The sequence below is a fragment of the Globicephala melas genome, chromosome 17, assembly GCF_963455315.2.
Source record: "Globicephala melas chromosome 17, mGloMel1.2, whole genome shotgun sequence".
Lineage (NCBI taxonomy): Eukaryota > Metazoa > Chordata > Mammalia > Artiodactyla > Delphinidae > Globicephala > Globicephala melas.
The window spans coordinates 5168280-5240368 of record NC_083330.1 but is presented as its reverse complement, the minus strand read 5'-3'; the positions used below and the strand labels follow the sequence as shown (position 1 = coordinate 5240368).

General features: G+C 41.4%; 1 protein-coding gene across 1 annotated transcript; it reads left to right on the top strand.

The window, feature by feature from the left end:
• The first annotated feature begins 22335 nt into the window (after positions 1 to 22335).
• Positions 22336 to 54120, top strand: BPNT2 (3'(2'), 5'-bisphosphate nucleotidase 2). Its single transcript, XM_030859710.2, has 5 exons — positions 22336 to 22989; positions 35727 to 35889; positions 36972 to 37067; positions 46798 to 46959; positions 48480 to 54120. Exons 1-5 carry the CDS (start codon positions 22603 to 22605, stop codon positions 48749 to 48751), a joined length of 1080 nt encoding a protein of 359 aa, XP_030715570.1. The 5' UTR covers positions 22336 to 22602; the 3' UTR covers positions 48752 to 54120.
• Positions 54121 to 72089: the final 17969 nt, after the last annotated feature.

Here is a 72089-nt window from a genome sequence, read left to right as displayed (position 1 = left end):
CTAGAGAATTGAAGACGGGGTGTCTGGTTCATTCTGTTCTCCATGCCTCTGAAGGGAGTCGGATCAACAGAGAACCCAGCAATTAAATGACTGTGCGCTTCCTTCCAAAGTTAAACCACGAATGGTGAAGGGCCTGAGGGTTGACTCTACCTGCAAGAGCTAACACGTGCGCTGGCCACAGTGTCGCGTGGATGCTGCCGGAAGACAGGAGCCTCCTGGGTCAGAGATGAAGGAGCTTGCTGTCCACGGCTCAGCAAGCAGGCTTCAGGTTCCTGTTGTTTCCACATCCCACGGGAGAGGTAGAATGAGAAGCTGCTGAGAACTCAGCATGTTTGCATCACAGCTGAGAAATTCTGAGCTCAAAAGTCCCTCATTCTTTCCTAATGGGCCATATCAAATTTGTACCCTGAGAGAGACATTATCTTTACTACATGGGACAGCAGACAAACCTGCCCTCTGCTCCAGTGGAGTCACTAACTCCATTTTCCAAGGAGGTTTACTATACAGACATCCTTGAAAAGGGAATCTAGAATAAAAGCTATTAGTGCCTCTGCTCGTAAGACACGCAAAGCACAGCACACCCATGATGAGAGACTCACAGGACACTGTACGACTCTATTAGGGGAATACTCAATTTCTCCAGAACGGGAAACCAATCAATAAGTATTTATGGGATGACCACTGTGTGTGCATCACTTCCCTAGGTATGGTGGATGATGTAACGTCCGTGGTCTCTAGATTCAAGGAACTTAGAGTTGATCAGGGACTACCTGGCCCAAAACCACAGGGAACAATACAATATAAGCTATAGTTAAATTAAGAATGATTCATTCATCCACACAAATAAATATGAAATGTTTAGTATAAACACTAACTTTACTTAGTGGTGATTATATTAACAGGTACTAATCTAAGCCCTTTACATGTATTAAAACAAGCATACGAAGTAAATCCTAGTATTAGCCCCATTTTACAGATGTGGAAATAGAGACGAAGCATGTAAAGGTGTTCATCCACAGTCACACCGCTGGGAGCTCGTCATTGTGCTGAGACAGTGGTTCCAGAGACTGAAGTCTTCCTCCCAACACCACATGGCCAACTCTGGCACAGACACTGATAAAAGCTGGAGCTCCAGAGTCAAGGCAGGGACAATCCCTGTCCCCATAAGGCTTACAGTCTTCTACGTGGGACACACTTTGATAAAGGCATGGGGCATTTTTGACAAGGAGACCAGCTCGGAAGCAATCGCAATAATGCAGGTGAGAAGTGATGACAGCCTGACCTAGCAGGGGCAGAGGAAATCGAGAGGAGAAGCAGAAGAGATACGATATGATGGAAATATAATTAGTGAGATAAGGACCAACCGGAGGTCAGAGGTGAAGGTGGGAGAAGTGTCTGGATTGGGGGCTACTGGCCAAGGTCAGTGAAAGCTGGAGGAGGAGAAGGGCTGTGGGAAGGGACATTGATTCCATATCGGACATGCCAAGTTGAAGGTAACAACTGTTGCGTGTCCAGACGAGATGGCAAGCAGACCCAGAACATGACGGTAGTTGCCACCAGAGATGTGGGTGATTTGGCCCAAGGTAAGTGTGGAGCCTGAGAAGAATACAGAGCCCAACTGGACAACAGAAACACAGTCTAGGGACAAGCAGAAAAGGGGAGGAGGTGTTCAAAGGAAGGAGAAATCAAGCAAGGTCAGGGGAGGCTTGGGGGTCAGGGCTGTGAGTGGGCACTGCCGCTGACCCGTGGACAGCCCGAAGGTGATGGGAGGAGCCCGTGTGGCCAGAGCTAGCATGATGCTGTCATTATCTATAATTCTGAGTCCTGGTAACTGGAGGGTCCTCGTTTCCTCAGTGCCCAGAGGGTGGAGGCATGCAGGTTTGAATGTAGAAGCTAGCTGATTGTCAGGGATGGAGGGATGTCACACAGAGTGTGTCCCAAGACAGGAAGCAGGGAGGAGAGTGATGGCAGTGTGGGCTTTAAGAGTGTGTCCCAGTATATATTATTCATCTCCCTCACGTATCTCCCCTATAAAATATACATGTGTTTCTAATGCTGAACTCTTTCGGAGTAGTACAGGATGCAAACCGTGACTGCAGATGGGAGTGCCAGCTTCTGGTCATGCTATGAGGCTCTTGTCTGGGAGCCTTGGATTACATTCTGGGTCCCAGCACCATCCTGGTCCCCAGCCAGGCATTCTGGTGACTGTCAGTGTGCTGGACATCACTACAGGGAAGCAGACATACACTGAGGAGCTGTGACCATCCTTACACTGTCGCCCCAAAGGCAGAGTGAGGTTACAGTAACTGAGAGCCCTCATCCAGGCCACATCGTGCTCTCAAAGCCCATGTTTTCCCCATCAAAGCACCTGGTACAGGGCAGGAATTAGTGACACAGTGTCGTGGGGAGGGCATGTCTGTAAATCACAGTGAATGCCTGAGAATGGGCAGGGAGAGGATGGGTCAGAGCCCAGGGCACCCAGCAAGGGCACCAGGAGGAAGGAGGGTGAGAAGGAAGCTGGCAGGTGGCAATACTGAGACTTCCAGCCTCCGGCTGACACAGGCTCTCTCCCTCCAGCTTCCTTCCTGCTCGTCTGCCCTTGGAGAGCTGAGTTAAAGGACATTCAAGTTCACATTAAGGTCATACTTTTATCCAAGCAGGGATATTGACATCTTCAAATACCTAAAAATCCCTCTTCCAGGTCACAGGCGATGTCAGTGACAAAACAAAACTGAGGACCCTCGACTCCCAGGGTCATACATCCATCTCCAACCATATTTCCCCTGAAGATTCTAAAGGGTCATCATTCATCAGAACAGTGAACTCACTGAGGGTAATTTGTTATATTGTTCACCAAGTCAGAGGCCAAGTGTGTTAATACTTTTTGAAAAAATTGAAATATAGTTAATTTACAATGTTGTGTTAGTTTCAGGTGTACGTCAAAGTGGTTCCGTTAGATACACATATAGTTTCAGATTCTCTTCCATTATAAGTTATTACAAGATACTGAGTATAGTTCCCTGTGCTATACAGTAGGTCCTTGTTGTTTATCTATTTTATATATAGTAGTGCGTATCTGGTTTTCTTTTTAATATTTATTTATTTATTTTATTTTTGGGTTGCACCAGGTCTTAGTTGAGGCATGCAGGATCTTTCATTGCAGCACACAGGCTCTCTAGTTGTGGTGCACAGGCTCAGTAGATGTGGTGCGTAGGCTTATTTGCCTCGAGGCATGTGGGATCTTAGTTCCCTGATCAAGGATTGAACCAGTGTCCCCTGCATTGCAAGATGGAGTCTCAACCACTGGATCACCAGGGGAGTCCCTGTATCTGTTAATCCCAAACTCCTAATTTATACCTCCACCCCACTCTTTCCCCTTTGGTAACCATAAGTTGGTTTTCTATGTCTGTGAGTCTATTTCCGTTTTGTAAATAAGTTTATGAGTACCATTTTTTAGATTCCACATATAAGTGATATCATATGATATTTGTCTTTCTCTGTCTGGCTTACTTCACTTAGTATGATACTCTCTATGTCCATCCATTTTGCTGCAAATATTTTTTTCAAGGCTGAATGAATCCCTGTTGGCTTTTTGAAGTGAAGATAAGAATGCAAACCCAGTAGTGAGGGAAAATTTAAGACTGAGGCAATATTAATAAATCTTAATTGCTTTATTATTCATATTGACAAAGCAAGCGAAGGCCATAAGGAAAAATACTGCAGGAGCCATTGTGCTGTTTTGTGCCAGTCTGCGTAAAATTTGTCGCTTTGAGCTTTCTGGTCGCTTTCAGTATTTAGCTACACATCCGTGATGTCTCAACAAAACCAATGTCTGCCTCAGACTTGGTCTTTAAAGTGATTTTCCAGGTTATTTCAATGCGTCTCTCAGGAGGAGTGTAATGGTGCCTAACCCGAGGTTATCCTTCAGTTCATCAGTGCAAGTTTTTAAATTCAATTCCTCTCTCCCCTTCACTCCCTACCCCACAAACTCCTGACCAGTGTTTTCGAAATATATAGGATTTTTCCTGGAGGAGAAGCAACGTTCTTGGAATGTAAATGAGAACTAAATGTCAAGCTTTTAAAAAGGACAGTATGTCTTCTCAAATATGAAACAAGGGGCATTTCCAACAGAACACTTTTCTTCTCTTGACCTTCAGTTCCACGACCTACTGGAGGTCATTTCATTTAAAGCCCTCGGAAGAGAAAGTGGTTACATTTTTACAGACCTGCATGCCCAGGAGCTAGAGAGGCAGACAGGCAACTCACCTAATCTTCTCCTCAGAAACTGCTCCAAAGAGCTCTTGAATGATTGTGAAAACAACTTAACAGGAGATTATGCTTAAAGAATGTGTATACATGTATAATTGAATCACTTTCCTGTACAGCAGTAATTAACACGACATTGTAAATCAATTATACATCAATTAAAAAATTAAACAGTAGATTATTCTTCCTTACAATGAAGTACAGTAATAACTGCTCAATTCTTAGAATGCCAGTCCTCATATTTTTCCTGAAGGAGAGCATACAAAATACAAAAATGAGGAATAATGATGCACTTTTTATTTTATTTTTTTTTTAAATTAATTAATTAATTTATTTTTGCTGTGTTGGGTCTTCGTTTCTGTGTGAGGGCTTTCTCTAGTTGCAGCGAGCGGGGGCCACTCTTCATCGCGGTGCACGGGCCTCTCACTGTCGCGGCCTCTCTTGTTGCGGAGCACAGGCTCCAGATGCGCAGGCTCAGTAGTTGTGGCTCACAGACCTAGTTGCTCCGCGGCATATGGGATCTTCCCAGACCAGGGCTCGAACCCCGTGTCCCCTGCATTGGCAGGCAGATTCTCAACCACTGCGCCACCAGGGAAGCCCCATGATACACTTTTAATAAAACAACAAATAGATCTCTCTCCTAATTTGACTACTTAAAATTATAAATTGGATATTATATGTAATCACAAGAGAAAACGTATACTGCTTGGTGTTAGTTTTGTCATATTTTATGACAAAATTTCATTGTCAGTTACTCACTTGGCATTTTGCCCTGACCAATTAAAGCAATCACTTCATTAAAGAATATACTGTTAAAGAAACAAACGATAAGGGCAGGGTGGTCATTTTTCTAGTGTTTATTCTTGATTAAATCTACTAGTTTTACTGAATGAGCCACTTAAAATGACCAAAAGAGAGAAGCAGTATTTATTTTACCAACTACTCGTAGATCATTTGAGTTTTAAAAGATACTCATTAAAAGGTGTATATGGTACGTGTGCATGTGTGTGCTCGTAGGTGGGTGTGCGTGTGTGCATGTGTGTATGTGTGTTTGCATGTGTGTGTATACACAACTTGGGGGTAGTGTCTGATTAGTGGTTGCACTTCTAAATATAGGAAGCTCTCCAAGTTCTCCTGGGACCCTTCTAGTCTCCACAGACAGAGAGATTGCTTACCACTTGGCCTAAACCAGGAATAAGAATGATTTGCTCTACAGTGGGCAAATGATCTGCAGTAAAATAAAAGTAACAGTATCGACTATTAAGACAGTTGTCATAGGTCGTGTATATTTAAAAGTTAGTTTCTGGACACATACTAATAGCAGTAATATTAGCTACTCACCCAGGGTGAACATATTTCAATAAACAGCAATGATGATAAGACAGTATCATAATTATGTACAAGGAATGAATGGGTGAACAAGGCAGCTAAAATCCTGCACTCTTATTTGTTGTAAATTCTCTGAAAATAAGGACAGGGTCAGTCTCAACTCCGGGCCAAGTCTCAACTCCTACCCAAAACTGAAGTACCAAAACATTTTGGTAGTAGTAGGAGATCATTGGTTATCTTTAAGGAAGTGTTAACTCCTTGCCAGATACAATTCCTTACAAGGTCTGAGAGCACATTCCAGAAGGCTATGATTGTAAGAGGATCTCTTTATGACCAAGACCACCTTAGCTGTCATCACAGCTCTTTCTGTGAAGGTCTGAGCATGAGCCGTGTCTGGTGGTGGTCAAGCATTCTTGTGGGCTTTACTGAGCACGTAAATCTCTCACACTATCTTCCTGCACTTGGCAATGAGAAAAGAACACCTCAAATGTCCTCTTCCGTCACAACTCTACTCACTGTTCTACGAACTGCCAAGAGGACGTGTAATTACCCAAGCTTAGCAGATGCTGACTGATGGCAAAAAGGACAGGAGCCCATCTCAGATAATGTTGGCTTAGCTGCTACTCTGCTATCTTATACCAGGAACACTTCAGAATTTTTTTCCCTGTCCTTCTCTTTGTTTGGGTAACCCAGTTTTGCTCTAATTGTTGTAACTTGACAAGAGCCAGGAAGAGAGCTACCGCAAAGACTACAACAGAACAGAAATGTGAGCGTTTTGGTCTCCATCCTAGAGAAGGAGTAACTGCACAGATTCACTTGTTGCCTCTACGGAGAAACGAGTTATTTCACTGCTATGAAATGTGAGTAACCGTAACTAACACAGTATTAACCCGGCTACTACAGAACTGCAGAACTGCAATGCAGAACTGCAGTTTAGGTGTGCTTTGTTATACAGCAGAAGCTAATTGATAAAAGCAGCAGCATTTTCTTCAGGTAAAATGCTTGAAGGTAAATATACTGCCATATGCTAAATTATATTCTCCATAAACTGCTTAACTTCTCACTAATGTAACTCGTTCATAAATTTTAGTAATAAACTTTCCTGAGAATATAGAATATATATGCATGTTAAATGTGAAGAGGGTAGAAAATTGGGAATTCAGATGAGATACATTTCTGAAAAGCCAACGTGATAAGATACATCCAAGTTGAAATTCATTAATATAAAATATGATGTCCTATATCTTTGGCTATATTTACAGCACAGATATAACATGTCTTCTTGTGTCTTGACTGAAGCATTTGAGGATAAACATTTAGGCCAATTTTTCCCCTCAGTGCAGAGGAGATAAGGGAAAAACACAAGGACATGCCAAGGTCACCTTGAGGGCACCATTGGATACTGTATCAGTGAAAGCTGCCTAACTGGGCAAGGCTGGGAAGGTGAGCAGACTGACAGAGTGGCCCTCTTCCACGCAATCCGTAGGGAATCCAGGCTGACGGAACTCTGTCATCTCCAGCATGTGGCATCATTATCCCTTGCCCCTAACATCCAATTCAGTCCTACATCCCTTGTCTATTTCACTGGGCTAGAGGAGGAAGGAGCGTGAAGGATCTCGTGTAGGAGATACTCATGTAGCTTTGAAATAGCTCAGACAACAGCTTGTACTCAGTTACCTGGCTATCCAACTTTAAGGGAGGCTGGGAACTCTAGTCTGACTATGTGTTAGGAAGAAAGAAACGTGGAACTTGTCAAGTAGTCAGCCTTTCCCACCGCAGCATCTCATAGGTGTGCACACTTGCCCAGCACTCCTTCCCATCCTCATCTTCTGAGGACCCACTGCTTTCCCTGCTCCAATCTTTCACTTTATTTATTTTTTATTTTTGCGGCACGCGGGCCCCTCACCGCTGCGGCCTCTCCTGTTGCGGAGCACAGGCTCCGGACGCGCAGGCTCAGTGGCCGTGGCCCACTGTCCCAGCCGCTCCGCGGCATGTGGGATCTTCCCGGACCGGGGCACGACCCCGCGTCCCCTGCATCAGCAGGCGGACCCTCAACCACTGCGCCGCCAGGGAAGCCCCAATCTTTCACTTTGAGTGAGTCACTGCCATTAACGTGCGGGAGGCTGCATTACTCAGTTGCAGGGAAAACTGTTGCAGATTTGAAATTGTTCAGGTCCATTAACTCAGAGAGCTTTATTCAGTACAAATCAATAGCGGATATGACTGCAAAGAAGCAAAAAAAACATTGATATCAACATGACATCCAGAATGAGAGAGATGTGACACTTGTTCTTCACCGATTATCTCAAACATAAAATATTTCATTCAGTTGTTTGTATCACATTTGCAAAAGGATAAGGTGGATCACAGAACAAAGCCATAGCAGAAGAGATAAAAGAACTGGAGTTATTCAGGTAGAAGAGCAAAGAAGGATGAAGGAAGAGGCTATCATTGCCTTTAAATGCATACTTTCAAAAATCAGCTTTTTCTGACTACAAAACTACCAAAGAGAGAAAAGAAACTTCATCCATATTCCCACCACCCCAAGACAAGCACTATTAACATTACTTTTTATATCAATCCTTCTGGACTATTTTCCATGCATAATCTCTTAAGATATTCTTGCATTTTATCTATTTCTCTAACTTTCGCATGCTTTGGTCAATTATATGGGCATAGCGTTTGACAACGGTTTTAAAAAGTCTTCACAAACACGTTTTCTAAGAACACATACTGTTTCCCTGTGAAGATATTTTATAGACACTTACTGCTGAAGACTTAGATTGCTTCCAAGGTTTCACTATTTTAAATATCACCTGTATGCATCTTCGTGTGCAGAAGCCTTTTTCCAATCCAGTTAATCAAAGTACTGTCTACAAAGCCTCTTCCTACATATGCTATATTGTTTTTTAATATGTTTCTCCCACTGGTAAATGGGAGGCTAGGAACCCATGTTTCATCAAACCTTCTCTAGCATTTGGTATTGTCTAAAAAGTATTTTCCGATGGAGAGAGAAAATTCATATCTTATTTTGTTTAATCTGCCCGGGTCCCTGCATCCCCTCCACAGCTTGATGAATGCTTGTGGGGCTGAGCATATGCTCGTAAACTTCCCCTAAAGAGCTCCCTTGTAACAGATACTGTGCTGCCTTCTTCTGCGAACACTCCCTACCTGGTGCCCAGCGTGAGGCAAACACAACTTGTCTTGGTTGTGGACCCTCCCAAGGTGGAGGAGGTGGGAGACATCCCCACTGAGGCTGGTGACAAGTTATCTGTATGGCGCTGGCTTGTTGATAGCCATGAGATGTACGTGGCCTGAAGTCCACAGACTGTGGAAACCCTGGTAAGGGATACAAAGTCCCCTGCAATTCTATTCCCCTGCAATTCTATCCCTTGACTCGATTCAGAGTTGGTAAATCCTTCTGAGCCCTAAGGATAAAAAGGAAGAGAAAAAAGAATTTCCATATCATTCCCAGGCAAACTTTGGAGTGGCTAGAGCAGTCTAACCACTTAGACCGGAAGCCTTACGTTAGGCAGTGTAACCCAAGGACCTTCTGCGGGAAAACAAGTATGAGTAGAGTGTGACTACACATAGAAAGAGAACTGCACTCCTCTGAGTGTATTATACCCAATACCTGGAGGAATTGAAGATAGTTCGTTTTAATGATGAAGTACTTAGATCAATGCAGTTGATGGAGACCCCATATTAGAAAATAGGAGATGATGAATGCAGGACCCTCAGTTGCTGAAAGAATTTTCTAAACTGACTAATAAAATAATTAGGGGCTCTGGGGAATCGTGTTCACATTATCAATCCGAGGATACTTCTCCAAGTATTTAGGATAACAAACCTACAGAAATCTAATGGGTTTAGCATGCAAATTTTGATCATTTGCAGTTCACTGGGAGCCCATTAGCTCTTTAGGGAAGCTGCTTTTTAAGCAGTGACACAGGGATCCAGGCTGAGTTTACCTGAGGCTGTAGCTTCTCAACTGTGGCCAAGCCAATCAACATGGAAGGGAAAGTGGGAGACAGAGGAGGCACAGGGCTCTCTGACATTTAATGGCCAGTATGACATAGTTCACTTCCTCCCATTTCCCGCTTACCAGTATCAGCTCGTGGCACCATCTCAACTGCAAAGGAGACTAGGAAATGGAGGCCGGTCCTGAGTGTGTAATAAGCATTAAATATCTCTGCTGTAACATTTTTATAGGTTAGGAGGAGCGAGAAGAGATAGTCTGCCATAAGAAAGTCAAATTTGGTAATGTTAGACTTGGGTACCTAACACCCATATCCTGTGCAACATTAATCCGGGATACAGAAGAAAAGAAGATGGAGATGTTTACAGATCAGTAGCTGGAATTATGACCTTTTGATAGCTGCTCTCTAAGCTCAGTTACATCCATGTATATCTCCCATTATAAATGATAAATTTTATTGGTTTTCCTAATCTCCTTTATTTTATGTAGAGAGCTTTAACAGTCATTAAGGCTGATTATAAATGTACTTGTTAAAGTTTTCAATCCAATTCAAGCATGAAGTGGGGTTTATGATATTTCTACCACAAATCTCATTATTAAGTGATTATTTCTTCCATCCAACATTCTTGTTTTCCCTGTTAGTTTTAATTAAAAACCCATTTGAACCACAACCATAGCCTGATGAATATAATACATCAAAAGCTCTACGCTCCATGAGAAATGCAAGAATCAACTCTCCAGAGAGCCTCATGCTCCTGTCATAACACTGTGCTTTTTAGGAGCAGTACTTAAGAATTCAGGGAGAAGATTCATGGAGCTCATTCATCAATTCACATTTAATCTTATCGCTATAATTTTAGAAGTGTGCATGTGGTTCTTAAAGTGGGTGATGAGCTTTCAGTGAAAATTATTTGGGCTACTTTCGAGACAAATTGTGAGTATAAGGCAATGACCCTTAAACAACACCCAACTGGCATGATAATAAATTAATATTATGTCAAGTAAATGATGCAATTAACTATTACTTGCCTTCTTTTCTCTGAGAAACTTTTCTCAACTGTACTTGAAGAGCTTTTAGTTTGCTCAAATTTAAACAGAAGATTTCAACTCTTCAAGAATAAGAGCATGTCTAACAACCTATCTGGGAACGGTTGTGAAGTACTCCATTATTGTTTATATATATTATATGCATGTATATATAATGCCCCTCGAACTGGAAAGTCACATTTTGGTAGCTGTAAGAAAAGCAATAGACTTAATATATTTCACCCAGTTGTAAATCGCAGGGTCTTTCAAGGTCATGTAGTTGACCCTTGTACTCACTGTGTCATTCCTTCTATGTTGCCACCAGGTAGTCACCTGGCTTCTGTTGGACCGCCTTTAACCAACAGGGGTCCATGATGCCTCTAAGCTACGCACTGTTAGAGATAATTGTTGGACAGAAGTTCACCTTTTTTGAACAAAAACTTATCTTTATATAACTTCTTCCCAGCTGATCTTAATTGTACTATAATATAGTAGTAATATTATATTACACATATAATGTTCTATAGTAATATAATATCTCTCCCCCTGACAGCTATGATGTCTGCCTTTAATCTTCATCTAGTCTGAAGTCCTAATATAATTAAATGCCGCAAACATTAACATGAGATGGTCTGGCCACTCCCTCCTAAACAGACTGTCCTCTGCATTAGTGACCCGCAGCTGGTGATGGGTACACACACCGGTTGGGGTGGAGAGAGGACTCAGGGTTGCCTGAGAGGTGAGGAGGGTTTTTTCCCCGTGTGGTTCCCTCCCTCCAAGATTTATCCCTGAGGAGAAATGCCCTTTCTTCTGTCCAGGAATGACTGCTGAGTGAATCCCCGAGTTGGGGGAAAAGATTTACTTAAAATGTATTCTTCAACTTGTTAACACACTCTTCTAATATGATGCCCAGATTTTAGTACAGAACTCCAGGTGTAGTTTGATCATTACAAAATATAATAAAGCTACTCTCTCCCACATTATTTTCTACCTGTAGTAATTTAGCTATGACCTGAGTTTTCTCAGGTCTTACAAACCTATACATACAAATGGTTTCTTATTCATAGTAAAAATACACTGTACTCAATACTCTGTAATGACCTATATGGGAAAAGAATCTAAAAAAGAGGGAATATGTGTATATGTATAGCTGATTCACTTTGCTGTACAGCAGAAACTAACACAACATTGTAAATCAACTATACGCCAATAAAAATTTTTAAAAAATAAAATGGGGCTTCCCTGGTGGCGCAGTGGTTGAGAGTCCACCTGCCGATGCAGGGGACACGGGTTCGTGCCCCGGTCCAGGAGGATCCCACATGCCGTGGAGCGGCTGGGCCCGTGAGCCATGGCCACTGAGCCTGAGCGTCCGGAGCCTGTGCTCTGCGGCGGGAGAGGCCACAACAGTGAGAGGCCCACGTACCGCAAAAAAAAAAAACTCCAAGACAGTGAGAAAACTTATGTCTCACCTCCTGTTGCATGTGGTCAATGCCCCCTCTTTTTTTCCAGGCACCAGGCAACATGTCATCAACTGACAATCACTGTTGATCTGGCCAGGTCTGGGCCAGGTCTTGAGGATGTTACAAAGGAAGATGAGGTTACAAGCCTTTGAGAACTAACTGTCAACTGAAAAAAAAAAAAAATGCACAACCTAGTAGTTGAGAGCTACGTTTTACTCACAGGACATTCTGAGGATTTCAAGTCCCTGACACAGCATCTCAGATAACTCTGAAAGACTCCTCAGAAGAGGCAAGGTGGTGGGGGGAGGGTGAAGCCAAGAGATATAGGAGTTCTTGCAACAAAGACCAGGTAGTTGGAACATCTAAAGATTACTGTTAATTAAGGAAAACCAGATATCTCAAGTTAAGGAATTTAGCGCTTTTCGGTGTGTGAGAGGATGCAGTCTGGGCTCACTGAAATCATTCCTTTGACATGCACCTCAGCTCTGCGGGGCCAGTGTCTTGTGTTTTCACATCCTGAGTTTCCACAGGGCTCACCTAGGGAGTGGCTGCAGTCTGATGGCTGCTAGATGGCAGGTATTCTTTCCTTCCTGCATTCCCTCAGGACTCACCTTTGGGGCGGCTGTAATGTGATGGCTTGATGGCTACAACATCCTTTGTTTACGGATATGGTAGGCAACATTTTTCATTCACATAATCATCCCCCAAAATAAAACAAATGGCTTTAATTTAAAACACATTTAGTCAACAGCAGCCCTATGCCATCTGGCGCAGCCCGATTAGGCTGGTCAGACCAGGCACAGGAAAGCAGGGCTGAGGAGCTGCCTCTGAGGCCAGAGCCCCTGGAGGGGATTTGGTGGGAGCTGATGTCAACCCCTCCTCGAGTCTTCCTCAGCAGCCACAGGACAGTGGCCTAAGGCCAGAGTCTTGGAAAGGGAGAGGGCATGGGGAGGGAAGGGTCTTGGAAAGGGAGAGGGCATGGGGAGGGAAGGGTCTTGGAAAGGGAGAGGGCATGGGGAGGGAAGGGTCTTGGAAAGGGAGAGGGCATGGGGAGGGAAGGGTCTTGGAAAGGGAGAGGGCATGGGGAGGGAAGGGTCTTGGAAAGGGAGAGGGCATGGGGAGGGAAGGGTCTTGGAAAGGGAGAGGGCATGGGGAGGGAAGGGTCTTGGAAAGGGAGAGGGCATGGGGAGGGAAGGGTCTTGGAGAGGGAGAGGGCATGGGGAGGGAAGGGTCTTGGAAAGGGAGAGGGCATGGGGAGGGAAGGGTCTTGGAAAGGGAGAGGGCATGGGGAGGGAAGGGTCTTGGAAAGGGAGAGGGCATGGGGAGGGAAGGGTCTTGGAGAGGGAGAGGGCATGGGCAGCTGGCCCTGTCCCACAGGGGATCCTGGAGAGTGCAAACACAGGGGCCTCCCTGTGTCAGCCAGTTCAGGGGCCAGGGGGGCCCAGCTGCCCCACCCAGGGTTCCCAGTCCACAGGGAAGGAACTTCCTTAGCCAGAAACAGCCCATGAAGTTGATGTCCGCCAAGAGCCTGTAGCAAGTGGAAGGAAGAAGAGTCAAACGTGGTCTTCACAGTGTTGAGAAATGCAGGTAATGAATGAGAATTCTTGGTGGCCAGCATGTGTTTCTTTGATTGTGTGAGACTGGATCATGTTGGTGGAGAGTTATGAATATTATGCGTAATTAGGAAGACAATGCAGTTCTAGAGTGAGTGGTAAAGGTGAAGCACACCATAGAGAGTTGGCTGATGGAGGAGGCTGGAGGGGAATGAGGGTCACCCTCAGCCGGGGGGCTGCTGGGACTTGGGGCGCAGCGGAAGGGAAAATACCTTCAGCAACTGAAAGAAACACCCCCTGTAACAATCTCACCCTCTTATTCCACGGAAACAAAACTGTGCTTTTCTTTTGCATCTTTGTTCCCTCTAGTCTCAGCCCAGGAGCTCTTTCCCGGACATCGCAGCTCTGGCTGAAGTCACCTTAAGCACTCAGTTAGGATGCCAGAGGAGCCCCTTTCCCAATTCTGGAGTGAGCATTTGTCCCCTCCTTCTATGTGGCCATAGCCTTGCTGTGATTAATGTAGACAATTGGCTTCACTTTTAAATGATGCCCTAGTTTTTCTTATCCAGGTTCATCTTTGTAGGATGCCAAGTCACAAATCCACCAGATAGGGGGACTTTATCACCCGCCTGATTGATACTCATTTGCCATGTGCTCCTTCGAAAGGAATACGGGGTGACCCGTTCCCCAGTCATCTGCATTCTAAGTTGACTAAAGGAAGGGTTGTCTTTTCTCTCTAGATTCTTCTGTGTTTATTTTGACCTTCATAAGTCAGTGGGGAGAATGAGCTTGCAGATTGTGCAAGACAGGAATTGAAGATATTTCTTGCCCTCTTAAAACATTCCACCAGAGCAATCTTGTTGGGCCGTGCAGTATGGCACGCCCATGACCATGGCAGGAAAGCCGATGCCAGCTCTACCCCCGCCCTACTTCGTCTCGAAAGGGTCACGTTGGCATGGTATGCATCATCTATTTCTTGACTTGGCCTGTTGGTCCTTCCTTCCTTCTCCCCTCCCTCCTTCCTTTCTTGCAAAAAATCATTTTATAATGTATAATTTATATACCATAAAATTCATTAATTTTAAGAGCTTGATTTACTGAATTTTAACAACTGTATAGAATCAGGTAACCACTCCCACAATTAGAGAACACTTCTGTCACCTAGGGGTCTCTTGCAGTCAACTTCCTCCTGCTAGCCCGCCCCTGGATGTGGGCAGTATAAAAAGAGCGTGGCGCCGTAAGGTCCCCTAGGGCTTCCTGTTCTTTATCTACAGTAATTGCATTCTGCCAGTCATCTCCTAATTGGTATCCCGGAGAATCAGGAATCCTGAAAATCTGTCTACCTTTCGCCCACTTCTTCAGAGGCACCCGCTGAACCCACCACTTTCATTGACTAGCCCCATGTATATCAGAGATAAGTTTGCTCCATGTTTCCAAAGGTATGTCGCTCTAACTGACATCTCTTCAGAGGCTGAAAGAGAGCAGTCTGAGCTTCAAGAGAAAGAGATGCACATCTGAAATTAAATCAGGTAAACTCTACCTCCTCCCTTGCTTCCTATTACCCTTTGACCTGATTTGGATAAGGTTTTATATCTGAGAGATGGTTACCCCTATTCTACTAACCTACGGGAAGAGGAACAGATACAGAGTTGAGAACAACTCAACTCAACTCAACTCAACAACTCTTCCCTGAGAACAAGGCCCAGGGAAGAATCGGGGGACAGGCAATGGCCGCGTAAATGTTGGCATGGGGAGGTGAACAAAACACATAATAAACTCTTTGTTGAGTATGTGCTAAGCGCAAGGGTTCTGGGACACCAACCCAGAATAGGCTGTGGGTCTTGCCCACAAGGAGCTTACAGTCCAGGAGGGGAGGCAGCCAGGTCACCAGGCAGTGATGATACGATGAAATGCACGAAATGACAGAGGCATCCCGTTTGCTATAGGAGCAAGCGCACAGAGCATGAAGTCCAGGGACGCCTCCTGGGCACCGTGATAGCTAAGACCAGGCTTGAAGAACATGCAGAGTATAAAACCCAAGAATTTGTTTTTCAGGGCTGTTCATGGTAGTAAGCGACTCCTAGTGTAGAAATTGGAAAATATTTAAAATTAAGTCGTATCATTCAGAAGCGCTCAAGAAGTGAGAAAAAATTTTAAGTGCGATCTGAATCAGATTATATGCAAATCTAAAGTGATTTAATTTAAATTCTAAAAGACATGGCGGGTGGGGCAGAAGGAGATCGTGCCCTGTAATGGCGCAGGCACTGTGGCAGGGCTGAGAAGCCAGGCTCTGCATTTGAGGGGCCGATGCTCTTGCTGCCTTCCCAAGGAGGGAAGAACTTGTAACTTCGTACTGATGTATGAGGATGTTAAAATGTTACTTGAGGGACTGTAGTAGATGGGTCATGATGGCTCTAGCTGTCCACGGCCCTCCGCAAAGTGAGGCATCGGGCCATTGTTCTTCAAGTAACTATGGCTTTTATCAAGTGTGGGGATGTCAAATGAAAGTAATCTTGCTACCTTGGCTAAAATGACTCAACTAGTGCCAAGTACACCCACGTAGAGGCATTACAGAGCTACACCATGAGAAATAACTTGGCATGAAACACTGCTAGTATGAGTGACGCGTTCAGGCTGGTGTGAACATGAGGCAGGCAAGAAAAGGTGGATCACTGGAGCTGCCTTTGTATTCTGCAGGACTGTGAGTCATCCTTGAAGTACTCTGTGATCCGCTGAATATTCCAGTTTTAGAAGTACTGAGACACAGAATGACTCTAAGTTGCTGCGAGGGTCCTGGGCTTCCTCATGGCTGCAGATATTCTTACATAAACCCTTATCACCGAGAGCAATCTGGGCGTGTCTCACCTTTTCTAACTACAAAAGCCTTGAGGACAGGAAGGGTGAATAGGGCTCTAGGGTAAAAACAGATGAGCAAGAGACTTAGTTCTGCTAATACGATAGGTGATTCTGGAAGACACTCTGTAGCAGAATACAGTATCATTAGTAAGTTCGCGCTGCAGAAAAATGTATTTTCTATTTGCTTTGGGATTTAGATGAAGAAATCAAGTTGTGAAAATTGGCTTTATGACTTAATTGACGATGTGGGGATATTGACTGTCAAAAGAGGTGAAGGGTCTGAGATTTCACCCTACCGGCAGCTAGTAAGTTAGCCTGCCAGTTTCATGGAAGCTGGCGGAGAACACGAGACTCCTGGCTCAGAGACAAAACAATTGCAGCATTCAGAGTGTCAGCATTCCCACTTGTTTCTCAAGCCCCAATTCCCACGGAGTGACACTTAGAGGGTCAAGACTCCTGCACGCATGCATAGCGGCTTGCCTAACAGGAGAGGAAGTTTGAACTTAGGGACCCTGAATCTTTTATAATTGGTAGTAAGCGTGCCTGCCATTATTTTTGTAGAGGAAACAAATAATAATGTACAGGAAACAAACGTGTCCTTCTCCCTGGAGGGAGATTCCATCTCTGTCTTTCCAAGCTCTTTGCTGTACAATCATCCTTGCAAAGATAAATCCTTGAAAAGGGAGTCAGTGCCTCTGCTGGAAAGACAAACAGAAAACACAGAGACTCACAGAGAACTGTCTCCCAACAGTGACCCATGAATAGAATCATGAAATTGATTCAGAGGGTTTAAAACCACAGAAGGATATTTCAGGTCATAGGGTAAGCACTGTTTAGTGAAGCTCTCTTTTGTTATAGCTATAAAGTGAAAAAAATTTTTTTTAACTTTTTTTTCATTGGCAAAAAGTTTGAGACACATAGGCTAAGATATTAAATTATAGAGTTCTTACATTCTGGGTGACGTGACTTGGCTTGAATTATACTAATCTGTGCAATAGTAATGTGTATTACGTTGGGGTTCTTCTGTAATATAAATTTTGAACACAGTTCCATAGACTATATATTCTAATCATATTTGATAAACACATTCAAATACTATTTTTTGCAAATCAGAACATTCCAGATACTAAATATTTTTTTAACTAGATGGTTTGGGTTTTTTTTTTTTTTTTGAGTTTTTTGATGTGGACCATTTTTTAAGTCTTTATTGAATTTGTTACAATATTGCTTCCATTTATGTTTTGGGTTTTTGGCCACGAGGCATGTGGGATCTTAGCTTCCCGACTAGGGATCGAACCCACACCCCCTGCATTGGAAGGTGAAGTCTTAAGCACTGGACCGCCAGGGGAGTCCCAACTAAATGGAGTTTTAAGAAGATAACTTTACCTTATTTAGGTTTTGGGTTGATAATGGGCAAAATGTGTAATATGAGCTCAGACTACCTACAGAAGAAAATATAATGTTGGACATTTTACGTTATGAACTGAACCGATGCTTTGCCAGCACTGGATTTAATAAAGAACACACACAGAAATTAACAAATATTTGACTTCTCAACAGCTCCAAAGCTACTATTTATTTCAGCTTACTTGTATCCTTGTGAAACGGATGTTTTGAAAAGACAAAATGAATGTTGGGTCTTTAATGTATCTGCTAAATTCAATATTTGAAAAAAAAATACTTTACACAATAGACAAAATTTTGTTAAAAATCCAGTTTCATAAATATTTACTGAGTTCATACATGCAAAAGGTCTGAGTTAGGTCAACAGATATAAACATATGTAAGATACCTACCTGGCTTCATGTTGATCGTATGGATTATAATTTCAAGGGGTAGAAATTATATCCAGTTTTCTATTGTACATACCTACAACATGGCCTCTATTTTAAATAAGTTTTAACTATTATTGTTGCTAAGATCAGGGCTGCAGTAAGGGTTATAATGCTAACATATTACTTTATACGAAGTGAAAAACTTATTCATTTAGTTGAGTATTTCTAAATCTTGGGGGAAATCAGTTTTAAGAATGGACATAAATGATGTTTCAGAAACTGACCATCCACAATCTTAACATATGCAAGACACTGTCCCAAGAATAGTATGATTTACCAGAGAGAACTTTAGTGGCAGAAGCAAACACCATATCACTGGATCTACTAAAAAACAGAATTATTGATTTTATAGGATTGAATCATTTAAGGGAAGAATATACAAATAATACTCTTTTTGGAAGTTTAATACTTAAACGTGAAGAAATGCCATCAGTTTGTTGTTTTCTTTTGCTTTCTCAGAAAAGTAGTAAAACCTCTGTTACCCAGGGTTCTCCTGGCCTGAACTTTTAACTAATTTAATTGTCCCCATAAAATGCACTTTTATACCAAAAAAGAAAAATACAAGGAAACTAACTGGCAGAGACTTACCACAAACACGCTAAGTTTCTCCAAGGTAAGTGTGGGGGTCAGGAGGCATTCAGACAAACCAAAATATGCCCATCATTTAAGACGTTAATAACGTTTCATAAACGGGTCTGACTTATCTCACACACAATGCAGAGCAGAAGGCGAGGTGGTACTTGTAGGAGGAAGGTAGTAACAACACCCAGGCGTTCGGGAGAGCTCCTTGTCCGACGTCCTCAGGACTGTAGCAAGTCGGTTAACTGAGAAAACTCAAAGTGGGGAATTACAGAACAGATTAGACATCTTAGGCGCTTAGAAGATGTAAATATATCATCATTTGTCTATCTTTTAGTATAAGGCAGGGCTTTCTTTGCTAGCACTTGTTGCAGTGTCAACTATATGGGTGACGCATCGTCCACGGGATGACCAGATCGGTTTCTTTAAGTCCAGCAATCTGATTTCAGCATCAGTTTGAACTTCCACAATTCTTTTTCTTCACAATCAGTTTTTGCTCCAACACCTAATTTGATGGAAATTTTTGTTTTTGGTGACTCGCCTTAATCAAGATACTTAACGCTTTCAGCTTTATATTTATACTCATGTTTGATTCTCTTATATGATATTTAATTTATGTGTAATTATAATAATAACCACAATGGCAAAATGGGGTTGAAATAAACAAAACTAACTCTTATGGTATATATAAAGTTTTACTAGTGGGAGTGAAAGGGGGCAGGTGCCCCAAGAGCACATACCCTTACTAGGTGTGAGCACATAGAGAGGAGTATGTGTGAAGCCAGTTAAGTAGAAGGTGGTTAAAGAAGTTTCTGCTCTAAGTCAATGTTCGTTGCCATCAGCACTTATACAGAAGAAATATTAGTTAGTCCTCATATTTTTCGACTCCTAAAGATTACTTTTGAAAGATCAGTTTGCCTCAGTTCACAAACCTATTATCTTACATTTACTTTCATATAATTTTCATTAGTATGTATGCAGTTTTTCAAGCTTCTAGCAACTTGTTACTGAAACCGCAAGTTTCTTTCAATCAAATTCCTATGAAGTTTCAACAGAGGAATGGATAAAGAAGATGTGGTACATATATATAATGGAATATTACTCAGCCATAAAAAAGAATGAAATAATGCCATTTGCAACAACATGGATGGACCTAGAGATTGTCATACTAAGTAAGTCAGAGAAAGACAAATATCATATATCGCTTACATGCGGCATGTAGAAAAAAAGGGTACAAATGAACTTATCTACAAAATCGAAATAGAATTACAGATGTAGAAAATAAACTTATGGTTACCAGGGGGTAAGGGGGGCAGAGGGATAAATTGGAAGATTGGGATTGACATATACACACTACTATATATATAATAGATAATAAGGACCTACTGTATAGCACAGGGAACTCTACTCAATACTCTGTAATGACCTATATGGGAAAAGAATCTAAAAAAGAGTGGATATATGTATAACTGATTCACTTTGCTGTACAGCAGAAACTAACACAACATTGTAGATCAACTATACTCCAATAAAAATGTTTTAAAAAATTCCTATGAAGGTTCTAAGACAATATCGCTGTCCCGCGTGTAAATTGTTCTTCTTGCCATAAAGTTTCTCTTAAGGATTACATGCTGCCTTTTATCAATATCTATTAGCTATTATCAGTTGTTACCTGAATACTAAAGCACTTGGAACTACGATCTTTAAACTCACTTTCATTCTTTGCATGTGCATTGTCATCTTCTCTCTCAAGTCTTAATGCCTTTCCTGCAGTATAAATGCCTCAGAGCTTTAAACATCTCTGTGTCTCACGAAGGCTTTGTGTAGTGCCACAGTGAGCATAGCCCAGTATTCCTTTCCACTATCCTTGGAATATACTATTGATTATTTTTACAAACCTCAGCCAGACTTTCCAATAACGCTTTTAATATTTTCATAACTACTATGCAACTCACATCTTTTGCTGATCTCATGGTGCAGTTTGAGGTGATTCGGTTGAGCTGAATGAAGCCTTCACTTCAACCCCAGTTTTTATATTTATCCCTGGATTTGGTAACCATAATTACCCTGTGTGACCTTCACTTTCAGATGTCTTTGGAAAGCAGCATTGCTTAATTGTGAAGTTGCTCCCCAAAGCTGACAAAGACAGTGCCAGTTCCTTAAGATTTGGTGCCGTCAACACTCCAGGAACTGTTCCTACATTGATTTGTATTTGTACGTGACTTTGTGCTGTGATTATAAGCGAGGAAACCAAGCAATCAATAGTCTTTGTTTATTGTATCTGTATAACCACAAGCAAATTCTACGGGTGCTCTGAACTCAAAGGAAGTGGTAAGAGTCAGCTGTCTCTAACAACTTGCTCAGCAACGGATGTTCATAATCCATTCTGTATACCTAAAGTTTTTAAGGTCGTTAATATTAAAGCTCATTTAAAACCAATGACTTCTGGCTGTGAACAGTAAAACCGGCTGCATTTTAAGTTGATTTTGTGTAAATATTCTAACACTTAAAATGATACTGCTCACCTTAATATTCACTTTCAAGATGGAGGATAAACTTACTAACGATTATAATACTTATTAAAATTTAGTAAGCACTCATATTATTGCTAAAATCAGTGGCATAGTAGAAGGCAGTTACTTCTGTTAAATGCTTCTGCAAGTACATTTGAAGGGCCTACATTGACCCAGAGGTTACATACTCTAGATTGACGGGCCATCGTGAGACAACCCTTATATTGCAGGCCATTCCTCTGCCCCCTCAGCCTCTGGAAGGTACTGTATGGGTAAGGTGGATGTGGCAGTGAGGCAAGCCCGGAGTGTTTTCTCACATCGTGAAAGCCCAGAATCAAGGTAAGTTCTTCACCTGCCTACAGGATGGTTTATTCTGGGGGGGGTAAGGTAAAGGGAAAAATCTATGCAGACAGACAGATATAAATGCATAAACGTTTAGACTGGGGTGCCGAAAGAATAAAAAGCCAAGTAAAATTCCTCCCATCCCCGCCCAACTCCCGCTCCGCCTGGAAGAGCGCCGAGAGGCGATTTAAAGCTGCAGGCTCTGCCTACACAAGCGCCGACGGAAAAAAAGCATAGGTTTCTCTTAAAATGGATTGCAACGTCCTCCGTTCCTCAATAATCAGAGTGACGGGACGTCTAGACCGTCCCTATGGCTCTATTTCAGATATACGCTGTCGTTCAAAGAGAGATTTAATTTAAATTTCCACACGGCACTCAGCATCCTTCCGTGCCTGGGAAGTAGCTCCGCCGTATCCCGGAGTGATCTGAAAACCCAAACACAGCCGTCCGACCGGAATCACTGAGGCGCCGCCGACCAACACGACCCGGAGCTACCGGCCGGCCGCCCCGCCTCCGGTCGCCCCGCCCAGGGGGTTGGGGCTGGCTCACCCCACCCCTCACCAGCGCCCCGCCCCCTTGCGTAACCCGGATACACACCCACGCTCCCCTTTCACCTCACGGCAGTTGGCTAACGTGTAGGCCAGGCGCGCGGGCCGGCTGAGTAACTGGGAGCGCGCCGCCCCGGGAATCGGGCGTGCGGAAAGGCGGCGAGGGGATTCTTGGAGCGGCTCGGCCTTTCCCGGGAGCGAGCGATGGGGCGCGCGGGCGCCGGGGAGCGGGCGCCGGTGTAGTACGCGCGCTGCCCGACCCGGGAGCGCGGGCAGGCCTGTGAGGGCTGCCGCCCCGAGGGCCCGGCCTCCCGCCATGGCCCCCATGGGCATCCGCCTGTCCCCGCTGGGGGTGGCCGTGTTCTGCCTGCTGGGGCTCGGCGTGCTCTACCACCTCTACTCGGGCTTCCTGGCCGGCCGCCTCAGCCTCTTCGGCCTGGGCGGCGAGCCGAGCGGCGGGGCGGCGGGGCCCGCGGCCTCGGCCGACGGGGGCACGGTGGATCTGCGCGAGATGCTGGCCGTGTCGGTGCTGGCGGCCGTGCGCGGCGGCGACGAAGTGCGGCGCGTCCGCGAGAGCAACGTCCTCCACGAGAAGTCCAAGGGGAAGACGCGCGAGGGGGCCGACGACAAGATGACCAGCGGGGACGTGCTGTCCAACCGCAAGATGTTCTACCTGCTCAAGACCGCCTTCCCCAACGTGCAGGTGGGCGTCGCGAGCCGGCGCTGGGGCGGGGGGGCGGAGCGGGGGCCAGGGCGCGGGTCCCGGCGCGTCGACTCCTGCAGCAGCCCCAGGCGTTCCGGCTCTGGCTCCGATTTCGCAGATCCGGAGCTGGAGACGCAAAGGTTTAGGTGCTCAGGGTCATAACAGAGAGTTCTTGGAAGAGCTGGGTGAGGTCGCGGGGCGTCCGACTCGGGGCGCGTGACCTTCTGGCCCCTCCCCAGGTGTGCGCGCCCACTTGGCACCTGGGATCTGGAGCTTTGGCTTCTGGGTGGGCCCTGCTCTCCGAAGGCAGAGAAAGTTAACTTCGCTCCCTGCCGCAGGCTCTTCTGTCGAATGAAAGGGTTGGACTAGCACCCCCAAGGCCCTCTAGCCTCCTTTCATCTAATTGCTGGAAGGGTCGTGACTGTAAAATACATGTTTTCTGGCGGACCTGCTAGGAACCAGCTGAAGGCCACGGTAGACGTCTTGCGGCAGAGCTCTGGGTGTGCAGGACATGTGTGGCTGGTGCGCCCACGATTTACTTTAGCTGTGGTCTCATCAGGACCCTCTTACTGGCATATATTTGGGGGGCCCTTCAAGGAAGTGTTTCGAAGTATATTTCCCAGCAACTTCAGCCTTCTTTCCCTTATTTACTCCGAAGAGTAAGGATTGAAGAACGTTTCTGGGGAAGGAATTGACATTTTCTTAGGGAAATCCAGACATTTTGGATTCGTTATTAATACTTTAAACTTCATCATTTCAGCGCTGTTGAATGAATAAAGCTTTTTAAAATGTATTACAATCCACAGGAAGAGCTACCATAGTGTGGCGGTACTTTCTATGTTTTAGCTCACCTAACAGTAGATTTTGGCGACGGGGAAGAAAAATTGTTTCCAGTGGAATTTTATTGATTAGATAAACAGTGAAACGTAAACCCCAGCTTCTTTGGAAGGTATCTGACCTTTTACTATTGTTCTTGTAAGACTTAGGAGTATTGTCATTGTAGAATTACATATCTTGTTTAATCCTCTCTCCAGTCTGTTATATTACTGCTTTTTCTTTTTTTGGTCTTTTTTTCTTACTTTTTTTTTTTTTTTGTCTTTTTAAAAATTTTTTTGCAGTGGGAAGGAACTTTGGCTCTCGTATCTCGAGCTGCTGGATACCTGATGTAATTGACATGATAGTTCTCAAACAAAACATAGAACACTTCAGGTTTTTCTTTTGCCCTACTGTGCTTTATCATCACAAATAATACTTATCTTGTGTTGGCTTCTGGGTGTAAGATGTGCTTGTAAAATTTCTTTTTCACTTCTCCGAAGCACATGGTGTTCCCTAAGAGTTTGTGGAAAAAAACGGGAATTTCAGTGAAGTTGATATATGCTAGTTATAAACAATAGTGATAGTAACCACTTATTGAGTGTATTTTAGGTGTCCAGATCCTGGCTACATAGGACTTGGCTTGATCCTCACAGCAACTTTAAGAAGTAAATATGATTTTCCCACTTTCCACGTGGGAGACCTGAGACTCATGAAACTCCTCTCCACAGTTTATATGAACTACCTTTAGAAGGCGACTTAAAACTTGTAGTATGATTTTCTGGGGAAAATTTAAAATTGTAGAAGCTTAAAGGCAATGATAGTGAAATATAGCAGAGAGTTGACTTTTTAAAAAACGCTAGTACAAAAATATTCTCAAATATTGGATGTGTATATCCATATGTACACGTGTGTTCAAATGTGAACTCCACCCCACTGCACATCTATCAAAACTTCTGCCTTGGGTAACTTCCGCAGGATTCTGCATTTGTTTTCTCCCTTCTTAACAAACGCTGGGGGAGTAGCTGCCACGGGTGATGCGCTGCATCTCGTTAAAACACAGAAACTAAGCTTTTTACAGATGGTGAAGTCTGCTTTATGTAGAATAACTTTTTGTTTTCTTGTGACTGAATGTTTGCATGTACGTCTTTTGCGTGTCTTTTTGTGTTCGTGTTGGATGGTGATTAGTGGAATAGAGGAGGTTATGTTCACTTACACAATGTCACAGTAGGATGGTGTCATGATGAGCTGTCTCCTTTTGTCAGTAAGTTGTTAGACTAGAGGCCAGATGTTACTGCCATCTAGGTAGTGACTCAGCCCTACATTCTTTCCTGTCTCCTTCCCTTCCTCCAACACCTAGAAGTACAGTCTTAAATGTCTAGTTGTTTTTGAAGCTGCACCTGAAATTTTTTGGTGAGGATCTTAAGTCGAATCCCACTCAGTTTATGTCCCCATGGAAAATTAGCATTGAGAAACCACAGATCCTCTCTTCTTTTATCCTGGTGCCCTGTGCAAATGGAGAGAGGTCCCTTTCTCCCATGACTTCCCTGTCTGGAGTCAGAGGCTCGAGCTCGCCTCTCTTAATTGTTCACTCCTTAGTAAGAGGATATTGCAGGTGTCACTCACTCTCAACTGGACAATTTTGCCCCCAGGGGACATTTGGCAATGTCTGGAGATTTTTGGTTGTCACACTGGGGGCAGAATGCTATTGGCATCTAGTAGGTAGAGGATAAACATCCCATAATGCACAGAACAGTCCCCCTTAATGAAGAATTATCTGGCCTAATTTCTCAATTGGTGCCGAGGTTGAGAAGCCCTGCTCTAAAGCAGTGCACGTTGGACTTCTCTGGTGTTCCAGTGGTTAAGACTCCCCTCTTCCGGCGCTTCTACCGCAGGGAACCCAGCTTTGACCCCAGGTGGGGAACTAATATCCCACATGCTGCCCGGCGTGGCCAAAAATAAAAAAAAGGTGCGTATGCTGTCCTAAGAAAACTCAAGTTTGGCCTAGGATCTCTGGATTCCCTTTTGCCTTCAGTCTTTCTCACGTTTGGGATCTTGGGAGAGTTCTCAGGGCAGCCTTTCTCCTCTTCCTAAACACATTGGCAATGCTTGATTTCATGGTGTGAAAATAATAGTAACTGCAGCCATTTGTATGACACTGTCTCTCATTGTATGCTTGTGGATAATGGTGAAAATGAAGGCTGAAGATAGTTTTCTGGAGTGGATTTGCACTACAGAACGCATTTAGATTTATAGTTTTGGTTTAATGTACAGGGAACTCTCTTTTTAAGGGGCTCCTGTCCTCAATTTGTTAAAAGTTTTTGACAGTGATTTATTTGAAGATAAAGCATGATACTTCAAGCTGGTAGGAGTCTTGGGTCTGTGCCTTCCTTGACCTGAGGGATGAGAGACTCTTCTCTCTCAACAGGAGTACTCACTGGAAAAGTTTGAGAAGTGCTAATATAGTGCAAAGAACACTTGCCTTAACATCTTGTCCTGTCACCAGGCTAGGTGATCCTGACCAGTCATTTAACTTCTTTGGGCGACAGTTTCCTCTTCTATAAAATTGAGGTAACTAGTAATTTGATAATTAGTACAGACATAAGCATCACAGACAGAGAAAAACCAAGTTCAAAGGAGCAGGCGGTATAGAGGTGGTAGTGTAGTAAATTCAAGTAGCCTGATGAACTTGAAACAGATGCACATGGAAGACTTACTGTGGAAGAAACTAGGAAGGTAGGCAGAGGCTAGATCCTGTGCTAATCTCAAAGAAGTTTGAACCTGATCTTTAGTTTAATCCTAGAGTACTAAAAGAAGGCCAGACTTACCTGACTTTTCTTGAAGCCTACACGATGCCATACTTTGTTTGGGCTTTGGGCATTGAGAGGTGAGTGAGACCAGTTAGGAGACTGTTTAACTAGACTTTGGAGAGATGAGGACCCAAACTCAGGCAATGGGAAAGCTATACTCAGCTTGTTTTACTAGCCAACATTTATTTAGTCCTCGGTAAGTGGCAAGCCCCGAATTAAGCTTTTTCTTACCATTATTAATTTACTCTTGACAACAACGTAGGAGGTTAAGTGCTATTACCTCCATTTTGCAGGTAAATAAATTGAGGCTTGGAGAGGCTAAATAATTTGCCAAAGGTTACACAGGTAGAAAATCATCTTAGGCTCACAGAGATTCACTTAATGGTCTGGGAATTATCTCACGTCTGTATAATTTTGTATATAAGGCAGCATAGGAGTAGCAAATAAAGTGTACCCTTAACTACAGTTTTTTAAAGGTTGGAAGAGCTCATGGTGTAGATGCTTAGAGAATGGTTTGGAGGGGGTAGACCAGTTAGGAGGCTTTCTCAAGTGAGAGATGATGCATTTTGAATTGGGGGTCATGGTTGTAGAGAGGAGGATATATGTGGAAGGATATGAGAGAATTTCTAGGGATGTGTGTCAAAAATGACTTCTGTTTCTGGCTTTCACAGTTGGCGTTTTGCTGGTGGTGAAGGGCAGTGGAGGATGACAAGTGCAAGAGGGCACATTATGAATATGCCGTCTTAGACTTGTTAAGTTAGAGGTGCCTTTGAAAGGTGCAAGGGGCCTTGTTAAAGTGGTAGTTGAATATATGGGTCTTAAGCTCTGAAGAGACATTTGCATTAGAAATATAAATTTGTGAGTCATCAATGTTGTAATATTAATTGAAACCAGTTTTGGACAGGGGTGCTTCGGGAGAGAATACAGTGTGAAAGGGAAGATCAGGGCCTAGGACCAAGAATAACGAAAACTGAAAATCATCATTTAGTAAGAATACTAGCAGCCAGCTTTTATGGAGTGCTTACTCTGTGTTAAGCACTGCACTGTTTGTTTGTTTTGCCTATTGTATTTCATTGATTCACCCAAAGAACCCTATAGGAAGGTGTATGTATCACCCACTTCTAGCAATAAGGTAACTGCAGCTCAGAAAGATTAAGTGACTAGCCTAGGTAAGTCACATACCCAGTAAAATGAGGAGCTGGAATGTAACTCAGGCAATCTGATGTAGAGCACATACTCTTTATAATGGCTCTGTGTGCAGGTCATTGGTAGATTAGATGAGAGTTCTCTTGGTGTCTTGATGAGAAGGAAGCAAAATTTAAAAAGATGGGAAGTAAGGAAATGGAGACATTAAGTAAAGACAAGTCTTTCGAGAAATTGGGCTCTCAGGAACTTGGCTAGGGTATTATGTGGGACTAAGAGAAGGTTCTGTGGATTTTTTGTTTCATATGTTTGTTTTTAAAGTGTGAGACACCAGAGCATGTTTATTTATAGGGATATATTTGAGAGGTAATAGCTGGCAGTAAAAGGCTTCTCTACGTAAAAGGAGAAGAGGACAGCTAGAGAGCTATATATATCCATTTAGAAAATAGTTATTGAATGCCTACTGAAAGCACAGTGTGACGCATTATATCTAAAAACTTACTAGGATATAATGATTTAGGGAGAAATGCAGTAAATGCTACCTTCTTAAGGCACTAACCAAAAGTTTCCTTGACCCCAGAGTAACTGAACTGTCATATGAATGGCACTAATTGTATTTTAGGATCTTGATTTCTTATTCTTCAATTCCTTGGTGAGGACTGAGACAGATAGGCAGTAGTGATGAGAGTAGATTGAGTGGAAGGTCTTACAGGGAAGAAATGAAACTGCGTTGATGAAGAATAATGTTGTCAATCAAGAAGTATTTATGTAGCACCTACTGTGCCAGGCCCTGGTTTGGGCACTGGGGATAGAGCTATAGTAATGAAGGAAACTGGGTCCTTGAACTCACAGAACTTATGTTTGAGTGAGTCAAGATAGATAGTAAACATATAAACACATACGTCAGATACTAATGAGGGCTTTGAAGAGAATAAGATTTTGTGGGGCGAGGGGTGGGGTGGGGTGGGGCCCTGCTCTGGCCATGGTGGTCAGGGAAGGCCACTCTGGGGCGCTGTTTTGGGGCTGAGAACTGAATGACGAGAAGCAGGCAGACCATCATGCAGAGGTTTGGGGAGAGTGTAGATGAACCGAAGAGTACAGGTGCAAAGGCCCTGAGGCCAGAGGGTCAGACGAGGGCAAGTGAGTCTGGAGTGTAGTAAATAAGGGCGCAAATAGAGAAAGGTTACTGGAGCCAGATCATCCTGGACTTAACCTTGTAGGTGATGGTAAGGAGTCTGGATTTTATCTCAATGTAATGAGAAACCATTGGAAGGTTTTAAGCAGGGAGTGACATGATGTGATTTAGGAAGATGTCAGGTTGCTGGGTTGAGAAGTGAAGCTTCAGAAAGGCAGTAATTGATCTCTTTTATTCACTATTATATTCCCTTGCCCAAAGCAGTTTAGAATATGTAGTCATTAAATTGTTGTTGAATGAATGAATGAATCAGTGAATGCACGATTGGAGGCAGAGCAATCAAAGGCTATTTTTGGAATCCGAGTGAGAGACAGAGGGTGGTTCAAACTAGGATATATTTCTTGGTATACATAGTGACAGATATTTAGAATCGAGAGCTAGAACTTCCAGGGCTTACTGGCTGGTGGAATGTGGAAAATAATTGAGGAAGACTTACTGGTTTTGACTTTAACAACTGTTGGTAAGGCTGTCTACAATGGTGGGAGTGTTTATTAAATTTGTAGGTGTGACATGGTAGTAGCAGGTAACAAATAGCTGTTGTGCAAAAACAGATCAGGTAATTGTGCTGATGTTCTTATTCTCTTACTCTGTTTCTCCCTTACCTGACTCTCAGTGAAAATCTCTTCAAATAAAGTTCTGTAACTTGTTAGCACATACTCAGTTGAAAGAATATGAAGAAGCTGATGAACTCCAAACAAAAATCTTAATCATTAAGGCACAGTGATAGGGCTTTCCTGGTGGTCCAGTGGTTAAGAATCCACCTTCCAAGGCATGGGACGCGGGTTTGATCCCTGGTCAGGGACTAAGATCCCACATGCCACAGGGAAACTAAGCCCACGCGCTGCAGCTACCGAGCCTGCACGCCACAGCTAGAGAAGCCCGTGTGCTGCAACTACAGAGACTGTGTGCTCTGGAGCCCGCACGCCACAACTAGAGAGAAACCCATGCATAGCAACAAAGAGCCCATGTGCCGCAATGAAAGATCCTGTGTGCCACAACTAAGACCCGACACAGCCAAAAATAAATTAATTAATTAAAAAAAAAAAAGGCACAGTCGTTGCTACTCAGACTTGGCACTACCGTTTTTGTAAAACTGGAGTGATCAAGACCCAGGAACTGCTTCTCTTTTCTTGGCATCACATCCATTATTTGTTTTAAGTTTATTCTGGTTTTTGCATGTTCTTACTGCTGCATTCATTCACTGAGGTGGCCTAGCATTGTCATTAAGAGCATGGGCTCTCTACCCAAAATACTTTAGAGTGATATTTGCAAGATGGTAGTATAGGAATTCTCTATTGTCATTCCCTTATGGAACATTGATTTTGGCAGTCACCCACAGACAAGAGTTTCTTTGTGGGAGTCTGGGAGTCCAGCAGAGAAGTTTTAGCACATTACTGAGACAAAAAAATCCAAAAATAGATGCATCGAAGAGGGTAAAAGGAACATTTTCACTTTTCTTACGTTGCCCCTCTGTCAAGGTAACACAGCTCAGTGCCAGGAGAGAGAGAGACCCCTTCAGCCTGTGATTTCACCCACAGGAGTGTGTGAGTGAGTGCCTGGCTTTTCTAGCCATGCAAGACACTGGGCAAAAGGCCTACTTTTTTTTCACCTCACCTAGATTACTGAGGTGATCTGCAAGTCTGAGGGGTTGGGAGAAACTGTGGGAGCACCTAAGTCAGGACTCAACTCATCAAACGGATGCTACTAACCTCTTTGCAAATGCCGTCAGGAAGCCTGCCCATGAGCCACTGGGGACTCCTTACCTGCAAACCCCCCCAAATGGCCTTTGAACACCCCCAACAATACATGCCTCACCTACACCACCCACCCGCTTTGGCCTGATTTTGGCACATGCTTCCACAGACCATGAGATTAAGCCTTTGCAGATGGCTAGTGAACAAATGCAGAAAGTCACCATGACTCTGGGATGGGGAAAAGGCTCACAGACTTGAGCATTTCAGGACACCACCCTAGAGAAAACAAATGAGAAGCTCTCGGCACTTGGCCTGGCTTTAGGGGTTGAGATAAAGCAAACTATAACAAGGGATGAAGAAGGTCAATCTGTAATGATAAAAGGGTCATTTCATTAGGAGGATATAACAGTTGTAAATACCTGTGCACACAACATCGGAGCATCTGAATATATTAAGAAAATATAGATCTGAAGCTAGAAAGAGAGCAATGCACAATAGTAGGGACTTCAGTACCCCACTTTCAGTTACAGATCATCCAGACAGATCATCAAGAAAGAAATAATAGACTTGCGCCATAGATTGAATGGACCTATCATACATATACAGAACATTTCAGCAGCAGCAGAATAATACACATTCTTCTCAAACTCACATAGGATATTCTCCAGGATAGATCACATATTAGGCCAGAAAACAAGTCTTAACAAATTGAAGAATATTGAAATCATATCAAGCATCTTTTGTGACCACAATGATGTAAAACTAGAAGTCAGTAACAGAAGGAAAGCTGGAAAATTTACGAATATGTGAAAACTAAACAACACTCAGAAAAAGTCAAAAGGGGAATGAAAAAAAATATCTTGAAGTAAACAAAAATGGAAGCACAACATACCAAAGCTTATGGGATGCAGCAAAAGCAGTTCCAAGGGGGAAATTTATACAAAAAAAGAAAAAAGCCTACATTAAGAAAAAAGAAAAATCTCAAATAACCTAACTCACACCTCAAGGAACTAGGAAAAGAAGAACAAACTAAGCCCAAAATTAGCAGCAGGAAGGAAATAATAAAGATCAGAGCAGAAATAAGAGACTAGAAAAGCAATAGAAAATATGAACTGAGATCTGGTTTTTTGAAAAGGTAAAATTGACAAACCTTTAGCAAGACTAAGATAAGAGAATACTCAAATACATAAAATCAGTAATGAAAGCATAGACATTACACCTGATACTGCAAAATACAAAGGATCATAACAGACTACTATGAACAGTTATATGCCAACAAATTGGATAACCTAGAAGAAATGGATAAATACCTTAAAACAAAAACCTACCAAGACTGAACTAGGAAAAAATAGAATATCTGAACAGATCTGTAATTAGTAAGATTAAATCATTAGTCAAAAGTCTCCCAACAAAGAAAATCCAAGGACCAGATGACTTCTTCAGTGAATTCAACCAAACATTTAATGAAGAATTAATTCCAGTCCTTCCCAAATTCTTCCAAAAAATTGAAGAAGTAGCAACACTCCCAGCATTACCCTGATACCAAAGTCATACAAAGACACTACAAGAAAAGAGCATTACAGGCCAACATCCCTGATGAATATACATGTAAAAATTCTCAACAAAATACTAGCAAACTGAATTCAACAGCACATTTGAAGTATTAAACAGCATGATCAAGTAGAATTTACCCCTGGGATGTAAGGACAGTTTAACATATGCAAATCAATCAAGGTGATATACCACTTGAACAGAATGAAAGATAAAAATCGTATGATTCAACATACTTCCATGATAAAAACTCTCAACAAATTAAGTATAGGAGGACTATACCTCAACATAATAAAGGCCATATATGACAGGACCACAGCTAATGTACTCAGTGGTGAAAAGCTTTTAGTTTTCCCTCTAAGATCAGAAACAAGACAAAGATGCTCACTTTTACGACATCCATTCAACATAGTACTGCAAGTCCTGGCCAGAGCAATTAGGTAAGTAAAACAAATAAAATGCATCCAAATCAGAAAGGAAGAAGTAAAATTGTCTCTGCAGATGAGCCAATCTAACATATAGAACACCCTTAAGACTCCACCAAAATACTTTTGAAGTAATAAACAAATTCAGTAAAGTTGTAGGATACAAAATCAACATGCAAAAATCAGTTATATTTCTGTACACTAACAACAGTGAACTATCTGAAAGAGAAATTAAGAAAACAATCCCATTTACAATAACATCAAAAACAATAAAATATGAATAAATTTAACCAAGTCAGTGAAAGACCTGTATACTGAAAACTGAAAGACATTGATGAAAGAAATTGAAGAAGATACAAATAAATGGAAAGAGATTGCTTATTCTTGGATTGGGAAAATTAATATTGTTAAAATATCTGTACTCCCCAAAGCAGTCTTCAGATTCAGTGCAATCCTTATCAAAATTCCAATGGCATTTTTCAGAGAACTAGAACAAACAATCCTAAAATTCATACGGAACCACAAAAGACCTGAGTAGCCAAGCAAGAACAAAGCTGGAGGCATCACACTTTCTGATTTCAAATTATATTACAAAGCTATAGTAATCAAAACAATATGATAGTGGCATAAAACATACACATAGACCAATGGAATTTAATATAGAGTTCAGAAATAATCCAGTGCATATACGTCCAGCTAATCTTTGACAAGGTGCCAAGAACACACCATGGGGAAAAGATAGACTCTTCAATAAATGGTGCTGGGAATGCTGGTTATCCATATGCAAAAGAATGAAACTGAACCTTTATCTTACACCACGCAACAAAAATTAACTCAAAATACACTGAGGATTTAAGTGTGACACCTAAAACCTAAAATTCCTTAGCATGGTCTTAGCAATGATTTTTTTTGGAAAAGGCACCAAAAAGCATGGAAAACAAAAGCAAAGATAAACAAGTGGGACAACATCAAACTAAAAAGCTTTTTGCACAGGAAAGGAGACAGTCAAGTAAATGAAAAGGCAACCTATGGAATGGCGGAAAGTATTTGCAAACCATATATATGATAAGGGGTTAATGTCTAAAACATGTAAGGAAGTCACTCAGCTCAGTAGCAAAAAATAAATAATTCAATTAAAAAATGGGCAAAGGACCCAAATAGACATTTTTCCGAAGAAGACATGTAATTAGCCATCTGATAATATGAAAAGGTGCTCAACGTCACTAATCATTAGGAAAATACAAATCAAAACCACAATGAGACATGAATTCACACCTGTTAGGATTGCTTTTATCAAATAGACAAGAGATAAGTGTTGGCAAGGATGTGGAGAAAAGGGAGCTCTTACCTTTCATACTGTTGGTGGGAATGTAAATTGGTACAGCCATTATGGAAAACAGTGTGGAGGTTCTTCAAAAAAAATTTAAAATAGAACTGCTATATGATCCAGCAGTCTCATTTCTGGATATATATCTGAATGAAATGAAATCAGTATCTGGAGGAAATACCTGTACTCGCAAGTGCATTGTAACAATATTCGTCATAGTTAAGAGATAGAAACAACGGATAGATACGTGTCCATCTATGCATGAATGAATAAAGAAAATGAGATGCACACACACACCTAAAGTGGAATACTATTCAACTTTCAAAAAGAAGGACGTCTTGCCATTTGGGACAACATAGATGAACCTGAAGGGAACTCTGCTAAGTGAAATAAACCAGACAGAGAAAGTAAAATATTGTATCACATTTATATGTAACCGCAATGAGAAGCGCACGCACCGCAGTGAAGAGTAGCCCCTGCTCGCCACAACTAGAGAAAGCCCGTGCACAGCAATGAAGACCCAACGCAGCCAAATTTAAATAAATAAATAAATTTATTTTTTAATAAAGCAACTTTCGGGCTTCCCTGGTGGTGCAGTGGTTGAGAGTCCTGCCTGCCGATGCAGGGGACACGGGTTCATGCCCCGGTCCAGGAAGTTTCCACATGCCGCGGAGCAGCTAGGCCCGTGAGCCATGGCCGCTGAGCCTGCGCATCCAGAGCCTGTGCTCCGCAACGGGAGAGGCCACGGCAGTCAGAGGCCCGCGTACCGCAAAAAAAAAAAAAAAAAGCAACTTTCAATTATAACTAAGATGAATAAGTTCTGAGGATCTAATGTGCAGCAAGGTGACTGTGGTTTATATTACTGAATTATATACATGAAATTTGCTTCAAGAGTAGATCTTAAGTGTTTTCACCACAGAAGAAAAAAGTGAATACATGATGTGGTAGATATGTCAATTTACTTAATTGTGGTACTTACTCCACAATGTATGTGTATATCACCTCATCATGTTGTACACTTTAAATACATTCAGCTTTGTCAATTATACCTCAGTGAAGCTGGGGGAAAAAGCCAAAATATGTCAAGGAAAGTCACCCCACCATGATATTTATATATGTATGTATATATATATATATATATATATACACACATACATATATATATGTCATATATGTATCATGATATATCATATATATTTTTTTTTCCTTTTCCCCAAAATGGATTGTTCTGTTTCCAAGAAGGGGTTAAAAAAACTGTAGGGATTTTGATTGAAGTTGCTTTAAATCTGCAGTTTACAGATGGGAGAATTGACATCTTTATCATTGTTTTTAAGTCATATTGTTTTTAAGGCATAATTTTAAGTCTATTGTCACTTTTCTCTTTCTGACTCTTATAGTTACTTGTGTTCAGTGTTCCATAATATTGTCAGTCCATTTTCACACGTTTAGATCTGTTATTTTTCCTAAATATTATCAAGTTTTAAATAGCTTGTTTCCTTGATGTTTAGTTTCTTTTTATATTTCTCTATGTTTAGATTCTCTGTCCTGCTTACACAACAAGCTAATTTCGAATATTAGATTGGAAAGCACTGGAAGACAATGTCGCTGGAATTTCTTACATATTTTCATTTTTCATTGGCATTCCTTGAAATAAAAATATTTATCTACTTTCAATTTATGGGATTTTGTCTGAATTGTTTTTCTCTATTCTGTTTTTTCCAGGTAGTGATTTTTTTCTAACTTTAAAACTTTTCTAACTGTCAATTCTTTTTAATGCAGATAAATACTGAGGAACACGTGGACGCAGCTGATCAGGAGGTTATCTTATGGGATCGTAAGATTCCTGAGGACATCCTAACGGAAATAGCCACTCCTCAGGAAGTGCCAGCGGAGAGTGTTACTGTCTGGATTGACCCACTTGATGCTACACAGGAATATACTGGTAATTTTAAATTAAAGTTGATCTCAGACTTCATGTTGCCATTATGTATCGGAGAACCAGAACAAGGGCAGGTGGTGTATTCCTGGTGGTAAGTACTTTACCAGCCTGACACAACTTTTCCAATTAGATTTTAAGATGGAGAGCTGGATTAAAGCACTGTGGTGTGCATCTTCTGGAGTGGATCAATTATTCTCAACCTTTTTTTTCCCTCAGATCACTGTATTATGGCATCCTCCTCTCACTGTGTCACTGATTCTTTAGTGAAGGGAAGTTTCGAGCAGTCACAGCAACAAAATAGTTCCTATCGGACCCCAGTTTATTGAAGTGTTGATTTACATATTGATTTACTTATTGAGGTGCTCGTTATTGAGGTATTTATTTATATAGCCAGAATACAATATTCACTTGTGATTTTTGGAATTTAGGTTTTATTCCATATGCATCTGTTCTTGGAATTCAAGATAGTAAATCCTAGGCACCCAGGGAGCAAGTAAACAGCAAAACAGAATTACTTCTCCCACCTCCTATTGCTGTTCTTTTCACCTAGTCCTAGCTCCTGTTTCACTTCTGTGGATCTTCTCTCAGTCCCTATTTCTTACACAGAGATATATAATGTTCTGTGTTTGCTTTGTTCTCTTGGTGCGTAAAAGTTGATTGCTTGTATATCTGTTCTTCTAAACGGTACGTTCTCTGAATCTGGAGGCTTCTGCTTTTTCACCTTCGCAGTCTAGCGCTTAAGTACGGAACTTGGCCCAAAACAGACACTCAGTAGAGAACTATTTGGAGAACAGGGAGAAGACACTAGGTGTGTATATCTGATAGTAACTGAAACTATAAAACAATATTTTGCAGAAATAGTAGAAATATGGAATATTGAGGGGTTTGTTTGTAAAGAGTTTTTCCTAGAGTGCAATTGATTTGATGATATAATAATGATGATATTTAGTGAGCACATCCCTTGCACAGGGACTATTCTAAATGCTTTTTAAAATTCTAAATGCTTTAAAAATTGAATTTTTAAATTCAATCCTAAAATTATTTTAATAATAATTTTTATTATTGGATTTTTTTTTTTCTTGTAGAGGATCTTCGAAAGTATGTTACTACTATGGTGTGTGTGGCTGTAAATGGTAAACCTGTGCTAGGAGTAATACATAAGCCATTTTCTGAATATACAGGTAAGAAATATGCTAGAGCTTCCAAGAGTTAACGTTATTAAACCATTTGTCTGTAGTATTTACTGTCCTGTTGGAATCTCAGCTGTGGCTCAGTAATTGTTCAAGTCAGTCCCCTACCCTACCTCACCCCCTCCCTGGATACAGTGAGGATTTTATTGTTGGTACTAATAATATATGGCAAAGCAGAGCTTTCTAAACCTTGTTCAGAGAACAGAAACTGTGTTAAATGAAGATGAACGATTCTTAGTGTGTCGGGGAATACAACTGGGCATGGACTCCCCAGCAGCTGAGCTCCTCTCTGCTTCTATCATGCTGTTGCTGGGGATAAGGTCCAGGGCTCTTACACATTGGATTCTGTGTACATTCTGAGATCCACGTGAAGTGGACTTAGCCCAACCTGTTGTCATATCAGCTTCATATTGCGGTGGTTAAGGGCAGTGCCAGTCTCAGCATTACAGTTGGGTCGTATCACTGTGAAAGTCTTAATAATCAGGCCAATCCCTCTGTAGGTCTGGACGCCCTTCCGAGCTCCTTTAGACCCTTGCTTCCCCACTTTCTTGATGTAGTAATGTTTGTTAGCTTCCTGCAGGTGACAGGTCAGATCCATGACAGTCGTGTTGGGAGGGGGAATATGGAAGGCCATGCCAAAGAGCTTGCCATTCAGCTCAGGAATGACCTTGCCCAAAGCCTTGTCAGAGCTAATGAATCCTGGGATGACATTTTGGGATCTGCACTTTGCCAGAGAGGCTAGTCATGGTCTTCCAGATATCAGTGATGGTGTGCACTCTGGGTTACAAGTCCACGATGACACCATGAATTTTCAGGGTGGTGAAGTGGAGGGAAACAATTAGTGGTATAAGCAGTATTGCTGACAGTCTGAAGGGAATCCTCATACTTTTAATTGGTAACTCCCGTCAAAAACTTGAGGCTAGGATTATGGCCCTTTTGACTCCAGTGTTCTCTAAGATGATGAAGTTCTTTTTTTTTTTTTTTTTTTTTTTTTTTGCGGTACACGGGCCTCTCACTGTTGTGGCCTCGCCCGTTGCGGAGCACAGGCTCCGGACACGCAGGCTCAGTGGCCATGGCTCACGGGCCCAGCTGCTCCACAGCATGTGGGATCTTCCCGGACCAGGGCACGAACCCGTGTCCCCTGCATCGGCAGGCGGACTCTCAACCACTGCGCCACCAGGGAAGCCCGATGATGAAGTTCTTGATGGGGACAGTATCTACTTTGCCAGTATTGAAAGCAGCCCTGATGACCAGTTATAGTAGGCTGAATAATGTCTCCTTCAAATTCACATCTATCCCTGTATTAGTTTTCTAGAGCTGCCATTAAAAATCCCATAAACAGTGTGTCTTTAAACAGCAGATATATAGTCTGTCACAGGTTTGGAGGCTAGAAGTCCAAAATCAAGGTGTGGGCAGAGCCATGCTCTCTGAAACCTACAGGGAAAAATCCTTCCATATCTTTCTCTTAGCTTCTGGTAGTTTGCTAGCAATCCCCGGGGTTTCTTGGTATAAATCCAGTCTCTGCCTCTGTCATCGGTGTGTGTTGTGTCTCCCTGCGTGTCTGTGTCTGTGTGTCTTTTCTTATAAAGACACAGTCATGGTAGATTAAGAGCCTACCCTACTCCAGCATGACTTCATCTTAACTAATTACATCTGCTAGTAACTTATGATCCTGTTTTCAGATAGAGGCAGGTTCTGATGTGCTGGGGGTCAGGACTTCAGCATATCTTTTGGGGGAAAACAGTTCAACTCATAACAACCCAGAACTTCAGAATGTGACCTTTCTTGGAAATAAGGTCCTGGCAGATGTAATTAAGGTAAATATCAGCATGAGCTCATCCTGCATTAGGGTGGGCCCTTAAGCCAATGCGAGCATCCTTAGAAGAAACAGAGAGCACGCAGACATACCAGGGGTAAGACGATGTGTTAGGAGGCAGGGCCTGGAGTGATGCGTGCAAGCCGGGGGACACCAAAGACTGCTGGCAGCCACAAGAAGCTAGGAGAGAGGCGCAGAACAGACTCTCCCTTCGAGCTTCCAGAAGGAACAAACCCTGCCACCTTCGGGATTTTGGACTTGCTGGCCTCCAGACTGTGAGAAAATAAATTTCTCTCATTGTAAGCCACCAAGTTTGTGGTAATGTGTTATGGCAGCCCTAGGAAACTAACACAGTGGGCATCCGTATAGTTTTATCGTTTACTCCAGCCTCATCCATCGTGTCTCGTTGGTGTGGCTGACACTGCATAAAAATGCTGTCTGTCAAGTGGAGAGAAATAGAGACAAAGTTAATTTTTTATTACTCTAGATTATTTGCTTTGCACAATAACCTTGTACTCGAATTCTAGCTGCTCTGAGATAGGCTAAACATATATGTGAGGATTGGCTCTGCATTTCAAAACGAAATCTGCTTTGTGTATCTGACCTTTTAACTCCTTTTCATAATTCAGGTCGTTTTTTTCAATTGACAGTTTGATGAGCTACAGCAGCTTCATGCCATTACTGTGGTAGTGTGCCTTAAGATTAATTACATAATTGCTTAATGGTTTATGGATTGCTTTCACATATTTCATTTAATCCTTACCAAGTTAGTTATTATACAGGTTAGACTTCTAGCTGAAGCTGTGTAATAATCTGTACCAAAATACAGGAGATTGAACAAAACAGTTTATTTCTCTCTTCTCCAGCAGCCTGTATGTCAGCAGACCATGGCAGCTCCCTGGTACCAAATTCTCACACAAATTCTCTTGCTGTTTTGCTGTACTAAAGTTAGTTGCCCTCATCTGCATGACTGAGGATGGCTTACTGCTTCATCCACTTTGCAGCAGTGGAGAGGGCTAGAAGGCAGACGCGGAAGATGTTTCCCACTAAGGGTTGGACCTGTAAGTTGTACACATCACTTCAGCTCACATCCATTGACCAAAACATAGCTGGAATCCAGCCACAAGGGAGGTGAAGAAATGTAGTCTTTATTTTCAGTGGCTATCCAAGCTGAAATTCAGGGGCTCTGTCCCTCAGGGAACACAGGGAGAGTGGATATTGGCGTGTAATGTAGCAGTACTGCTACACTTTGTCCAGCTCCTGAGGGAGGGACACGGTTACTACTAGCATTGCACTTACAGGTGAGAAAATGAGACTCAGAAATTTGATATGTTCCTCAAGATCATCCAGCTAAAGCAGAGGAGTCCACCCCAGGAATTCCATGCAAATGGTGTATCACACCGCTTTCGGAATAATAACTCCATGAGTCCTCTCGTGTGTGGTGTTTACAAGTTTATGTTCTCGCATTTGAACCTTTCGATAACTCTGGGGGACAAAGAAAAATGTTGTCTTTCTTGTAGATGAGAAAAGGACCTTAGGCAGCTCTCATCGAGAAAACCATACAGTAAAATGTTACTGTAAGAGCCATCCACTCCTTATTAGTATCTTACATTTGTTTAGTATTTTCACAGTTAGTGAAGTGTATTGACATAAATTCATTTCAGTCTCAAAGTAACTCTGGAAAGAATATAAAATAGGAAATAGGTGACTTTCTTTTAATAAAAAAGAGAAAACAGGCACATAAAGGTTGTGTACAGGGCTTAAGTCTTTGAGATCCTCTCATTCTTCTGACAGCGTCCCTCATGCCTGTTTCTGTCAGTTAGGACTGCCTTTAGCTGCGTATAAAATAAATCGTCTTTGCAGTGGTTAGACAAGTAAGGGCTTTATTTTTCTCACCTAATTAAGACGGCCCAGGGTAGGAGTGATTCGGTGGCTTCTGATCCTCTTAAATGCCTGACTCCTCTTTCTGCTCTTTCTTCTTAGAAGGTGGCATTTTGTTTGCTTGCTCACAAAAATGGGCGATTCCGGTTACCATGGCTCTATTCTAGGCAGGAAGAAAGGGCAAAGAAGAGGGACAAAAGATCTATCTTAGATATTCTATTTGGAAAGACTGACTTTGAAGCCCTCCGCTTCATCTCATTGGCCAAATGTCACGTGGCGTGCTTAGCTGCCAACAGAGCCTGCTGCCCAAAGAGAATTAGAAGTGGGATAGAGAAAATGCAGAGAAAGTTGATATCAGAGAGGCCGATAGGTCCTGGTCTCCACATCTGTTCATGTTAGGAGGGAGAATGGCGATAATAAAACCTCCATTTTTAAAAACCTTTATTCCATCAGAATATACGATATACCCCCTCATAGGCTTAGGAACATAAGGTGCTTCTAGTCAGCAAACATTCCAAAAGAATCAATACGCCCTTAATTAGGTGTGGGTTGACCTTCCATTCCTGGATCGAAGGTTTGTTTGGCTTGTGCCCTCTTTGGGACTATTGTTTTCACATCCAGACTGTATATTGATGTTGGCAGAGTACAAACTGTCAAGTATTGTGTATTTACCAGAATTTAGCTACACTTGACCATAATGGGAGCTAGATATTATTGTTGCTGGCAACAGTTAGAACAAAGCTGATCAAAATTCTTCTCAGACTTAATTAGAATTAATTCACTGAGTGAAATACTTAAAGCAAGAGATACTAGAATAGTACATATTTTAATGAAGTAATATCAAGTAGGTGTAGTATATCCACTCAGTGGAAATTTGTAGCTATAAAAATAAGTGATAATGTCTGAAGTATGTGTAGAAAAGTACCAACCACTTTCTATTTCCTACTGGACTTTTTGTTAGCATGTCTTATAGACCAAACATATTCTGTTGGCTGCTGTTTTAGCTTATCACTGCTGCCTTATCATCAACATCAATCGCTTATATTTATTTAAGCACCTACTGTATTTTTTTAAGGGGCTTGAAATAATTTTGTCCATATAAATGTTATGACTGAATGTCTTGAGTTTATGTGATCTGAAATATATATTTTTAATATTAAATTAGTAATTCTTATCTAAAATTACTCTTGTACTATCTACTGAGATATAGTCTTTATTCTCTTACACAATACTGACCTCTAGAGATACAGCATTGTAAATTCACTTCTTAATAAAACTTTTTGATCATCTCTAAAAAGAATTTAGAGGATTTTTTTGCTTCTCATTTCTTATTTTACTTTTATTACGAATAATTCAAAAACCCAATTATAATGAATTTTCATGTACTCCATCCAGATTTAACAGTTGATAACATTTTTATATATTTGCTTTTATTCATTTATTCATTTATTTATTTATTTGCCTATGTACTTTAGAGAAAATTACAAGGATCATGACATTTTACCCCTATATATTTCAATATGCATGTCTAAAAAGAACATGTTTCTAAACAAGAACAGTACTATTAATATAATAATAAAATTAAGAAATATTCCATAATTGACCCAGTAGTCACATTTCCCCCAATTGTTCCTAAATTGGATTTTACAACCTGTTACATCAGACCAAAATCCAGTCAAGGACAAGCATTTCTTTTGGTTGTTAGGTTGCTATGTTAAATTCTTCTAATGTAGATCCTAGAACAGCCCCCAGTCCCCCTTATCTCCAGACATTGCCTTGTTGAGATCAGGCCCCTTGTCATAGAATGTCCTGCCTCTTGGATTCTTCTCATTATTTTCCCAGGCTGTTGTTTAACTTGTTTATTTTTCATCTTCTTTTTCTTATAAAGTGTAACAGGTCTGGAGGCTTGATTGGATTAAGGTTAAATATTTTTCTCAAGAACACATTTTAGGTACTCTTCATGTACTTCCTACTGCATCACATTATGTTACATATGTGTCATCTCACTATTAATGATGTTAATAAGATGGTTAAGGTGTCATGACCAGACTTCTCAGTTATAAAATTATGGTGATTCTCTTGGTATCAGCAGGTAATCTAGAGAGAGATTTTGGCATCATTTGAAATCAGGATTCCATTAAACCTTCCATATAATAGTTTTAAGATCTATTTAAGATGTAAAATGGGATTTTCAATTCTGTTGTTTTTTTCTACGTATGTCAGCTGAAGTTCTGTAGAGAAAGTTCTCCATCAACTTGGGGTTATTTATTTACTGTAAAACATGGTTTCTACTCAAAGTCACTGTACTCTTTTCCTTTACCAATTTTTCAAGTTAGGGTTAGGGTAAAAGCCACCTCCGGTGCAAACAGATGTTATTCTGGGGCAAGAGTAGGCATTCTCTCTCTAATATCCGTATCTCCTGGATTTTTATATATTCAGTGTGACTCAAACTACAGTTATTATTTTTTAAGTTTAATTTGTTCTTCTGTTGTTGCATTTTTTAGTAACACTTTAATATATACTTTTCTCTTTAAATAACCACTATATAGTCATCTTCTTCAGGTATTACCTATTGGTTCTCTCCTAGCAGCAGCAATTAAATTAGCTTAGTTTAGCCTTCTTGACCAACTATCCCCATGTTAGTCAATCATATTTTTTTGATGTTTATCTTTCTACTCCACTATTCAAATCTTCAGATTTAAATGGTGTCCTTCAACTCTCAGTAATCAACTATGAGGTAACATTTCTACACCTTTTTCCTATCTTTGTCTTTCTCTTAAATCCACAGTTACACTTATTCAGTGCTTACCAGCAGTACTTCCGCTGAGAGTTCCTCAGTCATCTTTGGTTGGATAAAGCCTGTCCTCTAATAGATTACTTTAGAAGAGCTAGCTCGTGAATGCCAAATTACCTGAGTTCTTACATGGGAAAAGCTTTTTCTATAGCGTTGACACTTGGAAAGACCACTTGGCTAGTTATAAAATATATGTATTTTAAAACTGTATTTGTTTCCTAGGGAAGTTATAACAAATTACCACAGACTGGGTGGCTTAAAACAATAGAACTATATTCTCACATTTCTGGAGGCCAGAAGTCTGATCTCAAGTGGTTGACAGTGTCACACTCAAGAGAAGACTCCTTCCTTGCCTCTTCCAGCTTCTGGTGGCTCCAGGCATTCCTTGGTCTGCCTTGGTTTGTAGACACTTCCCTCCAATTCATGTCTCCTTCTTCACATTCTCTTTGTCTCTGTATTTCTGCATTTGCTCTTCTTATAAGGATACCAGTCATTAAATTTAGGGTCCACTCTAATCCATTATGACCTCAGCTTTACATCTGCAAAGACCCTATTTCCAAATGAGGTCACATTCTGACGGCTCAGGGTAGACCTGAACTTTGGTAGGATGTTATTCAACCCACTATACACCGTTTTTTCTTGGTTAAATGGTATAAACTCTTGAACTGGTGTGACATCTGTGTAGGCATGTGTTGAATCTTGAGAAAAAGGCTTATAACCTGATTTTCTGTTCTTTGTAAGTAGCTTGGTCTTTTTGCCTGGAATGCCAAAGAACATTATCTTTAGAGTCTCGTAAAAGAACTATGACTTATCTCAGATTCAGAGTTGGCATTCTGGGCAGTTGTCTCCATATTATGTCTCAATGTGGACATTTAGGTTCTCTTCATTTCAAGGACATTTTCTTGAATCATAATTTTAAAGATTAGTTCTGTTTCACTTTGTTTTTCTGTTTCATGGACTCCTAATGTATGTATGCTGACTCTTCTTTCATTGGCTTCCATATGGATCACTTTTACTCTGGTCCCTTTTATGTGTTTACTTGTCTCATTTATTTTTTGTTTTTCTTATTGCTTTCTATGCTTTTGGGCATTTCTATTGTCCCTTGTGTATCCTGTGATTTAGTACTAAGCCTTTAATGATTTTGTCCTTTTGTTTGTTTGTTTGTTTTTGCGGTATGCGGGCCTCTCACTCTTGTGGCCTCTCCCGTTGCGGAGCACAGGCTCTGGAAGCACAGGCTCAGCGGCCATGGCTCACGGGCCCAGCCGCTCCGTGGCATGTGGGATCCTCCCAGACTGGGGCACGAACCCGCGTCCCCTGCATCGGCAGGCAGACTCTCAACCACTGTGCCACCAGGGAAGCCCTGTCCTTCTTTTTTTCTTCAGTTTATTTCCTGTTTTATATGAGTTCCCATTTCATATCTTCCTATTGTTTATTTACCTCTTCTGATTTGTTCTTTTTTATTTGTTCCATAGCATTCTTTTTATTTTTTTGTTGCTTATTTATTTTTAACTGTGTTGCAATGTTGCATTATAGTCTTAACTCTGCTTTGTAGAAATTTTCAAGTAGCCTGAAATGTTTTAGTCGTCATTCCTTATGTTTTTTTCTTTTTCAATAGACATTGCAGTTCTATATTTCTTATATCTATTTGATCCAGTTTCTGTGGAATTGGGGGAAGGGTGGTAGCAGGACAGAGGTTTGGGTAATTCTTGGTTTACGAGCTTTCTTTAATGTTAGTGTGAGGAAGGCGTTGTCTTTATTAGTAGGCCTCTTTTTTTGTTGTTTTCACATTTTTTCTTTCTTGTTTGACCCTTTCTTGTTTCAATAGGGCCCTTACCTTCAACCCCGTCCTTCTTTTTAGTCCTCTTTGCCGTCTTCCAAATTGTCTCTCTTAGAGAAACGTCCTAACAGATGTTGTTCTCCATCCAGTATGCTCTTGAGACTTCACCCTTGTTTCCGTGTCTTCTCCGAGCCTCCTTTACCCACTGCTTTGTTGCCAAGTCTCAGGCCTCCTTTCAGTAGTTCTCATTTTAGATGGGACCTTTCCTTCTGGGGAGGGATTCTGGCTATTGCTGTCTGAGTTTGCCACCACCTCCATGAAGCTCCTGCCATATTCCCTATACAGGGTCAGCTGCGGTACTTACTCTGCTGATCTTTGGTATTTACTCCCCTTCTTTCTGATAAATCTGTGTTTATAGCTATCCTCTGTCTCCTACTTATTCTTTAGGTATTAGTTAACTCTGTTTTTGTTCTCTTTGTTGCTGTGTGTGGTTTTGGAAAGACGTGGGAGAAGAATCTGAGAGACTGCCGTCAGCTTGGGGAACTCAGAAACCTAGACTCTGTTCATTTAAAAAATTTTTTTCTGCAGCCAGGAGTAAGTGGTAACGTAGCTGCCTACATTGCTAGCTGTGGTGGACTATATTTTATCTCACAGTGAGTGACTACTAGAATAGTAATCTCATTGAGATATTTATGAGGAAGTTTGTTTTCTTGTAGAGTTTGGTAGTCAGTAAAGAAAACTTCGAAACCAAGAAAAACATTTCAAGCCATCTCTGCAATCTCCTCATCTTAAAAATTTCTGGTCTACTTTGAAATCTAGTGCTTTTTCTTTTTATACTCTCTGATGTAGCAGGTATGTAAACCTAACTCACTTGCCTCTTTGGCTGTTTTATATTTATAAAGCTCATTAGGAAATTGAGCCAATATACAAATAATTGAAACCATGAACATATCAGACGAAAAGGTAGTATAGAAGAAAGGTCGTTTTTAAATTTTGAATTATGTCGTAGGTTGCCGCAGGTTGTGTTGCCCAGGAATCAGACTTTGGGGTGGAGATTAGAGTGCAGGATGTTTACTAGAGAGTGCTCTCGGGATCAGATTTGTGGAAGGGAGGGAGGGAGGGAGGAGAAGTTGAGTTGCAGCATGGTCCCAGTGAAGACTCAGCAGTGCCCTACAGGGAGCTCTGGAGCCCGGGCTTTCTTAAGCCGAGGAGTTAATAGTCACTGTTTCTGGTTGGGCAGGATTGCATAGCCTCTTTTAGTTTTGTTTTAATATGTGACTATTGTAAAAAAAATAAACATGTTACTCTTGTACTCAGAAAATGAAAGCTTCCTGTTTTGGAAAAAAGTATGAGTAATTCTTTGGAAGAAGTTTTTTTTCAGTCACTCTTGGTACTTTGAGTTCTGGTTTTAAAAGCTTCAGTGCCATTACTGGCTGTTACATTTTCTTTCCAGCTTGGGCGATGGTAGACCATGGGTCAAATGTGAAAGCCCGCGCTTCTTACAACGAGAAGACCCCGAGGATCGTCGTGTCTCGCTCACATTCAGGAATGGTCAAGCAGGTTGCTCTTCAGACTTTCGGAAACCAGACCACAATCATCCCGGCGGGTGGTGCTGGTATGTTCCTGCTCCCCTGCGGTGCCTGTGCAGTGTTCCCTGTGGGGCCAAGGCCATGTCAGGAGGCACACTTGGTTGGCCCATCCTTGGGAAAAAAGTGAGAATGGACAGTGGGCTTTCAAGACAGGCATGGTCTCCTACTTGGTGATCTCGAGAGTGGGATTCAGTCATACGTGCCTCCTTGGTAGAGACAGTCTCACAATAGAAACAGTCTCACAATGGTGATTTCTGTTCCTCGAATACTACAAAAGCATATTTCTGACATTGATGGTTGTTATATATATGATCTGATGGTGAAATAATTGTGCTATTAGTTTAACTGTAAGAATAGCAAGGAGAAGAAGAAAGATCCAGCACATCACGACGCTTTAGTTAGCAGCAGGGTGCCAGGAATCATCAGAAGTGTTACTAGAACGGCCAACCCCTTGGTCAGTGTTAACGCCCCTGAACTCCTCAGCTTTCGTGTCTGGGAGGAGCCACAGAGTCTAGTGCCCATCCAGCTTAATGCAGATCCTGTATTGTTGCATTCCCTATGTTCTAGCTCAGGGTCAGCTGACTTTTTCTGAAAGGCCCAATAGTAAATATTTTAGGCTTTGTGAGTCACATGATCTCTTTTGCATACTATTATTTGATTTTTTTTTAACCGTGTTTTAAAAATACCAAAAAAAAAAACACAAGAAAAACCATCTATAGCTCGAGGGCTGCACAAAAGCAGGCCGTGGCCCAGACTTAGTTCCTGGGCCATTTGCCCACCTTGTTTTGAGTGTTGTTTAATATGGCAGAAGTGTTGTAATTCAAACAAATAGCAAATTATAGTCGGAAACATTTGTGTTTGAAAACCTTTTCAGCAGAGTAATAAAGGGAAAAGTAGTGCTTTTAACCTTTAAGCCTAATAGTTTTCGTTTACTGCTGACCTATACGTGTCTTTCTTAACGTGGCTTTATTGTTTTCTTACAGACTCTCAGTTTGGTTAGGGAAGGTGATATCCAAAATGCCCAGTAGGAATGGGATAAACCAGATTTTAGACCCAGTTTCTTCTGGGTTTGTTTTATTTTATTTTTAAAATTCTGCCTCATTACAAAAAAGACTTAAGATAGTAGCATTATTTTGTGCTTTCTTCTTTCAAATCCAGCCTTCCTGGAGACTCAAGGGAAACCTGTGGGTGTTTAGCTTTAGTTTAATAGTCCATAGGAGACGATTCATGTTGAAGGTATCACCCCGTAGAAGACAAGCACAAAGTGGATTTAAATTTAAAATATTATAGGCATATATTTGTTTGTATTTGAGAACAGCTTAATAAATTACTCTGCAGTATTTTTTTTGGCTCATTTGGGTTTAATGTCTGCGCTATTACTTAAAAAAAAAACTTTTTAAAAATAAGTTTAGACTTAGCAGTGGCAAAGATAGTACAGAGATCTCCTGCACACCCTGTGCTGTTATTTTAACAATGTACTCAAAACAGTAAGCTCCTTTCTTCAAATCTTTCAGACAATAACCTAAATTCTGTGTTTATCTTGTAGGTTATAAAGTTTTAGCACTCTTGGATGTGCCTGATAAGAGTCAAGAAAAAGCTGATCTATATATCCATGTGACATATATCAAAAAGTGGGATATATGTGCTGGCAACGCCATCCTAAAAGCCCTTGGGGGGCATATGACTACCCTGAGTGGGGAAGAAATCAGTTACACGGGTTCCGACGGCATTGAAGGAGGGCTCCTCGCCAGCATCAGAATGAACCACCAAGCTCTGGTCAGAAAACTCCCCAGTCTAGAGAAGACAGGACATAAATAAACCACGCTGGTTACAGGTCACCGCTCCTCCAGAGCTGAACGGTCAGCCTGGAACGCTGGAGGCTTCAAGGCATTGGTGGAGACTGCATGGTTAAGGCCATCCCGAACTTTTTAAAGTATTTATGAAGCATCAGAGACTTATTTTCCCTGTAATAGGATGCAAGATCAGGGAGAATGGGTTGCTTCCTGTCTCAAGTATTGTCTTTATTTTTGAGACTATTTTCGTACAGTTGTCATACACAAGGCACATATATATATATTTGTGAATTAAAATCTATAGTCGAGTCTACATTGTTATGAGTCACCATTTTCACACAATATCATGAATCTTCACTGTTAGTACTTTCATATAGAATTGGGCTGAAGAAAGGATTGATTTTGTGTAGATGTTTAATATTACTTTGCAATTATATCTCATTGAAAATAAAATAATTGGGGGTTTTTAACCCCTAGTTCAGATGGAAAGCACAAGAAGCTACAAATTCATTAATATGCAACAAATTCTCTATCACTTACTGAATATATTTCTTATGGATTAAAATAGAAAAAGCTTAAATTGTTTTTTTTCTTTGAAATTTTAATAACAGGTTCACCAGCTAGTAGCGAGTATAGATATATGATGGTTGCATTGTAACTGTAATTTCTGTGTGTGTGTGTTTTGTTTTGTTTTTATAAAGAAAAGTGTGTTTGTACCTATGGGTTCAACATTTCTGCCATCTTGCTGGTAGTTTTCATTTGCCCTGTGGACGGTGCATGGTTCCATCCTTTCCCTCTTGACCAGCATTTAGTCTTTAACTTGTAAGGTTTGGATTAAGGTTTCAGGGTTAGCATTAGAATTTGGTATATTTTCTCATTAGGGATAAAATATGCTGTATAAGGCATTATAAAAATATAAATGATCCTCTTATTAACTGAAAGTTATTTGACATTATGTGAATTGAGCTAGCTTTTATTATTTTCAAAAGCCTTGTTATAGTACTTTTTAAAAAATTTGCCAGGTTTGTGTATAGAGATTCTCTCATTATCAAGAATAAGTTAAGGTTGCTTTTGCCGTGGTTAGTTTTACCATTAATAAATGGATCTAACCTAACCAAACTAAGTATTAACTTTTGAGATAATTTGTATCTTCCCTTCAGATTAAAAAAATGAAGATTGGAGTTACTTTTTGTTGAATTTTTTTCCTATTCAAGTGTGCAGAATCTGGTTGGAAGAAAGGTTGTGACATATTCACTGTGTCACTGTAATTTGAACCTTGCTTTGTAGGATATCTTCCATTGGGATGTCTGATTTCTCTGAATGTGATAGCTGGAAATTTCAGGTAAACAGTAGCATTATTTCACATGACTTTGCTATGGTTTTATTCCATAACACTGATAAGGAGAGGCATTTCTTGTGGTTTCATGGTTTCTTTTCTTTATATCTTTCTTCTTTCCTCTCTCTCTCTTTCTTTTTCTCTTTAGATTTTTTAACCCTAAATCAACTTTCCATTTATTTTCCAATCTTGGAGGTAAAGTTGACCAAAAGATGGGCATCCTCACCTGGTGGAATGTGCTCACAACATTAGGTTTGCAAATTACACTGTCCAAGGTCCTTATTCCTCACTGGGGAATTGGACCTAGTGTGATACACACATTACCACCCAGTCTCTAGCAACTGGTCACCAATCTGGTAGGGTAATGGGCCTTGATAGGTAGGGTTTTGTTCATGAAAATTCATTCAAAGTTTTGGTAGTTGGAACACTTGATATTTAAACAGGACTTAGGAATTCTGAGCAGAATATTAGAGACTGCATCTTTTTTTGCAACGAGATGAGGAAATCCTTTTTCTCAGGAGGGATGGCAAAGGCATATGCTGTTTCCAGAGTCCTGTAGTACAAACATTTGTTTTCTTTGTAATGTGTCAAACTTAGGGAAAAGGGACTAGCATATTAGGAAATGGGACTAGTTCATATTAGCAAGCATGGTGCTTTGGTTTTATTTTTAATTTTGTTAAACCACATGTAGATAATGACTTTGTGAAGGGCTTTGTTGTGTGCAAAAATTAAGATATTGGCCGACAGTTAAATGCATTATGTTTGTGATTTGTTTGGTATATTATAGTACTAATGATTTTTAAGTGCTTTTATAAAAATTTCATTTTAAAACATTTTGTTTCTAAAAGTCAGTATACATTATAGAACTAATGTAAGTACAAAGAACAGTATTTATATTTATTTATGTAAGACATTATTGTGCCAGGACATACCAGTAAAACACCTTCATGAATAAGTGAGACAGATAATATCTCCCAAGAATGACATAAATACAGTTATTTCTAAAATGTTTACTTTTAGTGATCCTCACCTCCCCAGTTCCTTGTCTCCCTTTCCCTCATCTTGACATTGATAACCTCAGGATCCATCAACTGTCCCCTTCCTCAGCCCCTCTTTGTCTCTACCTTGTTCCCTATCACCCTAGCCTGTTGATTAATGTTCTCCTTTTATTTCTGTTTCTCTTTCTTCACCAGTATACTCTTCCCCAGCACTTAATCCCTGAATTGTCTCATAGACCTACATCTCCACGATTGGTTGCTGAAATCTTAGGGCAGAACGGAGACTCTAGTAAAGTTCCGATGGAGAGAGTCGTCCTGGCAGAGTCCTAGCTGAAAATTACTTTTCAAAGACTCCTCGAAAAGTAAAGGAAAATCACCTTCAAAACCACAAAGTAACTGTCAAGTATAACCCAAGTCCTCTGTCTTTACAGAGCGTTTCTTCTGACCCATCCTTCAAAGAATGAAAATGCAGAAAATACAAGAGTTGGCTGTGCTCTGCCTGCTGGAGAGAACTTGCTTTCTCTATGAGTTTTCATATTGTATCCCTATTTCAGTTGAGAGTGTCAGAGCCTACAAGATGGGTCATGTTTGTCTTTGTTATTCAATTGTCCCCTTTCCCCAATTTTAGAGTTTTTCTTTGATCCTAAATATTGAATTGTTTATGGCTGTATAATGAAGTAACAAGCGTCTTGGTCTGTGTGTTTTAAGTAGTAATTGTGCAAATTCTTCCTGTTTTCTGGGTGCTTCCTTTGAATATTGTGCAAATTGAGTCAGAGGCAGTGGGAGGGGCAGTGACTAAGAAAAGACTAGGGAAGAAGGAAGCCCGGGGAAGGGTAGCCAAGGGAGGATGCCAAGCAGGCATCTGCCCTGTCTCAGATGTTTAATTCAGAAGTTGGATTTTACTCGGGCTTGGAAGGTGACAGCTGTCTCTCCTAGCTTAAACATAAGTAAAGAAAGCTGGAGTGCCACCCCCTGTTCCTCAGAAAAGGAAATATCCGGCTTGCCTCTCCTTGATAACAGCTTGGAAATGGCCTTCTGGAGACAAGCTCTGGCAGGTTTAAAACAGGAACTGTTTGGAATCTAGTTGCAACTACTTCTCCTGGCTGTGTGGTGGCTGCTTGTGGACAGAAGCAGTGATTTTTCAGTTTAGATCTTGGTTGAATTTAAGGCTTATTTAATTATTTTCAGCATATGCCTACAAAAGTCTGCCTTGTAACTGTTGTGTAAAATAAACCTATGGTTTCATTTTTATCCTAAAAACAAGTTGTGCCTTAACAACAGGGCATTGTATGTTAATAAGGGAAAACAAAATTCTTTTTAATAGATGGGGAAAACAGGAACTTTTGCCATTAAAATTTAAGTTCTTTTTATGTTTTTAGTGTTAGAGTTGGGGAAAATTCATTAAAGTTAAATAAAATTAATATAAAATTATTTTTGCATATACAACTAAAGTGCATTTTTATAAGAACTGGCATCTTGATGTATATAGGTCTGAAATGATACTTCATCCTTTGATTTTTAATTTGAATTAATAAGACCATGATAGATATTTTTTTTTAATTTTACCCTTAAACTATTTCAGTGTGCTATTATATCTGTTCTAGTACTCTGAGTCACTTTGGTTCTCACAACTATTTATGGTATCATGTCAAGAATTTCTTAATGTTAAAAAATACTGTATGTCTGTGACATAAACCAGAATGGTTCGTAGATCGGGGAGGGTTCGGATTAGCATTTAGTAAGAGGGCAAGAAGAACTGAACTTTGTACTTCAAAAGGAGGTTTTGGTTTTATGAGGTGCTGGTCATAATAAGTTGTTTATTTTTATTTCGTCAAAGCCTGGCAGGTGTTTGCATTCCAATTTACCATTGATAAAGGCTTACAGGGAAGCTTCTTTTTTAAAAATTATTTTTTAAAATGAGTGATGAATTAATTCTGTGGGAAAATGAGATTTATAAATATTAGTTTTCCTTTAAGATAAAATAATATAACCCAAACTTTCAGAAGTTAAGGATGATGAATAATATTACAACTTGTTGTGTATTGTGTTTGTAAGGGTTCCCTAAAGTATTAAAATTCAGGTAATTTGTGTAAATTGCAAAAGCAGAAACTGTGATGTTTGATTAGTAGTATGTTGCATTAGAATTCTTTTTGAGATGTGTGTTATACATATAGTAAACTATTATTCAGACTTGTTCATCCTGTATTTTTTTAAAATAGGAGATACAGCACCCCAAGTCATCTTTAGATCAGTCTACAAAGAGTTCATCTGTCTCCCCAAATTATCTCTTCTAAGCCCTCTTCGTCATCTATGTTCAGTTAAGTTTGAAATGTTTATAGACTTTAATTTGTGTGTAAAATATGGACTTCAATTTCCATTGTGCCCTTGCATCCACCCTTGGCAGTAGCCAAAACTATCTTTATAGTCTAACGGGAGAGACTGTGTTCTGCCATGATGAACTGTGGTGCTCCCAGTGGTTTTTTTTTCCTCTTTTGATGGTTTTACTTAAGCTACTAAATGGATATACACAAGCAGTTGAGTTTACACTAACACTATGAAACGGTATTTCCCGTCTATGTCCCTGCCTCTTCAAACTTGGATGTGGTGGGTTTTTTTTTTTAATCATTTTCACTTCCTAGTCAATCTCTTATAATGGGCTAATGATGACAGGGATTAAAATAAAACTAAATACCTTTGAATACCCCTTCCCCTCTCACACACTGAAAGCTGTGGAGGAACTAGACCATTTCCGGTTGCCAAGACATGCTTAGACACCAGAGTTGTCTTTGCTTGGCATGCTATCCCCTGCCTCACCCACACCACCTAATTTAAGAGGGTCCCGACTTAAGCCTCCTTCCAGGTTTCTGAGCAGGCTTTTTGGCTTCTCACCCGTAGCCCTCACTTCTACACGTGCTGTTGTAAACTTCTTAAGGTCAGGGATGACGTCTTGGTGATTTCTGTACTTCCACCTCAGCTTCGGCAGCTACCCCAGTGTCTGGAACATATTAGGTGCTTAATGTCTGTCGAACTAAATGGAATAAAGGGTTTCTACTAGCGTCAGCGTTTCTCGTGCCTCAGTTGTGTAAGCTGGTTGTTTGTTTTCCTCTGCAAATATTTATGTTTTATCACCCACACACCCTAAATTATTTTTTAAAGTTTTGTTTTCTTTCCTTCAGATACTACCCCATGGCCAAATAGCTCTAGAAAATGTGGTTGCCTCCGATGACATGATCATCCCAAACCCTGCCCCTGGATATACTTTGCCAAACTGAACTTTGAGTTTCCTGAATAAATTGGTCGTGTCTGAAAGACGGTGTGCTGCATCTACTTTTTTTCCTTTTCTAAAAAAATTTTTGCTGTGATGAAATATACACAACAAATTTACCGTTTCAACCATTTTTAAGTGTAAAATTGGGTGGCATTTACATTCACAGTGTTGTGCAAATATCACCACTATCCATTTGAAGAACCTGTTCAGCCCAAACAGAAACCCTGTGCCCTTTGGACAGTCACTCCCCATTCCCCACTCCTGGTACCAACTATACTGCTGTCTGTCTCTGAATGCTTCTGCTTTTTTTTTTTTTTTTTTAACAGCTTTATTGGAGTGTAATTGCTTTACAATGATGTGTTAGTTACTGCTTTATAACAAAGTGAATCAGATATACATATATCCCCATATCCCCTCCCTCTTGTGTCTCCCTCCTACCCTCCCTATCCCACCCCTCTAGGTGGTCACAGAGCACTGAGCTGATCTCCCTGTGCTATGCGGCTCCTTTCCACTAGCTATTTTACGTTTGGTAGTGTATATATGTCCATGCCACTCTCTCAGTTCGTCCCAGCTTACCCTTCCCCCTCCCCATATCCTCAAGTCCATTCTCTATGTCTGCATCTTTATTTCTGTCCTGACCCTAGGTTCTTCAGAACCTTTTTTTTTTTTTAGATTCCATATATATGTGTTAGCATACGGTATTTGCTTTTCTCATTCTGACTTACTTCACTTTGTGTGACAGACTCTATGTCCATCCACCTCACTACAAATAACTCAATTTCGTTTCTTTTTATGGCTGAGTGATATTCCATTGTATATATGTGCCACATCTTCTTTATCCATTCCTCTATCGATGGACGACACTTAGGTTGCTTCCATGTCCTGGCAATTGTAAATAGTGCTGCAATGAACATTGTGTTACATGACTTTTTGAATTATGGTTTTCTCAGGGTATATGCCCAGTAGTGGGATTGCTGGGTTGTATTTTAGTTTTTTAAGGAACCTCCATACTGTTCTCTGATAGTGGTTGTATCAATCTACATTCCCACCAACAGTGCAACAGGGTTCCCTTTTCTCCACACCCTCTCCAGCATTTATTGTTTGTAGATTTTTTGATGATGGCCATTCTGACTGGTGTGAGGTGATAACTCACTGCAGTTTTGATTTGCATTTCTCTAATGATTAATGATGTTGAGCATTCTTTCATGTGTTTGTTGGCAGTCTGTATATCTTCTCTGGAGAAATGTCTATTTAGGTCTTCTGCCCATTTTTGGATTGGGTTGTTTGTTATTTTGATATTGAGCTGCATGAGCTGCTTGTAAATTTTGGAGATTAATCCTTTGTCAGTTGCTTCATTTGCAAATATTTTCTCCCATTCTGAGGGTTGTCTTTTTGTCTTGTTTATGGTTTCCTTTGCTGTGCAAAAGCTTTGAAGTTTCATTAGGTCCCATTTGTTTATTTTGGTTTTTATTTCCATTTCTCCAGGAGGTGGGTCAAAAAGGATCTTGCTGTGATTTATGTCATAGAGTGGTCTGCCTATGTTTTCCTCTAAGAGTTTTATAGCATCTGGCCTTACATTTAGGTCTTTAATCCATTTTGAGTTAATTTTTGTGTATGGTGTTATGGAGTGTTCTAATTTCATTCTTTTACATGTAGCTGTCCAGTTTTCCCAGCAGCACTTATTGAAGAGACTGTCTTTTCTCCATTGTATATTCTTGCCTCCTTTATCAAAAATAAAGTGACCATATGTGCATGGGTTTATCTCTGGGCTTTCTATCCTGTTCCATTGATCTATATTTCTGTTTTTGTGCCAGTACCATACTGTGTTGATTACTGTAGCTTTGTAGTATAGTCTGAAGTCCAGGAGCCTGATTCCTCCAGCTCCGTGTTTCTTTCTTAGGATTACTTTGGCTATTTGGGGTCTTTTGTGTTTCCACACAAATTGTGAAATTTTTTGTTCTAGTTCTGTGAAAAATGCCATTGGTGGTTTAATAAGGATTGCACTGAATCTGTAGATTGCTTTGGGTACTATAGCCATTTTCATAATTTTGATTCTTCCAATCCAAGAACATGGTATATCTCTCCATCTGTTTGTATCATCTTTCATTTCTTTCATCAGTGTCATAGTTTTCTACATACAGGTCTGTTGTCTCCTTACGTAGGTTTATTCCTTGGTATTTTATTCTTTTTGCTGCAATGGTAAATGGGAGTGTTTCCTTAATTTCTCTTTCAGATTTTTCATCATTATTGTATAGGAATGCAAGAGACCTCTGCATTAATTTTTTATGCTGCTACTTTACCAAATTCATTGATTAGCTCTGGTATAGTTTTTCTCCCAGTGTATTTCTTTTGTTGGAGCATTTAATTCATTTACATTTAATGTAGTTATCAATATGTATGTTCCTATTACCATTTTCTTAATTGTTTTGGGTTTGTTATTGTAGGTCTTTTCCTTCTCTTGTGTTTCCTGCCTAGAGAAGTTCCTTTAGGATTTCTTATAAAGCTGGCTTGGTGGTGCTGAATTCTCTTAGCTTTTGCTTGTCTGTAAAGGTTTTAATTTCTCCATCGAATCTGAATGAGATCCTTGCTGGGTAGAGTAATCTTGGTTGTAGGTTTTTCCCTTTCATCACTTTAAATATGTCCTGCCCCTCCTTTCTGGCTTGCAGAGTTTCTGCTGAAAGATCAGCTGTTAACCTTATTGGGATTCCCTTGTATGTCATTTGTTGCTTTTCCCTTGCTGCTTTTAATATTTTTTCTTTGTATTTAATTTTTGATAGTTTGATTAATGTGTCTTGGCATGTTTCTCCTTGGATTTATCCTGTATGGGACTCTCTATGCATCCTGGACTTGATTGACTGTTTCCTTTCCCATATTAGGGAAGTTTTCAACTATAATCTCTTTAAATACTTTCTCAGTCTCTTTCTTTTTCTCTTCTTCTTCTGGGACCCCTATAATTCGAATGTTGGTGCATTTAATATTGTCCCAGAAGTCTCTGAGGCTGTCCTCAATTCTTTTCATTCTTTTTTCTTTATTCTGCTCTGTGGTAGTTATTTCCACTATTTTATCTTTCAGGTCACTTATCCATTCTTCTGCCTCAGTTATTCTGCTACTGATTCCTTACAGAGAATTTTTAATTTCATTTATTGTGTTGTTCATCATTGTTTCTTTGCTCTTTAGTTCTTCTTGGTCCTTGTTAAACGTTTCTTGTATCTTCTCCATTCTATTTCCAAGATTAAGATCATCTTTACTATCATTACTCTGAATTCTTTTTCAGGTAGACTGCCTATTTCCTCTTCATTTGTTTGGTCTGGTGGGTTTTTATCTTGCTCCTTCATCTGCTGTGTGTTTCTCTGTCTTCTCCTTTTGCTTAACTTTCTGTGTTTGGGGTCTCCTTTTCACAGGCTGCATGTTTGTAGTTCCCGTTGTTTTTGATGTGTGCCCCCAGTGGGTAAGGTTGGTTCAGTGGGTTGTGTAGGCTTCCTCGTGGAGAGGACTGGTGCCTGTGTTCCGGTGGATGAGGCTGGATCTTGTCTTTCTGGTGGGCAGGACCACGTCCGGTGGTGTGTTTTGGGGTGTCTGTGAGCATATTATGATTTTAGAGAGCCTCTCTGCTAATGGGTGGTGTTGTGTTCCTGTCTTGCTAGTTGTTCGGTATAGGGTGTCCAGCACTGTAGCTTGCTGGTCATTGAGTGGAGCTGGGTCTTAGCATTGAGATGGAGATCTCTGGGAGAGCTTTCGCCGTTTGATATTACATGGAGCCGGGAGGTCTCTGGTGGACCAATGTCCTAAACTCAGCTCTCCCACCTCAGAGGTGCAGGCCTGACATCTGGCCAGAGCACCGAGACCCTGTCAGCCACACGGCTCTTGAAGGAAAATCACGAAGGTTGCTTTGGAGGCTTTTGAAGAGGGGAGCACAGGATGAAACCTAAACAACCCCACAGATGCGCCCTTACGACATTTTGCCGGAGTGGCCTCTGGACCTTGCGTTCCGGGAGGCCCCGAGGCCACAGCAGGAATGAGAGTGCAGGCCTGTCTAAGCAGGCCCCAGGGCGGCCCAGAACAAACTCATTCTAGTTCCTCCTTCCTCTTGCTTCCCTCTCCTACACGCCAGCCTAACATGCCAGCTTCAGCTGGACCACAACCAACCGGAAATGGTTCAAGAAGCCCCCCTGAATGCTTCTGTTCTAGAACTCTTTAATTTTATGGGACTCTGTCTTCTCTCTCACCATTTACACAAAAATCATCTGTTTGAGAATAGGTGTATGTAACAAACATACCTCTAGCAAAACTATCAATTGAATATTCGATTGTTTTAAGTAAGATGGAGGGAGGCTAGAAAAAGAGAGAAAGAAGAAGAGAACAAAATTGTAGAAAAGTAGTAATAGGAAAAGTATGATGAGAAAGATACTCAGGGTGTTCGTTTTTCTCAAGCCTTGTAGATGATAAAAAGATGTTATCCACCCCCTTTGAGATGTTTTCATTTTTAATCTGGTTTCTTCTGAGTATGAATAAAGCAGGCTTCAGGAGCACAGGCCCTTTCATTCTGTCCCTGGCAAACTGCTTGACTGTCCTTACTGACAGCTGCTTTTTGTTCCCTTATTTTAATTTCTTTAGCTACACTTTTAAAATATAATTCTACACTTGAAAAATGCTTTTTTTTCTGAAAAGCATGATTTTTCTCTGAAAAGCATTATTTTTCTGAAATTTTGCTTGTTAAATTTCCTGAGGATTTCTTGAAAAAGTGTTTGTCAGATTTGCAGATTAGCGTTTCCCGTTTGACAAAGCTGAGTGTACAAATGGCAGAGTCAGGGGGGTGTCTGGACTTGCTCTCGATCTGGTGAGCCCTGTCCCAGCTATGAATTTCTAGGTGGTAGATGTTCTGGAATTCTCTACCACTCCTTCCACACCCACATGGGCTCTCTAGGCTACAATTATATATACGAGGCAGAAAATACCTGTTTGAATACTAACAGAAGCAGATGGCTTCTGGACACTTAGAATTCGGAGATCCATGATTTTACATTGTCTGAGACCTTTGCTGTATTGGTTCATATTAGATATTCCATAAATATACCTTAATAATTGCATTTCTTATTATAAGTAGTTGGCTCAGGCAAGGGCAGTGAAGAAGGGTGTACTTTGTTTATCTAGCACCACCCCTCTTTTTGCGGGGGGGCGTGTTAAATCACTGGAGAGATGAAATTTAAACCCCTGGCAACTACTTCAAATCCAAGACATCTAGCCAAAAAATATCAGGAATTTTCACAGTGGCTAGTAACCTTCATAGTACATTTTCATTTCATGGAATGTTACGGATCGCCTCTGGTATTTTTGTTGCTATACCTGTTGCCAAACTGAGGTTCAGCTGTTTGCCACTCAAAAGCCAGTATTTCAAGAGGCAAGTGTCAGTAAAAAGGAAAGTCACTTTAATCAGAAAAGCTGGCAATCTCGGGAGAAGGCGGACTTGTGTTCTGAGACCAACTCCGAAGGTTCTACTCAGCCATGAGAATTTTTAAAGGGAAAAATGGGGGGAAGAATCTCAGTGAATCACTGAGGCAGGAGGTTGGATTCTGCATCATTCTCCACGGCCTGCAGACTGGCTGACCCTCTTCAGATGTTATCTTGTCCGTGTGATCTGCCTGCAGGATTGCTAAGGGGGCCGCTGGGGGTAGAGAGCTAGTCATTTTTTACCTGCTTAACTCTTCATTCTTACTTCTTTTTAGCTAGGAAAATAATCAACAGGTTAGGCAAGGTATGGTGTAGCGTTCAGGAAAGTGTAAATCGGAATTAGTTTCAATTCTTAGTGATCTCATTCCTATAAGTAGGTTTTTAAGGTTAGAGGGGGCAGAAATGGGAAAACAAGAAAGGGACAGAAGAGCTGCTTTCGTGCCTATCATATATCCTGACATGAAAAAGAGATGTTCTGTTCCTGGAAAAGCAGCGTAAAGCAGTAGCACCATCTCCTATCACCCTCTTCTCCTCCCAAAGTAGGAGAGAGGCCTTAGAGTCAAGCATGTTGCATTGGAAGAGGCTTTGTCACGGATTCTATGAAAACAAGTGGTACCTGAGAAAGTTAAGATCAAGGAAGGCAAGGTGATGAAAAGAGATCAAAGAGCACAGCAGATACTCAGCCGTCGTTTGAGGAAGGTAAGTTGGATGCATCACGTACAAAGGCAGGGAATCAGATTGTGTCTGGGAAGAGGGTTAGATAGCTTAGATTGTATGGCATCCTTACATTTCTTGTTTCAACCTCACTGGAAGCCCGGAAGGGGAAGGCAGATATTCCCGTTTACAGGTGGTCTTCCTTAGGTGGCCAACATCCACCTCCCAAACTGCCTGTCAGGGTTGAATTCTACGTGGGTGATCTGCTCTTGCTAGAAAATGTCTTTTTCCCCTTTTGGTTTCAGCGACCGCATTTTCTTCCGGTTTCCCTTCTGCCTCCTTGCGTACTTTTCATTTCTCTCCTGGGTCCTCTGCTGCTAGCCGTCGCTTCAACATTTACTTCCAGAGGTTCCATTCTTGAGCTTTTATTCATCATACTCAGCGTATTCTCCCAGGGCCATTTTCCACTATTACCTATGTGGCAATGACCCCTAATTCGTATCTCCCAGTTTGAATTTCTTCAAGACTCTGGACCCATATTTCAAAATGCCTATCTTTAACTGAAATTCATCATGTTCAAACCTATATGTAGTACTTTTTTTCCTCTGACTGTTTTAAGATGTCCTCTCTATCATGGAATTGCATTCCTTTGATGGTGATGTACCTTGGTGTGGTCTTTCTGTTTATCCTGTTTGAGGTATAATGACCTTTTAAATATGTGATTGGATACTTTTGAAAAACGTATGCTCATTATGTCTTCAAATAATATTCAGCCCTCCCATCTCTCCTTCTGAGATTGCAGTTACTTTTATGTTAGATTGTTTAATATTGCCCAGGGACCATGGAGATTCTGTTCATATTTTTTCTTTTTTTGGCCACACCATGCAGCATGTGGGATTTTAGTTCCCCAGCCAGTGATTGAACATGTGCCCCCTGCAGTGGAAGCACGGAGTCTTAACTACTGGACTTAACTACTGGAAAGTCTCTGTTCATTACTTCTTCAGTCTTCTTCCCATTGTGCTTCAATTTCCGCAGTTTTTATTGTCACATCTCCCACTTCTATTGCCTTTGCAATTATTACACTTGCAAGAGCTATTACTCTTGAAGTAGCTAATCTATTATTAAGTCTATCCAGGGAATTTTTTATTCTGAGTGATTTTTAGCTCTACAGTTTCCCATTGGTTATTTTTTATACTTTCCATCTGTCTCCTCATTTTATTCATGTTTTATTTTTGAACATATTTATAATGTCTGTTTTAAAGTCTTATCTGATAATTCCAACAACACTGTCATCTCTGGGTCTTTTCCATTGGTTTATATTTTCTTCTAATTATAAGTATTATTTTCGTCATTCTTTGCATGTTTCAGTACCTTTTGATTTCAAGAAAATAAATATCTTGAGCAATGAAAGAATTTTTTCAACACAATTTTAAATTAGTGTAAGAGCGTATGCATTTTCTGGAAGACATGATATTTACTCTAATTTATTTTTAGTTATCTTGTTGAATATCAATATTTTATCATTTGGTTGTTGAAAAAATCAGAAAATTTTGAGACAATAAAGCATGGTCTACAGCTATAGTAGTCTCTTCATTGTCTTTTTTCTTTTAACACTATGAATGATCAAGAGAGTTATAATGAATTAAAATTGATGATTATTGTTTTGAGAATTACTATGTACTTTTGAGATTATGCATATGTAGTCTAATCAAAATTTCAGGATTACTATGATACACATGATTTAAACTATGTAGTCACTGGAGCATAAGAAATTTTATATCCTAGTCTTTTGTTTCCTGAAGGTGAACCTCCCCTCTCTTTATAATTTGCATGAATTTGAGTGGTATATTGAATTTAAAAGCTATTTATATGGTAATAAGCAGAATAACAGTCAGGATTGTGCCTGAGCTCCATCACTTGTGAAGGCAATAAAAAGTGTTTTCAGCCAGAAAAGAATAAATTTATTTTTGCCCAGAAAGAGCACCAGTTTTCATCTTCAGTTCACTCAGAGACAATGTTTAATAACTCCAGCAGTTTGTTGAGTATCGAAATCCTGAAAAAAAATCTCCAAGCAAGTCAAGAAGGTTGAAGGTCTACTTCTTGAGAGAAAAGTCTCGGGCTTCAATGGAGAAAGAGATTAGTAAAGGCTGGAATGCACTGGATGCAAGAGAAGATGTTTAAGACAGCAAATAACTAACATAAGGGCTTCCCTGGTGGCACAGTGGTTGAGAGTCCGCCTGCCGATGCAGGGGACACGGGTTCGTGCCCCGGTCCGGGAAGATCCCACATGCCGCGGAGCGGCTGGGCCCGTGAGCCATGGCCGCTGAGCCTGCGCGTCCGGAGCCTGTGCTCCGCAGCGGGAGAGGCCACAACAGTGAGAGGCCCGCGTACCGCAAAAAAAAAAAAAAAAAAAAACTAACATAAAAGTCAACAAAAAAATTTAAGACATTGTGACTTCCAGGCAGCAAGACAAAAAGTAGCCGACGCCAACCACTTGCTACACAGCACAGTGTGCCAGGGCCTTTCCCTTCTGGGAGGGAAACTGCTTCCCGTCCCTCCCCTTGGGAGCACTGGGTCTGTTCTCAAATGCTCACACGAGGTGCATGATCTAGACGTAGATATGCAGCGATAACTAGGAGTGATTCAGTTTGGGACTGCTTGAAAATAACAACTCTCGGAAGCCTACTTCCTACCCTATGAAACGAGAATTTCACAAGCTTTAGGTAATGTATGTTCATCATGGACAACAGCCATAAGTGCTGTTTGGAGGGGCTCTAATTGTAAGTTATTATCCCATCTCTCAAAGAACTGTTAAAACAACAACCACACTTTGTGGCAGGTACAGCAGCCCAGAGAGATTTTTCTTCTTTGGGGAGGCAGTGTGGTGCAGTGGTGAGCCCAGGCCCAGGAATCAGCTGACCTCATTCACATCTAGTTGAGTGCCCTTGGACAAATGACTTATCCTCTATGTGCCTCCGTTTTCTTACCTGCAAAATGAGAATAATGATAATATTTCCCCATAAGGCTAATCACAAGAAATGAAGTCCCTGATTAAGATTAGCTACTTCAGATTAGCTATTAGCTTAGCTAATAGCTAATCAATTAGCTATTAAGATTTCACTTTCTGAACCTGTGATCTTCTGTTTCTCTTGGAGGGTTCTCTTTGTGACCTTCCCTTCTTTAGAATCCGTGTTCAGCATCATATTGTCACAGAAGGGGAGGTTTTGTTTCCTTGCCTTTTGGAGAGCAAAGATCCTTTCTCACTGGGTACAAGCTGGCTGCCCACTTGGAAGAGATATAGATGCTCTTATGCTTTCTGTACAGGGGGATTAAACACCCTTCCTGTCTTCTGAAGCCCCAGGTTTATTTAATCATTTCACACAAATCATCATAGAAGCCACACACATTTGAGAAAAGCACTGAGTGATTAATAATTATACAAAATCCTAATCTACATACCTAATTGAAGAGGTTGTCAGGAATTGTTTGTAGGTAGAATTACCTGTGTCCCTGTTTGCTCAGAACAATCCTTGTTAATGCCTGTTGTCTGGGCATCTCATTCAGTCAAGTATTTGTCCCAGGATTTTATTTTTTATACGTATGTATAAAAAATATGTACATATGTATATAGTATCTATATATATGTATATGCTTATGTATGTCTATATATCAGTATATATAAAATAAGAAATTTCTTTTTATATATACTTAGAAATAAAAATTTAAAAACAAATAATAATATAAGGAACTTGTGGTAGGGATTTGACCTTACGTAATTGTGAGAGTTGGTTAAACAGTCTCTCTAAAGTCTTCGTGCTGACACCGAGTAACAGGGTCCAGTCCTATCCAAGTCACAGCATCAAAATCTGAAAACTCACGAGAGCATCCTTAGCATAAACCTTTATTTAAAAACACCAGAGGCAAAAGGAGGATTGGAGGCAGCAGTTAAGGAAGAAGAGTGGAATGTTTTCCGAGGCTGCAGCGGGAGGGGTTCAGCAGAGGTGTAACTAGTTTGGGAGACAGTTGATCAAGGGCGGTTCTCTAAGGGGGACGGGATTGTTCTCCTGGATGGATGGCTACCGTTCCAGCAATTTGGGTTTTATCTGGTGAGGACCAGCTGTGGGGCAAGGACATGCAGGGGCTGCATGAAAACCTCTCAGTCCTTGTCTCGCCTGAAAAGACACCGCTCACTGAGGGCGAGGATGCATCTCCTCTTGTTTGTGTTTGAGTGACCAGCGCGGTGCCTGATGCAGAAGTGGGGCTCTGTGAAGGTGTGTTGCCCTAAAATAACCGGAAGAGAGACAAGGAGGGTGCTGGAGAACAGAGGAAACAATTAAAAAGGAAGGTCACCAAGAAGCAGGAGTGTCTGTAGTAGGATGAGACAGACTTGACTTCAGAAAGGAGAAGACGTCCTTCTTTTCTCTGCAACAGGGCAGCAGAGAAGAATTCACGTCAGAATAAAAGTATCTAGTGTAAAGCATAAAGAAAACTTCCTTGGCATTTCTATTTCTTTTTTTTTTTTTTTTTTGCTGTATGCAGGCCTCTCACTGTTGTGGCCTCTCCCGTTGCGGAGCACAGGCTCCGGACGCGCAGGCTCAGCGGCCATGGCTCACGGGCCCAGCCACTCCGCGGCATGTGGGGTCTTCCCAGACCGGGACACGAACCCGCGTCCCCCGCATCGGCAGGCGGACTCTCAGCCACTGCGCCACCAGGGAAGCCCCATTTCTATTTCTTGTGGAAGTGGGTGTAGTGTGAAAGAGTTTAGCGATGACCATAACGATACTATTTGAAAAGCTGGGGAGAAGGGTGTCTTTGGGAGGATATAGCAGAGACCACCTGCAGAAGCCCTGATTTTTGTTTGGGAAAGTCATGCTAAAGGAGATTTTTCCTATGTATATTCCCATCCTGTAAGGAGCTGTTGGTACCTAGACGTGCCGAATTATGGCTCGCTGTCATAATGTGCAAGGCCGTCATCACAGAGGTCAGAGAATATCAATAATATTGGTACAACCATTATGGAGAACAGTATGGAGGTTCCTTAAAAAACTAAATACAGAGCTACCACATGATCCAGCAATCCCACTCCTGGGCATATATCTGGATAAAACCATAATTCAAAAAGATACATGCACCCCAGTGTTCATCGCAGCACTATTTACAATAGTCAGGATTGGAAGCAACCTAAAAGTCCATTGACAGATGAATGGATAAAGAAGATGTGGTACCTATATACAATGGAATAATAGTCATAAAAAGTAACAAAATTGGGTCATTTGTAGAGACGTGGATGGATCTAGAGACTGTCATACAGAGTGAAGTAAGTCAGAAAGAGTAAAACAAATATCATATGATATTGCTAATATGTGGAATCTAAAAAAATGGTACAACTGAACTTATTTATAAAACAGAAATAGAGCCACAGATGTAGAAAACAAACTTATGGTTACAGGAGGGAAAATGGGGGAGGGATAAATTGGGAGATTGAAACTGACATATACACACTACTATATATAAAATAGATAACTAATAAGGACCTACTGTATAGCACAGGGAACTCTACTCAATACTCTGTAATGACCTATATGGGAAAAGAATCTAAAGGAGTGGATATACGTGTACGTATAACTGATTCATTTTACTGTACACCTGAAACTAACACAACATTGTAAATCAACTATATTCCAGTTTTAAAAAAAAAAGCCACACATTTGCCTGTAAAAAAAAAATAATATGGAAAAGTTGGCTTAGAATTTGCAGTCAAGAATCAATGTACAAAAATGTAAACATTTATAACTGAGCTCCACTTAGGACGTCTTTTTCTGGTTGACAGAGAAAATATTTCAACTTGTGAGAAACTGAATCTACAAATGAATAGTGGTCAGATCACGCTTAAAAATAGAAACTGTGACCCACAACCTGCAGCAACTGGACCAGGAGTCAACCCTTCATCTACAGTCAACAGCCCAGGACACCAGTGTCTATGAGTCAGACTTGCAGGACGCCAGACCCTTATCTCTAGTGACAATCAGGAAACTAGAAAATAACTTGCAACGATCAGCCCAAAATGTCCAGGACTTTAATAACTGACAGCTTCCCTAAGGTTTGTGTCCTCTTCCAACTTAGGATGAGCCAGAGAAAGTCAAATATACACCGCTAACCAATGACTAGAAGACCCAGCTTCTAGTCAGCCTGCCTACAGCTTCCCCAGGCCAACAGCTCCAATCAGGGCATCCCTGCCTGGAGCCTTCCCCTTTTCACTCTAAAACTTCCGTGCTGCTCTGCCTGACTTTGAGTCGCTGCCCCAACACAAGTGATGGCGGCCAGAAGAAATAGCGTTTGCTTTGCTTTTTTCATTTGCTTTGTCTTCTCTTATTTCCCTACTTGCCAACACAACACAGTACTGTCACTTCTGATACAGGACTGGGGCAGGTTAGGGTCCATACGCCGTCACGCTCAAGACATCTCCCCTTCTCTTGTGCCTTTGGCTGTTTGCTGAGGTGGTCCAGGTTCCCAGAAGTTTCCCTTACTGTCTGGGCATTGGAGATGGGCATCTGGTCTGAGAACCATTCTCTGCCACACTCTGGTCTCTACTGAGGCACCTCATGCCATGGTCTTTGGGTGATGGCCTTTGTTCTTGCTGCGTCTGTGCCTGAAGTGGCCTGATCCCCCCCCACGACCCCCACCGGTGGACTCTGGCTGTCAGAGTCTACATGCTCTGCACTCCCCTATTCTGACCATGTCTTTGGGTTCACCAGCCTTCTGAGTACTTCTGTGTCCCTGGGGAGGCTTGCGGGACTCTCAGCATCTTTCCCCTCACCTTGCTGGTGTGCAAGGGACTCTGGGAGGCTGTGCTTGGGCCCATTCATCTATACAGATATTTGTTTTGATCCCTTACTGCCCAGAGCTCTGGATCACTTCCTCCGTTCCTCTGCCATGAACACTTCTCTGTTTATGGCTTCACCTTCATGGTAGAAGCAGAAACTCTTGTTCCAAGTTTTGTTTTGTTTTGCTTGGTGTTTTTTTGTTGTTGTTCATTTTTTGTTTGTCGCCAACAGGACATTGATAAGTGGCTTAGACTCTGCGAAGCTCCCACGTGGCTCCAGCCTGGAGACCAGTGGTGTGAAGCAGGCAGTGCGGGCTGCATAGTTAATAGAGAATGACGATGAAACACCCAGTTTGCAGGGTCAGCAGCGGCAAAGCTCGGAAAGGTAACGTTTGATGTAACGTGAGATTCTCTGCCCTTCCTGAGATTCCAGGAGCTCTCTGTTCTCCTCTGATCATTTCTTTTTAGGTTGAAGCTAGCTAAGCTGCGTTCATTTATTCACAGCTAAGGACCCTATCAGATACTTCTGCAACCGTTGTTAATCTGTCATTCAGGACCCCGTGGCCCCAACACATGGGCCAGATCAGACATGAATTGCTAAGGGGCACATCCTGAGAAGGAAGACACCTTGGGCAAAGCATGTAAGTTCAAGGAGAAACAGGTCCATGATGGTAAGAGGTGACCCAAGCACAATTCTGTTGGACTGGAGCAAGTAATGACAGTCGACAACCAGAGCTGATTTGGAGAACGTGTGTGCTTTCCTCAGAGCCTCAGGAATATCCCTTGGGTTTTTTTACAGACACACAGGGTGGGGCTGCAGCTGTGCTATCTGAGTATGAAAGTACAGGATGGAGCCCCCTGATCTGAAGCCCTTGAGGAGTTTCAGGCCCCAGGAGCCACCATGTTGAGTATTGCTTTGTGCCCGGCACTATTCTGAGTACCAGGCATTATCCATCTCATGTAATCTTCTCTGCAGCCTTCAGAAGTACACCCTCACTGTATAGATATGAACATGGAGGCTTAGCGATATTAAGGTCAAAGTCACATAACTGGTAAGTTTGGAACCATGACACAGAAATGGAGGAAAAGGGAGGGTGGCAGAGATATCAAAGCTCCTGCTTTGAAAAGAAACCCATGTTGCATTTTTTCAGCTAAGAATATCTCTTTTCATTACAAGGAGGAACATGTCAATTAAATAAAGGCTCTAATAGGGCTACAAAGCAGACCCCGCCACTCATCTGAAAGGAAGGTGATGTAGGAGAGAACGGGACTTTGCTCCCTTAGTCAGTGGCCACAGAACATGTTATTTCCTGAAAAGCTGTTTTTCCTTCCAGTCTTAGGGACTAGTGATCACCCAGCTGTGTCCACCTCTGTTCATGAACAACTCCCAAAGCCAACCCTCATCCTTGGTAGCCTGTAGCAATGTTGCTGAGTGAGACTGGATGGGTTTTTTGGTGCTTTTTGAAATCTTAACATCTTTTTTTGGAGTATAATTGCTTTACAATGGTGTGTTGGTTTCTGCTGTATAACAAAGTGAATCAGCTATACATGTACATATATCCCCATATCTCCTCCCTCTTGCGTCTCCCTCCCACCCTCCCTATCCCACCCCTCTAGGTGGTCACAAAGCACCGAGCTGATCTCCCTGTGCTATGTGGCTGCTTCCCACTAGCTAGCTATTTTACACTTGGTAGTGTATATATGCCCATGCTACTCTCTCACTTCGTCCCAGCTTACCCTTCCCCTTCCCCACGTCCTCAAGTCCATTCTCTACGTCTACATCTTTAGTGCTGCCCCTACGTTCGTCAGAACCATCTTTTTCTTGATTCCGTATATAAGTGCTAGCTTACGGTATTTGTTTTTCTCTTTCTGACTTAACTTCACTCTGTATGACAGACTCTAGGTCCATCCACCTCACTACAGATAACTCAATTTCGTTTCCTTTTATGGCTGGGTAGTATTCCGTTGTATATATGTGACTGGATGCGTTTCAGGGCACCTGCAGTATTCTTTGATTTTGCTGCTGCCCTGCAAGTTCTCTTATCCCCTCAGATGTCAGCCTATCCTCATCCAGGGCCACGTAGAAAGAGGAGGTGGGGATCTGTCTGTGGCAAGCGCTTCTCTGGCCTCATAAGTTTGCTATTTTAGGGCAGTGGTTGCCAAGCAGGGCACCAGGATTGGCTGGGAACTTAGGTTTGCATCAGAAGCAGTGGTGCTGGAGCGGTCCAGCAATCTGTGTTTCATGCTGATGCCCGCTCACACCCGAGAAGCGTCGGTTTGGAGTCCAGGTTAAACATAAACCCCAAGGTCATCTTCTTTTCCCTTTCGTACGACAGCTCCATTGAGCTACTATTTACATGCCATACGGACTGCCCATTTAGAGCACAGACGCAGTGGATTCTAGTGTATCCACACAGCCGTGCAACCACCAATACCATCGCCTCTAAAACATTACCACCACCCCCAAAAGAAGCCCTCTAGTGGCTCCTCCCCCATTTGCCCTTCAACCCCCCGCTCTCTCAGCTCGAGGCAATGGCACTGACTTTTTAATCTCTGTAGATTTGCCTATGCTGAACATTTCATATAAATGAGATCACACAATTTGCAGTCTTTTGTGATTAGCTTTTTTTCACTTAGCGTAATGTTTTCAAGACCTATCCATGCTGTAGGTGTATCGGTCATTCATTCCTTCTTATGACTGAATAATACTCCGTTGTGTGGATATGCCACATTTTCATCACCCATTCCTCAGCTGATGCATATTTGGGTTTTAATTTGGTTTTATATTAAAACTCTGTAGTGCGATCTCTTCCTCTCCTCATGGAAAAATATCTACATGTGACGCTTTTGTATGTACACACATCAGTGTTCTGAATTAATATTTCAGTACCGAGTGGACCACAAGTAGTTATGAAGGTTCTAACTGCACAGCTCTCTCCCCTGACGGATTTAGAGTCTGTAAGGCTATTCTTAGCGCTCCTATCACTGCCACCAGAACAGAAATGAATTGAATGTGTGGGATTTAATCTGATGCTTGTTTTCTGAGTTTCCGCTGTGGCCATCAGCAGGGGTAGCCCCATGGGTGCTGGGGGCTGGTGTCCAGCTGGTACGCAGCTCTGGGTCCTGAGCCAGTCTCACGTAGGGAGAGCTTGCATGTCACCTTTCCGGGCCTTGGGATTCCTGATCTTTCACGACACACTGGAAGTTCTTCAGACATTGTGGCCCCAAATGTTTGACTCAAATAGTGCAGTAAGATCATGCCCGACTCCCCTGTTCAGTAGCGTGTCAACAAGGAGATTTGAAGACTGTGGGCAGGAGACGTATATGCCTTACAGGTGGACAGGGAATTCTGAACTAAGACATATACACCTGAAGGGGATGCCAGATGTCAGGGAGAAAATATTCAGAGGACTTTCCTCTCTCAGCAATGCATGGCTGCCATATGAAACTGATTCGAAGCCAGGTGACTAGTCTCTCCACAGGTTGACATTATCCACAAAAAAGGCCACAAATGTATCTCTCCAACTGAAAAAAATATTAATTCCTAAGCAACAGATAATAAAGGATGCCTCCAAGAATTTATCGGTTATGGACGTGAAACTCAACGCAATATGTTTTTGCATTTTGGAGATTTGTGTTCTTAGAGACAGCTGATACGGAAGTCAAATACGTTAAATAAGCAAATTCATCACTGGATTTTTTAAAAAATAAATTTATTTATTTATTTTAGGCTGCGTCGGGTCTTCGTTGCTGCACATGGGCTTTCTCTAGTTTCGGAGCACGGGCTCTAGGCACATGGGCTTCAGTAGTTGTGGCACGTGGGATTAGTAGTTGTGGCGCACGGGCTTAGTTGCTCCGCGGCATGTGGGATCTTCCCAGACCAGGGCTCGAACCCGTGTCCCCTGCATTGGTAGGTGTATTCTTAACCACTGCACCACCAGGGAATTCCTCTTACCTTCTTTTTTTTTTTTGAATTTTTGAATTTTATTTTATTTATTTTTTTATACAGCAGGTTCTTATTATTCATTTTATACATATTAGTGTATATATGTCAATCCCAATCTCCAATTCATCCCACCACCACCCTTCATAACTGGAATTTTTAAAATGCTTTTTATTTGTTCATATAAATAAATAATAGAGAACTCTATTCTACATCCTAATTTAAAAATTGGGATGTAGACCCTTTTTTTTTTTTTTTTTTTTTTTTTTTTTTGCTGTACGCGGGCCTCTCACTGTTGTGGCCTCTCCCGTTGCGAAGCACAGGCTCCGGACGCGCAGGCTCAGCGGCCATGGCTCACGGACCCAGCCGCTCCGCAGCATGTGGGATCTTCCCGGACCGGGGCACGAACCCGTGTCCCCTGCATCGGCAGGCGGACTCTCAACCACTGCGCCACCAGGGAAGCCCTAGACCATTATTTTTAAAAAGACTTCTAGAATTTGAGTATTTTGAAAGCACAGAACCATTTTTAAAAGTCTCAGCTGCTTAATAACGGCAAGGACTATTTTCTTCCTCCCTTTTAAGTATTTTGGGTGGCTCTTATCAAGAATATCATTTCAGAGTTTGCAAAGTGCTTCAACATGGATTCACGTTTTCCTGAAAGAGGGGTGATCCTGTGACCTCGTGACATTTCAGAGGTCACATCTGATTTTTTATTTTTTGCCACCTGCACAAATATGAATTTGTCTTTCTGGAACAGTGTGAAGCTTGAAGCAAATGGAGAGGAAACATGATTCACAGTGAATTCACTGGTGGAGTCCAGTACGTCACGTGGCCTCCGTCTACTCTCTAGAACTTCTGGGCCTTCCTCCCAGCCAGTGCTGTTTGCCCTCCAA

Excerpts from the sequence above, each read along its gene's own strand:
- BPNT2 (XM_030859710.2), top strand. The coding sequence starts at position 22,603 with ATGGCCCCCATGGGCATCCGCCTGTCCCCGCTGGGGGTGGCCGTGTTC. Across the intron at positions 35,890-36,971 it reads TGCTACACAGGAATATACTG|AGGATCTTCGAAAGTATGTT; the intron begins GTAATTTTAAAT and ends TTTTTCTTGTAG. Across the intron at positions 37,068-46,797 it reads GCCATTTTCTGAATATACAG|CTTGGGCGATGGTAGACCAT; the intron begins GTAAGAAATATG and ends TTTTCTTTCCAG.